The sequence below is a fragment of the Tinamus guttatus genome, unplaced genomic scaffold (genome assembly GCF_059628265.1).
Source record: "Tinamus guttatus ecotype Peru unplaced genomic scaffold, ASM5962826v1 Tinamus_guttatus_pri_ptg000086l, whole genome shotgun sequence".
Lineage (NCBI taxonomy): Eukaryota > Metazoa > Chordata > Aves > Tinamiformes > Tinamidae > Tinamus > Tinamus guttatus.
In genome coordinates, this window is record NW_028288620.1 from 2,133,925 (window position 1) to 2,205,605 (window position 71,681).

Consider the following 71,681-nt stretch of genomic DNA (forward strand, 5'->3'; position numbering starts at 1 on the left):
AGAACCTCTTAAGTTACGCCCTGCTTGGGCATTAGCCAGTCCTGTACAGCTCCTGGACAGGCCTTGCGGGGTCTGAGAGGAAGAAACATATTTTACTGTATCGGGCATTTAATTTAAGTGCTCCAAGCTGCAGCTGAATTCATACATAAAGGAAACACCACATGCATGCTCTGACGATTGCTAAAACAAAAATCTTTAAAGCTCAGGCGTGTCTGATCTCACTACAGTTACTTTGGGTATACCCAGTTCAGGTAGCTAAGGCTAAGGAAGGGAACACTAACTTTGAGAACAATGCAAATTCTAGAGATGTTTCTGTCAGGTGGATTGACAAAAAGTCTAAGCTGAGAGGCTCCTCTTAAGCTATGTAACCTGATTTGAGGGGAGTTCAGCCCTACAGCCCCTTGGAGCACCCCAATAAGGGGCTGGCACTTTCCAAGATGTGCGTTCAGACGGGCAAGCTTTTAAGAGATGTAAATTTGCTTCTATAGCATGTTTGCAAGCCAGGAACTAGGCTTCCCTCTTCCCAAAGAACTAGTTGCATAGACACGGTTTCAGGAACCGCACAGGACAAGCTCGTGAGCAAGAGCCAGTTGGCGCCCCACAAGCCGAGCTGTGAACACGCTGCTCTGCCCCGTTACGCTGCAGCACCCGCCTTGCACACACACTGCGGGAGAAGGCAATCCCAGCCCGGAGAGAGGAGCTCTCAGCTCCCAGGCTTCGGTTTGCAAAGGGCACGTGCAGATTTCCACACCACGGCTCCTCCGAGCAGCCGCGGATGGCGCCGCGTGGAAGAGCCACCCCACATGGCGCGAGGTGAGAGACGCAGGCAGCCCCCGTGCTGTGAAAGCATCTGCTGCAGGGACGTGGCTGCAGAACCGCAGCGCTCCCAGGAAGGGGGCTGATTTCGGGCGCTTCTCGCTCTACAGGAGCTCCCTGTGTCACATGCAAGTTACAGCAGTTTGGGGGAGGCCCCCTTCCCGGTGCCAGGTCTCCGTTCCCTCCCTCGCTCCTAGCAGCCCTGGCATGAGGAAACCCGACTGTCACCACAAAGTGCTCCCGGACGGGCAGCGCTCACGGGGCTGCTGCTTTCGGGCACGACCTGAGCCACGGACTGAGCTCAGCATAACAGCCGGGATAAAAGCAGTTTCTTAGGCTGAAGCAACATGCAATAGAGAGACATTTTAGAGAGAAAAGTGCATTAGAGGGAGGGCAGGTAGCATAATGAAAGTTGCACTTGCTTTTAGTGACAGTGCTATAGAGAACATAGAATTAATGACATCCCCGGGGCCAAATTAATAAGAACTGGGATTCTGAGCAACGGTTGGAGGGAAAGAGTTTCTTCTACCTTACATGAACGCCTAAGCAGGCTTAACTAACAATACAATTCTCCATACAGAGACTGAAATTATTCTATACTGAAATGCAATTTTAATAAATTTGCGGTTATTAGCTTTTTAATCCATTAAACTGGCACCCGCACTAGGTTACACTGACCTAATTGAAGCAGGGGAGAAGAAACAAAACAAATAGTCTGTGATGCTCTGTGAGCACTTACTTCATCAATGAATTTAGAAATTAAATAGTGACTGTCAGTTCCAAAAGTCTAACTACCCAGTACTTACTTGAGAGGCTGCCCCGGCCACAGGAACTTAGTAGTAAATATTTGAACTGTGTTGATACTAAAACACTGGAGAACAGACACAAGGGAGTAGTTTCAATTAGTTTAGTCTTTCAAGGAACCATTCCAACCACTGCTTTAAGGAAAAGGTGGCTCGCTTTAATAACCAGAGGCATTGGTCACTATTTAATAAGACATTCTAAAAAAAAAGTAATCACATAATTTGTCCAATAGTAGTTTACAAGTGGATGGTATACATTAAGATACAGAGGTAGAAGTTCACCTTTACAATGTTTCACTAATACAGATTACCAAATTCAAGGCACAAAGTTGTTCGCTTTACAAAAAATACTGTAAAAAAATGTTATTTGCTGTTCTACAACGTGAGTAGAACTCAAAAAAAAAGTCTTTACACCCTTCCATATTCCACATGTAAAGTTGCATCAGGCATTATTTTACTTCTCCTTTGCTAGACATTGGCATAGGACCAGCACTTACATAAACAGTTTGTATCTCAGCTGAGTTGCTTTGTCTTTTAGGCATAAGTCCAGTTAAAGAAATTTAATACAACAACTTCCTCGGGGGGTGGGGGAGAACTGTCGGAAGCAAGAGTAAGGAGGAAGAAACAAAACACAGCCCATACGGGTAGATGGACTGACAAGTAGAGAGGGGAACAGAGCAGAGCATATTTCAAATCAAGCGGCTTGGAAAAAAGTCAGTTTAAATCACTGACTGCATTCCTAGAAAACCAGATGCCCGGCACAACTTTGCTCTGAGAGTATTTTGAGACATTCGCTTGCCTTTGAATTGGCAGAGATTTACAAATTTCCTTTCATCTTTGTTTAAATAGAACACACACAGTCGCTACAAAAGAGAATTACACCACAATTTGGCCATGTGTCCTTTAGAGCTTGGCTTAACAAGCTCCGAGATGCATTCATAATCTGTCCTTGAATTTGCTCAGAGGTCACGCGCAGTAGCTTGCCTGGCCGCTTCCCTCCCTGCCCCCTTCCCACCAGGCTCCTGGAGCGCTGCACTTCAGCTGCAGCAGCTCCTGCAGACCTGGGCAGAGGGGCAGCAGAGCCGGCGCGACGCGTCCCTGCGAGGGGGCACCGCCGCCTGCCCGCACACACAGGAATAGGCTAAAGGACAACGGTGGCAGCTACACCATAAACTCACTTTGCTCACCTATCACATTTTCCAAGTACTCTAGTCAGTTTTATTTACAGTATATAAAAAAAATGATTTTTTTAAGAGTTCAATACACAGGTTTAAGATCCAAGAGAATGCCACAGTAAGATGTTGACATTTGCACCAGTTAGATGCAAGTGCATTTCACAATTCAGTCATGTAACATCATCGTATTCCCCCATAAACGTTAGTCCATCCAAAATGGTGTTAAATTCCATTTTTTGCTTCGTTGTTGTTTGTAGCCTGCTTCCTTTGAGCAATGAAGGGGTACATACACTTGTCTGCTCCCAGAAACCGATACATGCATACAACAGCTTCAAAGGGCAGAATACTGCAGGAAAAAAGAGAGTTATAAAATTATTAGAAGATGACAAAACAAACAGAAAAATCTTATCTTACTGTATCAATGGTAGCCTTAAAAGGAACATACTAACTATTGTAAAGCTTCCCAGGAAGGACTGAAGAATTTTATTTCACAGGGATATTTACAGAGAGAGTAGAAATTCCTGACAGTCACCACCACATAGACAAGCAGAACAGGAAAGGAGGCTGCTTATTCCCGTGCCTCCAGCTCAGATCAGGTGCTCTGCTGCTTCTTCACAAGCAACACGAGAGCTTCCTTTGAAGAAGTTAGGGCAAGGGTATTACAGAAGGCCTACCAAGAGCAAAGCTTCTGCCCACAGCAGCAGCAGAAGGCATCTGGTTATTTAAGACATTCTTTACTCTGGGATTAGTGTTAGTTAATGCCCTTGTTTGATCACCTGATGTCTAATAACCTTGACTTACATTCTGACCTCAATCATCCAGCTTCAGAAAGACAAGTCTGCAATAAGGGGAGTAGTTCCCTTTTTTCCCCAAATTAAAGTCCAAGAGGTGACTATGGGATGAACACCTGGCTACAGACTCTCTCCTCTTTCCTACAGCCACAAAACACTCTTCTATTCCAAGGGCAGTACTCAGGAGCTGTAGTGAAGGAGTAAAATAGGATGATGTTTTAAGTCCCTGGAAATAAAGACCCTCACTTAGCAGAAAGCAATGCCCAGAACCTAACCATGAGGAGCAAGGAGCGCTGAAGCCTTGGGAAGCCGATGTTCCTGGTACAGGTGTCGCTGCTGTCAGCGGTACCGCTGGCGCAGCAGCCACTCGAGGGCCTTTGATGCAGCTGCTGGTGCCTGGGGCACGGATTACGCGGGAGCTTTGATGTCCCGCATGCCAAGGGCCTTTGATGTGCCTGCGGCTGCGGGCACGGGGCGGCTGTGGCAGCCCCGGGCTCCCTGCTGAAGGCGTCAGCTCCGAAAGGGCTGCGCATCCTCCGCCTGTTGCCAGCAGGGACAAGGACACCACGTCCCAGGGAAGGGCTAGCGGTGAAGGCTCGAGTCTGTGGTGACCCTGTCCACCGCGATGGCCTTGAGGCACAGAGGGAGCACTGAGCCGTGCCTGAAGCAGAAATCCCCAAGGCTCTCAGCTCAGCAGTGTAACTGCTTCCTAAAAAACAGTAGGCAAAGGATGTTGCATCAGTAGAAATGAGCCAATTCTCTATAATTAACTGCTAGGAATAGCTCTGCTTCTTAGCCTGCACCACTGGAATGGCAGCATGGCTATGGATTAAACAGAGTGCCCACACAAAGCCTCTTGCGTGTTAAGACAGGAAGGAGATATTCCTTTAATAGGAATATCCCTATTTAATAGTCCTTCCTACAGATGTAGGATCTGACAATTCATTATGAATGTACGGATTTTTCCCTTTCATACCACACAACTCCTAGAGAGTCTGCAGCCAGGGCCTCCTACGTACTGGCTCTGGAGACAATCTGCTAGGGGCTTCTTTGCTGGAAGCTTCCTCACACCCTGCTCCTAAGGAATGGGCCACGGAATGCAAGAGGAACACCAGGAAGTTCCTGCAGCCTGCAAATTTGTTGAAAAGAGGACATATCTAAAGGTGGAAAAGGACAAAACTGGGATGCTTAATACCAGGGTCCTGTTTTTGTGACATTCGTGGCTGAGAAAGCAACCACAAAAGCTCCTGCAAGCCAAGGATGCGACTTGGGAATTCTGACAAACTACACTGGGAGATTGCCTTAGTGCAGGTGGGAGAATGTTCCTATCCAGAGAGGGGACCTAACCCTGTGTGTTACTAGCACGCTGCAGGTCACACGGCCAACTACCGTGGCGTTTCAGATCCTACCTCTTCATGAAGGTCACCATGTACATGAGGCGAGGCGTGCAGATCATGGGCTGGTCTGTGAGGATCGCTCTCATCGCCTGCTTCACGCAGTACTCCGGCTTCAGAGGCGGCAGGAAGGGCTCTATTTCTTTTCTGAAAGATGTGATGTTAGGGAGATTAATAAAACGCATAAATGCTGCAGGCTCCATCACTCAAGACTTTATTAATTCATTTTCTTTGGAATTCCTCCATAGGGACAAAGACTTCCTTTTTTTTTTTTGTATTTGCTGTCCAATTACAATGAATAATAAGCAACCTAAGCTTTTTTTTTTCTGTCTACAATAGAAGAGAAGAAATTCAGTCAATTTAGAACAGCAGAGATAATTATACACTGATATTATTATGGTAACAGTTTAAGCAGGAATCTAGGCCAGTAAAATAATGACCTGATATTCCTAATTCCAGCTGCAAACATTTAGCAGACTTCAAGTACTTTTAAAGACACTACAAATACAGAGCAGATGAGGAAATTAACTTACCTGATCCTGCACCCTCTGAACATTCCTGTATCTACTAGATAAGGGCAGACTAAAGTTGTCTTGATTCCATCTTTTTCAGCAGCTTTCAACTCATGGCTCAACGATTCATGGAAACCTACAGCTCCAAATTTGCTGGCACAATAATCCTGTGTTGGCAATGAATTAGGAAAAAAAAAAACTTTAAAAGAATAGCTATGAATTATGTTCAAAGCCAAGGCATAGCTCATGTGATTCTACACAGAGTTTCAAAGCAGCAACAGAAGACACCCACTGAACATAGAATCACATCAGCTCATTTATCACTGTACTTTTAAGGCAATTAACACAGACTCTTGAAAGCAGAAAAGTTGAATGTAGGAAGGGATGACCTTGGATTCACGTCTTTGAATCAGGCAGGCTCATATAGCAAGTTACTCTGGTTACCAGCCTGTTTAAGTGTTAGAACAAGAGGACTGAGATACCTAATACTGTCTACAAAATTAGGTACAATAATCTTATATTGCTTATTTTTAATATTAGTTTCACCATGAGGTATTATGGAGAGTGGAGCATATTATTTAGTTTTCAGTAGCTATACCTTGCCTATCTCAGATGAGCACTAGGTTGAACAAAATTTGAAAATAATTGGATAGATAGCAGTAACATGCAAGTTTTTGAGTCGGATATGCCACTACTTCTGTTGGTGGTCAGACAGTCTAGGAAATTCTTTATAGCTTTCTGAAGACTGTAAATCCTCAAAAAAAGCCTCAGGTTTCCACCAGTTTAAATCATTTCTGTTGAAGAACACTGCTGGTCTTCCTAAACACAGTTTAAGGAATGGCAATTACCCGGGCTCAGTCTGAAGAGGCCCATGCCTTATGGAGCAGTATGACCATTATTCCATTAGACACATGGATTCATTTTCATTAAGTGAATGCTTTCAGTTCACTTGGATTTGTACTAATGACTCCCCTCTCCAAAACAAAAAACACTAATCCCAACCTAGCTTTATGTACCCACCAAGCCACACGAGATTGATGTTCTCAGATGACTGCTAGCAATCAGATGTCCATAGCCCAGTAAAGGAGGTGAGCCATATATTCTGGAAGGAAGGCAGTCAGCCATTTCCTCACAGAGGTAGGAAACACATTCAGTATTTTCCAAAATCCTTGCCTTCAGCTTCAAGCCTAGCATTAAAGCTCTTGACAGGAATAGGTGGGTGGGCATTTTTCATGTTCTTAAAAGTTACTAAGTAATTCCAAGGTCATATAGCATTCTTTGGCTGCCCTATGCTTCTACTTTGAGTGGCAAGTTCACCTGCAAAGTAAGGTGAACCTGATAAGGTGGCTACCTGAGTTCTGTGGATTCCACTCATAGGTAGTGGTCTGGTGATACACTACTAAGTACCTTAACTTCTAAGCACCTTTGAAGATTTGGCTTTATTTTTTTTTCCAGCATACAAAAAAAAAATCTTATCCTAAGCATGAAATGCAATACTTATTATACTTCTTATTAATTATAGACTTAACAAACCTCTACTCCAGCAGTACTGAACAATCCCAGGGAACTTGCAACTGTTACGATGTGCCCATGATTCATTTCCAGCATCTTGGGGAGAAATGCTTTAGTGGTCTACAAAGTTAGAAAACACAAGTGTACTATATTAGCAATAAATCTTAAAATCTCTATCACAGTTTATTATCACGAATTAAGCAGCAAGATACACCATACAACATTTTGAACTTCTGAATTTCTTCAGAATTCCAACAGAAAATCCACAGAATGTTTGTGAGTTCAGACAGCAGGGATATCTGCAGGTTAAAGCATCAATTTTCCTCAGACATGTTTATTTTTCTGTAAGAGACTAGTTATCAGAAAGAGATAATTTGACCCTAGAATGGAAGCCACACTTTAGACCAGGAAAAAAAAAAGAGGGGAATGTAAAGTGTTCAGCTACGCCATCCAACAAAGCCAAGTTGCCTAGTACCAATTATGAGTTCCAATTGTTTTAACTAATTATCAGTATCCAATTGTTGTTTTATGAGTTAGATACAGAAGGGTTTGTCTAATTTACTAGTTATATTGGGCAGTTTATAATGAGAAATACTGGAGGGAGAACTTTTAAGAGATGTTATTTTTACATACAAAACAAAATACACTCATCTGCTAGTCTAATTACTTTGCATGTACTTTGCTCTGACTACAACCGAAGATACACATTTCTCTTACAAACTATCAAGTGTTTCAAAGATAAAACAAATGCAAGCAAACAAGTAAAAAAGGTCTCTAACCTGAAGCTTTACAAATTTTAATTTAAACTTCAGATTTTATACTTGGATTATAGAAATGTTTTTTTCTGTTTAAACACCAAATTGGTGTTGACATCTTTAAAAATTAAATGATATATTAAGGCATTCACTACTATAGCTAGATTAGCTCTGATGGAATTTCTAGCCATGTCCTAGATATACTCTGAAGCTTACTCAAAACTTTGCATGATGCTTACTTCAAAAATGAGAATACTTTATATGCCAAAGGTATCAAGTAGCAAGATTGTCTTGTGTGTTTGTTTTTAAATTATGATTTACTTCAGCTTCCAGGTTATCAGAGTACTATACTGGATCACTTAAAACTGCCAAGGAACTTCAGACACCGCTTTTTAAATACCACAAACATGCCTCATTAGTATATGAAACTGCTTAAGACAGAGCTATTACTCCATGGACCCAAGCTCAGAGCAAGCAAATGCCCCTTAAGTATTTGCTACTTGCTTAATTGTTGGTCTGAATCATGTCAGCTGCATACTTTAAAAGACATGCAAGCTACAGCTGAACCCATCTAATTCCATTCTTATGCTGTCTGCATTTTCTAATCACAGACGTCAGGACAGTTTTGCTCTAATGATTTTCACATGTTCTTGTGCTACATATTTGCCTGCAGGTGTTAAATGACTAATCCAGACCTCCTAACACCACACAAAAGAGTGTTTTCACTGGACAGCTGGCAGATGATAGAAGATTAACAGACCTCCTGACTCCTTGCCTTTTCTACTGTTGATTCATATAACTTCATTATACAGTTATGACAGAATCCAGAAGTTAATTACAAAAAAGTAACGGGGGAGCAAGCTCCCTTGCATTTGTTTCTTCTCTCAGGGCAGGCATCTTTAAACCTCTTATATAGAGCCCCGGAGCAGAAGTTGGTTGCCCCGTTGCCCTGCTGGGTGCCAGGCTCGGCTCCGCCTCACGCGACATGGCGGCGAGGCCTAGTCAGAGGGCAGCGGTCCCACACGGCAAGAGGCCTCTCTCTGGTGGCGCTCGAGTTTCACACCGTGTTCTTCTCCCGAAGCTCGTGGGCTTCGATGGCTACCTCGTGTTGCCTGAAGGCCCCGCAGCGCGGACGGAAGCGCTGGCTGCAAGGGGCTCAGGAAGGGAAGGGACACTGGCCTTGGAGCCTCTCTCTTTAGGAGGCAGTGAGGAGAGAGGGGAAGTGGCAGCAACATTTTCCCTGCCATGTCCCTGCCATACATCACTGTTCTCTTCCACAGGATGAGCACAGGGAAAGTCTCACTGAGCTGGCTTTTTATTAAAGTTCCGTGACACTCCTTTTTTTAAAATATGAAGTACAACTAGATGGATACTAGATTTATGGATGTCCATTAATGTTTACCTATAGCTAAAACAAGTCCAGTATTCTCACAAGTATGCATACAAGAGAAATAATCTGCACAACTACAGAGCACAAGTTTCAGAAAGCCTGCTCTCCACCACATTGTAATCTTTAAAGCTTTGAAGGAATATAAAGAGTTTTAAGAGCTCGTGACTTCAGCAACCAGATTTCAGTCAAGGGGAAGTCAACATGTGACCTATATGCCCCAGTAAGGGCACTTTTGAGTGATGTCCTCAGCAATGCAAGCACAGACCAAACACTTGCAGCAATGGTACAACACTACTTCATGTAAGCCATCTCTTAAAATGTCATTCAGGGCCACAGAGGGGAAAAAAGTATGCATGCCTTGCTCTGAAGCCAAATAGCAATTCATGAAAATAGTGTGAGACCTCACTGCTCTGAAGCAGCTTATTACAGGTCCCTGTACTTGTTCTAGGATATTATCCCTCCAATCCTTTGAAAGGTGGAACTAAGGCAATCTAGGAAGATAAACACTACAGCTATCACACATGCGATACCTCGAAGTCGGCTGTACACTTCTTGGCTAACGGGATAAAAGCCTTCTCGGTTTGTCACTGCCATCCTGCAGACACATCTGCTGCAGATGGGAATCAGCCCCGAAAACAAGCGGCGTCAGATGCAGCCGCACCCTGCCAGGGGCCAGCTCCAGCCCCGGAGCCCGGCCTTGCTCACTGCTCCTCCCAGCCCCTGCTCGCCGCGAGAAAAACAACCCCAGAGTGAAGTTATTCCCTTCCGTGGTGCGAGCAAGCTCCAAGTAAACCGGTGTGCTCACTGAGCTCCTGGCACAGCTGACGTCCTCGATCAAAGCAGCTTCCTCTGTACTTCAGTCCCCAGTTTTCCTGACCCTTACATAAAACAGACCAACCTAGTCTCTTGTTTCCAGTTTCTGTCAGCTCCGGCTACATCTGCCCACCAGACCTGTAGTCGCTGTGTCCTTGTTGTGCGGCTGAGAAACTAGTTAAGAGTTAGACTGGTTCGGGGGCAAGATGCCTCTTGGGTGGCCTTCCCATCTGGAGTCTGTCTGAACAGGTAGCAGAGCTCACATTAGTCTTCAGAGGTGGGACACGGACATAATAACCCTCCACAAAAAAATATCAGAAGATACTAAACAAGAAATGTGATACTGCCCATCCAAAGCATTAGAGGTCATGAACCAGGTCCCCCAAATAATCCAAACTGACCGAGGTGGTTTAATTAAACTATCTGCCTTCTGGTTTGACCCTTTAGGTTTCAGTTTTATCTCTCTCAGCTGCAGAAGACAACATTTAAATAAAACACGCAAGTATTTAGAGGCGGAGCAATGTCTTATATTAATGATGAAAGTAACATTTTTTCAACACTAAAGAAAAAAGTGGATGAAACAAATTGCATAGCAATGAATCAGCGTGAGGAGGAAGGAAAAGATAGGCAGTATAGCACATTAAGAAAAATTAAGCAAAGCATCTTCTTCACATTCAGAGATAGCTTTAAAAATAATTCCTCCCAAACCAAAAGCACTGTACAAACAAAACAGCTTTTTAATATGCAGAATAGTTAGATAGAGCAGCTAAGTAAGGACAAAATTCCCTTTGGACAGAACAAATAAAACTAGAAAGGCGAAAAAACAGCTTGAAAAGTTAACTTAAGTATTTGGGGTCTTAAGACCATTCCTCACATTCTGCGCAATTTCATTCATGCTTCTGAATGCATTGGTAAGAATGAACTATGCCCAGCAGCCGTAACCAAATGGGTACTTCATGTGCACGCAGCTTTACTGACTTATTTCTAACAAGTGTGAAACTGGACAAGCATTTACATGTCACTTCATAGCTTTTGTAATCTGTTCTCAACATTTTGGTTTACGGCAAATTAACTTCTAACAGTCTAGCACTTCTTCCCTCCCCTTCCCCAAATTCTTTAGTTCCATTCTTAATGAAACAGAACTCAAAAGATTGTGCAACACAAAGAGCGGCACAGCTGCAATGTCAAGACAAATTAGTCTAAATACAGCAAATGAGAATATGAAGAAATACTGTTTGGGAAAGTGATTTTTTAAATTAAGTTTTGGATTACTTATTCTTAAAGTAGAAAGCAAGCACTCAGAGAAAACAACGTTAGCTGTATGCGGCTCAGGACAATGAACACTGAATGCAGAAAGCACAACGTGGCAAAGGACGTGCTACCTCTGACACGATTGTCTGCTTAAAGAAGCAAATAAAGCAGGTAACGTGCAAGGTCCTTTGAGTGTGTTTGCCAGTCATTTTTTCACACTTTCTGCCTTCTGCCAATCCTCAGCAGCCCCGTTAAACTATTTGAATGGCATAAGTGTGATGCTTCACTGTAAAAGCAGGAATTCCTTTATGCCAAAGACATGGTTCTTGTTTTCCATACTGCCTCCTCACCTTGGGGATGGAGCATGGTTATCTTTAAGAGGCCACTCAGTATAGGTGGATTTTTACAGGCAGTGCTCTGGTATAGCAGACACTGGGTTCCCCAGGGCGAGCTATTCCTGACTGCCACAGCAGCCAACTGGGTAGCTATACAAAGCAGTGCAATGCTTTGCTCACCATGCCCTCTGCTTTCTCTTCGCATTACACACAATTTAGCCAGATTCAGGAGTCTGAATTTGTCATTAGTCACATTAGACCCATCCAGACAACTCTGGCAGTGCATGGAACTACAGTGGAGATCAGAGCCTGCTGCCTTTCATGCTTGCTGGTCATATAGCTCCTGTCACCACAGCCAGCACCTGATAAATAAAGAAGAGTGGTTTTGTTTAAAATTCAGGTTATGTCCTCTCTGCCTCAACAGGAGCATTCAGCACTCCTCCTTTCCCAGTCTTCTTCAGGGAAGACAGCAGACCACATTGCAGGTTTTCCTACCCCCTTGTAAGGGAGGAAGCAGTCACTTATTCCACCTCCATATAAAATTTAAAAATCGCCACATGTCCCAGTTTCTCCTTCCATCCCAATAACGTGGAAGAAAGGCAAAAAGTTCTAATAAGAGACTCCTAACTCTTCTGCACACAGGCTGTGGCAGTCTTGCCTCAATATAGATGTGCCCCAGCTGGGTAGAGAAGTCCTGCTATGTTATTATGTGTTAAAAAGGGGGTGCCAGAAAGGCAGAAACACCCACATGGAGTTTACTGGTAAATATACCAAAACTGTTTTCAGGTATATTCACATAGCCCAGCTTATTTCAGAAGACAATCACTTTGATCTCTTACAGTTACAAGCCTGGGTTTGAATGTTATTTTCCCTCCTGGCTATTTTATGTGGTTCCAATTGCCCCTAAGATAATAACCTGTCATTTGTATTGTCATCTCAATAGCTTTTTTTCCTGTATTATTTCCACATTCTTCTTGAAATCCGTTGTATAAGCATCTCAAATATTAGCATTATTTAAATATTATTTTAAGATGAAATTAGTAACTATGCTAAGGCTACATTAAAGCATCAAGACCACAGCACATAGAACGTGGTGCCATCAGGAACGAGCTGGCCAGAGAGGGTGACCAGAGTCCACAACTACTGCTGATTTTGCTAGGATAAGGGACCACATGTCCCTTGACTTCAAAGGGGTTCAGATGTCTCTGCTGACTTCAAGAATTGCTAGGCCTCTCTGGATAGTTAGCCACTGGCTAAGTAAATATTTAAAATAAACCAGAAATTAGTACCATTTTGATCATCGATTGCTATTCTCAGTAACCTATGATGAGGAAAAAAACAATAAAGGCTTACTAAAGTAAATAAAAGCAATACAACACCACACACCCAAGCATTTCTCTTGATTGCTTATGGGTCCACCCAGATCCTTCTGGAACAGAAAGGATCAGGAGATGCCTATGACCATTCCTTAAACCACGCTTCCTTAGACAGCTGTATTAGAAGCACGAAGGGAAACTATTTGAGGATTGCCCTCAAGTGTGCCTTCAGCAGGCCTTGTCTTCAAAACAAAAAAGCCAAACCTTCCAATATTTCACTGCAAAAAAAAGTCCCTTGGTTATTCAGCGCCTGGCATAACCTTCAGTTTCCCACCAAAGCTTTATTTGGCCTTCACATAAAAACCTGCTGTTTTGAGGCCATGGGGATTCCTTCAATACTGAACTTTAACAGCAGTTAATGCTTAACATACATGCACAGTAATATTGTTGTAGTTGCCTTGCAACCAGAAGCTCGTGAAAAACAAGATAGACTTAAACAGAAGTCTATAATGATGACAGGTCACAAGGAAGCAAAGCCACACAAACGCACACACCGACACTTCCCATGTCCTGCATTTGGGGATAGGGTGAAACTAGAGATAAGATCTATCCAGGTTAAGAGGTGAAGGCAACAAGGAACATTCCCTAAGGAATGAAGTCACAACAAAAGACAACGTCAGTTAGTTTAAAATTGTACTTTATCTGCAGAGGAGAAATAATCATCTTCTCCCCTGCACTGCACTGTATGAAATATACTTTAAGTATGCAGATTGTTATTATTGTTATTCTTAAAACAGGAGCTGTTGAATTGCTTGTTTTACCTCATTGCCAATTCATTTCAGTGATTCACATTGCAATTTTCTTCTCCCTCATGACGGGTCCATACACAAGATCTCCTGCTTGAGAAGAGGCACTCAGCCAGCTGGAAGTATCAAGATGTCCAAAACTAGGCTAAGTCTTACTTTGAAGTGTGTGAAGTTTTAGTAGTACCTAGTGAATGGCATTACACAGATGTTTAAGAACAAGTACGTTATAGTCCAAATTTACACGACCACATTATTTGGTATTTGTTAGTATTTCAAGTTTGCTTACAAAATTCAGTTTTTGGTAAATGCCTCTTGCTGCAGTAATTCCTCTTACATTGAGTAAACTCATGTTGAGAATATCTGAGGAAAACTGAAACTGAATTAAGTAGTTTCCTTAATCAGAACTCAGTGCCACAAAGTTGTTTACAATGGGCAGACAGTAAAGATAAGATAAGTAATGCTATTCAAAAAATCACAGGAAACTAATACCACTAGTTATCTCTCAAACATTAATCACTGATTCCCATTCTTTACTACCAGAAGTAATTATGCCATGTTTAAGGCAGCTGAACACAGCCTGGCTAAGTTGTCTTTTGTATATTTTGTTACAAGGTTTAGGTGAAAAGGGGCTGCAGGCTACAGAGAGTGGAATATAGAAAGTGCTTTGAGAAGGGCAAGGCAATTTCTGTTACAATATGTCACTACATGGTGCCCTCTTTTTTTTTTTTTTTTAAATAGCTTCCATTTCTCATGATCTTACCTCAAAATCTCTAAATAGGAGAGTTAAAAAACAAAAACAAAACACACACACATTTTCCCCACCCTGTCCTGTGAATGCCAAGTAAGTTCTCAAGAACGCTGCTTAAGTAATACAATTTCTGCTTTAGAAACTTTCTTCCTGGGAATCAAAGGGGAAAGATATCATTACCCAAGCCTTTGCATGGGCTAATGCTAATCCAACTCTCCGTTGCTCTACACGGCTTTTCTGCTTTCACCACCAAGGCAGCACTCAAACCTGAAGTGCCCCTTTACCTATGGCAGGGATTTAGGGACATACAACAGCGAAAGGGCTGTTGGACTAATTCCTCCTTAAGGAGGTTGCCCTTCTGCTTATGGGGTCACTACTTCACAGGCTTTCTGGGCACAAGGAGCTTGAGGCGTTCAAGCTGGGCTACACGTGTTAATTCTATGTCAGTGAAGGGAAGCTAGAGCTTATACACAATTGCTGTGCAGTCCCCCTTGTGCTCCTAAGCTATTTTATCATCTTTTCCCTGAGAGAAAAGAGATTTTAGGTTTAAAAGCTTATGAAGTTACTTCTACCCTCAGATGTCAAACCTGCCCTGTAAAGTCTGATCTTTCTATGGACTAGAGGCCCAGCTTTTTTTGTAGAAGCATCTCATATGTTCCTTAAAAAGACACGCTCTTGTCTGCACTAGAGCATGTGCACACCAACCTGCCCACTTGCAGCTGTGCTTGCAGGTCCTGCTTTGCGGATGTATAGCTGCTTCATATACATGCAGCAGTAGGTATCATTGTGTAAGCCACCAATTGTACGTTCAGGCCTCTTCGCTCCACTTTTTGCAATTAATTTTTGATTTCACATGCTGTGAAAAATGGAGCACTTTCAGCTCTCGAGCCAAGAACACAAACTGCTACTCTTGCAGACTGGCACACTCATAAGCCAGTAGAGACCTTGCAATTTTTGTCCCTCCATTACAGGCAAGCTTTTTAAATTTGAGAGTCTTTACTAACTGCACCGGATGCCGATTCCTCTGTCACTTTTCTTCTGTGTTGCCCCCATAGAGGCTTTTGCCTGAAATAAGCCACCCTGCTCCATCTGGAGCAGTCTGTCTCTGTTCTGCCCAGACTCTCTTTTTGGTATAAAGTTCTATCAGAACTTGAGGGGAGGGCCCCAATCAAATTTCTTGCAGAACTAACATTTTCAGTAGGCTTGCGAAAACAAACAAGACTATGATGTTCCCATCTTCAAAAAAACCACAAAAACAAACAAACAAAAAGCCCCAAAACTAATGCCCCCAACCACCCTGAATGTCCTTCAGTGACTACATTTCCTTGCCAGCTCCTTAGGGGTGGCTGAGTGGCAACAGCTTCAAATTAAAGCCTGGACAGAGCAGTCAGTCTTGACAGGAGCAAGGAATAGGGTGAAGACAGTCCCTTCTGTAAGCAGTACAGCACTTGCAGCGCCTGTGATGTGTATGTTGCTACCTTGGCACGTGGAATACATATCTAAAGGTAAGAAGGATTGATAGGATGCATGGCAAAGTGGTAAGAGGCCTGTTGAAGGCCCTGCCACGTGTTCAGTCTGTCTCCTGCCACCAAGCAAGAAACAAATGAAGACACAGACAGAAATGTAACTTGGGAACATGTGTGTTTGCACCCAGGCTTCTCCTGCCAGCACAAGTTTAAGACATAACCAAGCAGGAGAACTAAAGCTATCAAAAGCAGTACCTGAGATCTAAAGCTCATCCCTTCCGTCCCGCACAGAAATACCAGTTTGTCTCATAATGTTTCTTCTCTGCTTGGAGCTGTCATGTCAGCTTGAACACACTAATCAGTACATCTCCCTTCCCTCCTTCCAGGTGGGTTTAAATGCTTCTGAAATATAGCCTTAATACAGTTTATGTAGAAAGACTTGCTATCTGCTTATACCAGAATGATCAAGCTTTACATCCAGTTCCTCTATTGCTCTACAGAGTGAACAGGCAAAATTGAGGCTGTATGCCTTAAGGCTTTATTTAATCAGCACTACAGTGACAAGCAGATTACATTTAAATACCACACATTTCCAAACAGATGACAGAAGCTTAAATTCTTATACCCATTTTTGTGACACCGCACTTGCACGGATCCACGTTCCTTTAGCATCCCAGGAGCTAGCACCACCAAACTCTTATTCCTTTCCCGGTACATCTCGCAGGGATGAGGTCCTAACTCGCATATACCACATGTCAAATTCAGAATTAGAGTTTGCTGGTCAAGTGATGCAGGAAGGTAACAGTTGGCTACTCCTTCCACAAGCAGCTTTAAGCCCTGCTGAAGTGCCTGGAGATCCTGCTTTGTTTATGTACTGGCAAATGGCTGCCGAAAGGATCTGTAGCATTTCAGAGCTGTGTTGACATTAGAGTAACAAACACATTAGGCCCTCACCTTCATTAGCACGAGCTTGTAGCAAATGTCTAACCATTTGGAGAGCAGTTATTTATTGCCAGCTATGTGATAATCTCGACAAAAATTAAAACATTCAGCTATGAGTCAGTGAAAAAGGCACATAGCAAAGTCATTTTGGGATTGCTATTAGATAAGGGCTCAGAATATTCTGTTCAACAAATAAGAACACAATCCAACTTTTTAGTAGACATTTTTCTTCAGCTTAGTCATCCTCCTGAATATTTTGTAATACATCATATTTTAGCCTGCATCTTTCCAAAAAATTACTAGAGAACAAAACTGTCAGAAGCGCTTATGGAAAATATTAAGTCATCCTTTTTTTTTTTTTTTTTTTTTTAAGATTTATGCAACACACTTTTCAAGAAGTGGCTAAGCAGAAAAAAGATTGTCTCAGGTTTTAGATACCTTAACACCAATACTTTCATAGCCCTATGACTGCTATAGTATTTGCATACAGGCAAGAGCTGATTCACTTTACTCCTCTTACTAAATTTAGTCAGTGAATCATTGTTTTAGATTAATTACCTTATTATAAGAAAGGTGATTTTGCCAACACTGAACAAGTGACGAAAGACACAGGATTGGAGGAAAAGTTTCCCTTTTCACACAATTTACTCATAACAAAAAAAAAACTGCATAAGATATTACAGGTGAATGGAAGTTTAGCTTTAAGTGTGCCTAGGAAGCAATTAAATTGCAGAAGACTCCAACTTACTATAAAGTATCTCCCACTGAAAAGTGACATTTTTAAGACATGGGGCTTAGAGGCTTTTCAAGAAACAGCCTGTGGTTGGTAATACTTCTACCTACTCTCCCAAGGGGAAGAAAAAAGTCTTACTGCACAACCTTGCACTTCATAAGCCAAAAGCTGAAATGACTAAAATCTCCAGTTAATACAGTTACCAAGACAGTGGCTAACACAGCTTTTAAAGCTTCTGCTTGCACAGGCCATGTAGCCCAACACCAGCAAGCTGCTCACTTGCACACAGGTGAGAAAGAGCTCACTTTCTCTTGCAAAGCAAGAGAAAATGCCTCCCTTTCCTTGTCTGTGGAAACTATGCTAGTATTCCTCAAACTGAAACACAGCTACAGCCTGTTTTTTCCATTTTCGAACAGCATTAGTACAGCTGACTTCCAGAGAAGGCCAACGCTGCCGCGGTCTTAGAGATCGTTGCTTTCCACTTTGCGTAACGACAGTCACGGCATCGGCACGAGGCAGCAGGCTAGAGCTGTTCACACAACTAAATGAAGGTATCTGATGCGTTCAAAAGATTAACCTACCCTTAGCTAAGAGTTTTTACAGAGCACACAAGTAAAATGGTGTTTTCTTGTTAAAACATCTCTGTTGCATTCGGGCTGCAGTGGCAGCAGCTGATTTACTGTAGATCAGAACCACTCACGGTTGCTCGACTACTTGGAGCTTTGATGCTCTTGTAGGAAGCCTCTCCAAGAACGAGGCGTCACTGGACAGCCAGAAAGGTCCTGTTCACAACTGCCTGGCTCTCTTCCATCCCTCCTTGTGAAGGATGAGCCACTTGTGGTCTCCAAACAGAGAAAGACTTGGCCAAGAGCAATGAAGAGTTTCCTCGCCCTCCCGGCAGGTTGGCTGAACTGGCTCACCCAAGGATCACAAGGAAGAGGCTCCCACCTGATAGTTTGCCATCACAAAGTGCCTTGAAGTTTCATATTAAGTCCAAGATCTCAGACAGGTTACAGTTCTAAGCGTGTGCTCAAGTGCTTGTACAAAGCAATGCTGCGAGTAGAGTGTTGGAGAGGCCGTCACACAAGTTCAAACAGATGGCAAAAGTGACCCGTCTCGGGGCCCATTTAGGTGCAGAATTCAACAGCCAAACAAACTTGAATTTCAAAAGGCTCACGCTAAGACAGTCACCTCCGCTCTGCAGCTGTGCCTGCATTCCTTGCCCTGCAATGCCCTCCCACTCCAGCCGTGAGAGCTCACCCATGTCAAGTGTTAATTTGGCTGACATATAAATCATTACACAAGTGTAATTATTTACATGAACAAATTGGCCATTCAGAAGCTTAAGCACAGATGTAACTCTCTCCCCACTACTTGTGGAACAATCTCTTCTAACTAAACCCTGAAAACTGAGATTCTACCACTTCATGCCTATTCTTGTACATAGCTACAGCTACTTGTAAAAGGTCTTTTTAAAGACTAAAAAGTTTCAGAGCACAGGTGAAAGCACATAGCATCACACCTAGATCTGCTTCTGTGGACAGAAACCTTTATTATCTTTCACAAAAGACAGATGGATATCAATAACTCAATTTTACCACCAGCGGGACCAGCCAGGAAACTTTAAAGGCTGGGGAGAAAGGTTAATTACGAGCGCGATGCTCCGGCTCTCGCAGAGAGGACCGTGGAAAGGCCAAGTGCTGCAGATAGGTAACAAAGACATCCCCTCCCCGCCAAAAAGAAACCCCCGAAGCAAAATCAAAGCATGAGAAATTGGGAAAGAATAATACTTAGCAGCTGATAAAGATAAAAGTAGAAGAGATAAAAAGTGCAGCGCTAAAAATGGCAGGGAAGGTGCTAGAAAACACAACATTCGTCTTTCCTCAACCTGTCTAGCTGGAGTAATTGATGACACTGAGCTAAGGAGAAGGTGCTAACTCAGAGCTCAATTAAGACACGTCTTGGGCAATGGCAAAAACCTCTGCGTTAGCAGGACACTCAGCTACACCACAATTAGGACTATTTTTACCCTATACTTGAACACACAAGCAGGTTCTGGAAGTCAGTTTCCAGAAACTTGCTACAGTCACTTGGCTACTAAAAGAGGTAATAATGGAGAAAAATCTCATTAATATACCCACTTTTTGGAAAAACAAGAGCAGATTTTTTCTACAGATAAGAAGCTTTGCATTTCCAAATTCCATCACACTTTGTTACCCCATTCCTCTCCTAACTTGCCCAGGACAAGAAAAGGTTCTAGCAAAGCAAGGCACTGAACAGGCAAGAGACTCTAGCTCCAGCAAAGGCTTTCCTGCCTCTACCATTTCTTCACAAGTAGCACCATAACATCAAACCAAAGCCAGAAGATTTTGCTTATTTATTTGACCTAACTCATTCCCTAAGCAGCAGGAATTTAATCATCACACTGATCACTCATCCAGGACCATTACTTGAGAAGATTACCAATCTTGAAAGGATCTGCTTTGCTGACAGGTTTCTAACCCTTCAAAAATAGTTACAGGAGACTAAAGAACCAATTATTGCAACTTCCTTACCTCTGCAGGCTATACTGCAGTTTCAGCTCTATTTTAGAAGGCTGCTGAATTGCAAGCCACTACTAGTTGGCTAATACTGCAAACCATTTTCAGGCAGCTGGAGAAGTCTTGGTTTGTTCTCCTCAAGACAATTATCCCTTCCCCTAACAGGGCTTTCCTGTGAAAAGGAGTCTTGTTTTAACCTACACTTTTCAAGCCTCAATCAGAGTAGCACAAGAAAATAACTGGCTGATCACATGGTAGTGATACAGTCCTGGACACTGACCTGCCAGCAACAAACAAGCCACGAGTCACATGATTTTTTAAAAAAATTACTATTAAATGGGTCAAGAGGCTAAGTTCCAAGCACCTTTCAAAGGAACCAGGAAACTGATTTCCAAAGTATGTCTGAGTATTGCAAAAGCTAGGCCCTATCTGAGACCATGTAGGACAGACATTTTGAATCGTCCCTTCAGATTTGTTAATGCATCCAAAAAAAAAAAAAAAAAAAAAAAAAAAAAACACCACACCTAAACACCACCACCAAAAATTATCAAATTCTTGCCACAGGTAAAGAGGGGGACACCATCCATGGATAAAACTACTATTTGAACAAAAAAGGTCAGTTGTCTCCAGCATGCACATAAAAGCCTTTTTTTTTCTTCCCCCCAGATTCTGTGGATTTGTGGAAATCCCCTGTCCAGCAGGCTAGACCATACATGTGCTGCCCAGGGTTATCCTACTGGTGGCACTTAGGTGGAGGCATTTTAGAAAGAAGTGTTAGTTTTGATGACACTTTCTACATTACATGTATGTGGTTGAGCTTAAACTCAAGTCAATTCATTTTTAAAAGTTTTTTTTTTTTTTTTTTTTAATAATAATACACTAAGAACTTGAATGTTAAGCTCTGCAGCTGAACTTCAGGACTTAGGATACATTATTGTGAATTTTCAATCAATTAAAGCAGCTAATTCCACTTGTCCAAAATGCCAGGTATATTTATGTGGCATCTCAACAGAATAGCATGACTATACTTAAACATAGATGTTAAGATTCTAGAGATGAAGCCAAAAGTCATAACAAACTGGTGTGCCAACAGTCCACACAAGATTTCACTGGTAATTAAATAAGTAATGTATGATCTGAAACCAAGTTGTTGCATTGAGTGCGCAGACCCACTTTTTTTACATCAGAAGAGCCATTTTCCACATTTAAACTATACAGAAAGTACAGCTATTGCAGAACTTGAACAAATACAAGTCTTTTCAAGCTCAATAGTATAACACAGTAGTGATAGATAAGACTTCCCCAGGCTTTAGCAAGCCCTTTAGTCTAAACTCACAGCAATTACTGCACACAAAAAGCAAGTTTGCTTTATTAATTCATTCATCTTGCATTCAGATTTTTTTTTCTTTCCAGGATAGTTAAGTTTAGGCAATTATATAGCCTAAAATATCTAATTTACTTCTTGAACAGCAATTCCTTCAGCATTCTATATTTATCTTGCCCCATTTCAATGTTAAGGCACCTAAAAAGTTTTTTATTGAAGTCCTGCAAAAATAAATATATATGCATAACTCTACAGACTGAGCAGTTTGCAGGTGAATGGGACAATGCTACTCTGAGTAGCAGAGCTGCACTTGGAGCCTGGGCCCTGGTCTTTCACTGCATGTTTGAAGTCTGCCATAGAGGGAGCTGAATGCTTTTGCTTCCCCCTTTTGGCAAGTTGAAGGGAAAACTCATCTAGAGGGAAGAGCCTGAAAGTTAAAAGTTTTAGAGGATCCACACAGCAAGGAAATGCAGGAGCAATTTCACTGTTCTCTCAAGGCTGGACCCTGCAGATCTCGTGTACCCGAGGTCCTTCCCACCAGGTTGGCAGCCCCTGAGCAGCCCCACAGAGCAGGGCCCAGTCAACCAGCAAGCCGAGAAGGAAGCGCCAGTGACTCTGCTGCTGGGGGGTATTAACAATATTCTTCCAGAACACATAGGTGCAAAGAAGATACAAGCATCTAAAGCAATCCCAAAGCAAGATTTGTACATTAATATTTTGTTAAGTAGTTATGTAATCTCAATCAGTATACTGATACTGAAATTAAACTTCCTTGTAAAACTAAAAGAGTAAAAATAACTCAGTTTTCCTGTCTCAGAATTGAGGGCTTGACAGCCGAAGCTTGTACTGTGCTTTATAGTTTCAAATTCTAAATCCTGACATCCCTTAAGAAAAGAACAGCTTCAGTAGTTTGCAAAAGATCAGTTTCAATAACTGACAATAAGTACAACCAAATAAATTATTATTCTTGCGACAGTCTGGCAGAAAGGATAGTGTTACATTACTAGCCAGGCAGTTTTATGTATCTGTGAATTACTGTAAACCAGAGCGGGCTTGTTTTAAACCGGGAACGGATTTCGTCCCTATGTTTTCAATATCAGAAGCATTCAAATTATCACAGCATGAAATAACAGGTTTTTAATACTGCGATGCATTTTATGCTGTGGAAATTGCTACATGATGCCGTGGTGACATGTTTATATAGGGCACTCACAGAAAGGATTATATAAATCATGAATGTCAGCAAAATGGAAAGCATCTGTTTAGGTTGTGGCACATTGCTAGAGCTCCCTTTACTGCCACTTTGTGGCACGGGGCACAGCCCAGCTGGAACCCAGCAGCAAACCAGGGAGAGACTTTCCCCACGTGCTGCTGGAGTTGGGCAGCTTTCACACTGTAGCTGCTAACATCACTTCACCTGCATCCTGCAGAGAGAGTGTGCCAGCAATCCTATTCCAGAGGTTTCAAGGGAATGATACTAGAGTCCCATTTTATTTGTTTATATAGAAGTATATTAAGTATGAGTAATGCTTGAAGGATAAGGGGGGCATTATATGTTATATGGGGGATGGGAGGAGAGATGACAAACCACCAGAAAACAAAAGCACAGACACCCAACTGCTGAAGCAGTATTACTCAGGAGATCTGTGTATTTATGAAATCCATTTACAGCTTCTTTTGGATGAAACACCCTCCAAGAATAGTTAAAAGTCTACATAATGCTCCAGAGTATTAGCATTGCTTTTGGACCACCGGTTTAGCTGACATAGAACAGTTTAGCTGTAAAAGACTTCACACATCTAGACACATTGTTCTACTTAAGCCAGCACTGACTTACACCCCCCAAAATTGGCTTTGAATCAGCTGATTCAGATGGTATCTTATGAATTAAGTACTATTATTTTTATTAAAAGTCCACCCACTTTTGGTCAAGTCAATCTTTTCTAGGATCAGAATGGGGAAGACAAGGAAGAAATGTTTTGCCTACCACGAAAAAATGAATAGAAAGAAAAAGCAAGGCAGGACACAGGCTTTGTGGAAAGTGTACATATGAGCACAGAAAGGGTGTTGATTGCTCCTCCGAAGCTTGAGCCAAGATCTCAAGCTCCACAGTTCAGATTAACAGTAGCTTTTTGGAGATTATATATAATGTATTATATCTCTGAAGTCACTTCATAATGTAACATTTAGAGACGAATGAAATTTAATGAAAAACTAATCATAACAATCATTAGAGTCCAAGTTAGTCTCCTACTGCTCTAAGAGACTGGGCATACAGAGAGTGCTTTAAAAAGGTCCCTGAAACAATGTTATAAATGTGTGATTTGTGCCTGAGGGAAGAACAGCTGGAGAATTCAGGATCCTCCCATATTTTAATTCAGAGTGATGTCATAATTTAGAGTCCTTGGAAGCTTTGTCAATTCTGCATTTATAGCACATCAGTAAGTCCCTAAAGCTAGTGTATATCTCTGTTTTAGCATCAGCCTGGCTGTTAAAGCAGAACAAGCAGAGCTTTTGGTTGCTATAGGAAATCACACAAGACTTCGCAGAAGTTTTCAAGTCACCTTAATATACTTGCAAAGTTAAAAGAAGTTTCTGAACACAACAATCTCATGTGCACCAAAGTTTACGCACACTCTCAGCGAGCTTTACAATACATTGGAAGAAAGAGCGCTCTGCCACTAAGTGTTTCATAGTGCAGATTTGAAGGGGCTCCTTTAGGGTTATGAAACAGCATCTAACTTCACGTTAAAAAATTATGTTTGGAAGGCCCTTTTAAGTCTTGAACATGGGCATTTTATAAAGTTTTTATTATCAAGCATAAGAAGAGCCAAAGAAGGCTTAAGTGGGAGTATATTTCAGATTGCTTAATCCTTTGATTGTTATGCAAGTGCATTTCATAACTTTATTTGAAGGACCAGAGAACAGTTTTAATACTAACAATGGGCTCAGCCTGACAGCTAACGCTAACCCCAGCGTGCATCGTGCCCTGCTTCGACATTCTGGTTTATATAACTCCACTACACTAAGTTTAAAAATAAAATACAGGGAAACAAGATTTAAATAGATGAGGAGAGTAAGACCACATAGCTTATTTTCTTTGATTAGCATCTGATAACTAAAGACATTATCAACCAAGATTCCGCATTAAATATTTTCTGACTTCTACTGGCAGCCCCAAGAGAGAAAGCTGAGGGCAAATATGCAGAATTCCTGAAAAAGTGTTTTTTGGCTTGTTTTCTTGAGTTTTCTGCCTTCTCTCCAAGCCTCAGAGGGAACAATTTACCTCTAGGGCAGCTCTCACAAAGTCTCTAGCAGGGTTTTGGAGGAGTTATTCGAAGAAGTGCGAGCTCGCTACTGCAACCATCACTAAAACAGGATCTTAAAGCAAAAAGCTAAAGAGACAACTATGGGTGGAGGGGAGGGGAAAGTCATTCATTAACAGTAGCAACCTTTAAGCAGATTCAGAGGTTATGCTTACAAAGGATTTCATACCGAGGGCTACACAAACTGGCATATGATTCTATACTCTGAAGTCTTTGAGAAAAGAGCCAAATAAAAACTAGCTACTGATAATTTTAATGCCAATCATTCCTATTAATCAGGACAGGGTATTGAAAGCAAGAGACCAGTGAAGCTGTGAGCTTGCTAATAGAAGGGAGCAAATGCAAGACCAAGAACAGGAGGGTTAAGCAAGTGCATTTTTTTTCCTCCCCCAGAACTAACTGGCAGAAAGAAGGCTGCCCAAAGAAACAAGTCCACACTTACCCAGAAGTGCGCGTGGCAGTTGACCATCATGGTCCTCTCGATGAGCTCGTCGGGGCACTCGAGGAGGTGGTGCCCGGAGACCACGCCGGCGTTGTTCACCAGCACGGAGACCTCGCCGACCTCCTTGCGGACGCGCTCGGCCGTCAGGTAGACGTTCTCCCTCTTGCCCACGTCGCAGGTGTACGTGTAGACCTGCAAGTTGCTGTGGGGCGGCGCTTCCTTCTCTCCATCGTCCCCCGCTAGCAGGGGAGACAGAAGAAACAGGGAGGGAGGAAAAGGGAAGCAAATAAAGTTTGTAGCTGGATTCCAGCCCACAGGTAGCCGCCAAGAGCACGCGCGCTTGCACGGCGCAAAAGCTTGTGTTTACTTTGGTGTCACCAGGGTACACAAGAACTGGTCTATGCACTCTCGCTGCCAAAGCCTTTGTGCTTTTGCCCTCTTTTTGCGGCGGAGGGGCCGCTCGCTTACCTCGCGGGGTGGCCTCGGCGAGCTGCCGGTAGATGTGGCGCACCATGCCCGCCGTCTCCTCGTTGCTGCGCGTGTTGATGTCCCAGAGCACGAGGAGCGCGCGGCGCCGCGCAAACTCGAGGGCGAAGAGGCGGCCCAGGCCGCTGCCCGCGCCCGTGATGAGGCACACCTGCCCCGCCACGCTCTTCTCCTTGGGCCGCACGAGCCACTTGGCGGCGGCCAGCACGAACGCCCACAGCACCTTGAAGGTCACCACGAAGAGCTCCAGCAGGATGTTCATGCTGCTGCCGCCGCCCGGCGCGGGCAGAGCGGCGCCCTGTCACTCGGGAGGGCGCGCGGAGCGGGACCGGGACCGGGACCGGGACCGCGGCGCTGGCGCTGCCTCTGCCCCCTGCGCCGCCTCCGCCGCGCCGAGCCTGCGGCGCCGCCACTCGCAGTGAGCATCTTGCCCGCCCGCCGCGCTATATAGGGCGGGCTGGGCGGCGCGGCGCGGCCCTCCCCGGGGCGGCCCGCGCCGCCCCCGCGCCGCCCCTCCCGCCCGCCGCGGCCGCGCCTCCCCCGGCCCACGCCCCGCCGCGGCCTGGCGGGCGCGCGGCCCCGGCACGGCGGCTCCGCCGCGTCGGCGGCTCCGCTGGGCGGCACCGAGGCGGCCGCGGCCCGGCCCGGCCCGCGCGGGCGGGCGGGACTACAAGTCCCAGCGTGCGCCGCGGCCGCGCTCCCCAGCGCCATCTTGAGGGTGGCAGCGGCCGCCGCGCGCCGCCCGCGGGGGGAATCCGTGCGCGGCGGCGCCCGGGCCGGGCGGCGCGGGGTGGCGGTCCCGCCGCCGCGACCCTCGGTCCCGCCGCCGCCAGCTGCCGCCGAAGCCGCAGGAGCTTCGTGTCCGCCTGCGCCGGCTCCCCGATCTAGCAGAAATTCAAGTTCGAGGGTGGCGGACGGACAGAATAACACATGGGTAACACAAACTAACACAGAAACCTGTTCTCCTTAAGAAGAAAAAAATGCCCACTTTCTGTTCATTTTTCCTTCTAGAGGAAGCACAGACAATATCCTGATTCAGATAACGTAAGGTGTCTTATTGTACATTAATTTGCTGCTTCGTTTTAATTATTCCCTTCTTTACAGTGTTAAGGAGGTGTAGTGATGTAAGCGTCCACATTGGTGCAAAGTAAGGGAGCTGCACAATAACTGTACCTCAAATCCTGTGTGCAAAAGTGTTGTTGGTGAGTGGCTACCTATTCAGCGCTACGTAACATGTTTCACGCTGTAAGTAAACAGGAGAAGTAAATAAAACCAAGAAATAGAGAAATCAGAAGGTGAGATCTGTAGCCCAGCTGTTTGCTCCTTCTCTTCATCTGAGCAATTCTTGGCTTCTCTTAACTCTCCTGATTTCACCTCTCTGTGTGAATGTGTAATTCGCGGATCACGACTGGCTCCTGGGAAGGCGGTTTTAAGACCTCGGATGTATTTGTAAGATGAGGGCCTGAGAGTAGCCCCATTGGGGCTGAGAGGGACTGTCTTTAGCGACAGTCGGACGTGTGAAAACGACACACATACGGGCACAGCCGGGTGGGTGACAGGGCGCTGGGAACAGGTGAGCGCTCGGGTCGCTGCTGGAGTCAGCGCTGCTGCTCCGGCCGGTGCCTCTCGTCAGCGGCCTCGTCCGGCTGCAGAAACGGCAACAAACCCAGGAGACTTGGACTCTGCTGCTGGAGACGCTTAAAACGCGCTGCAGCCGCGGGGGTTAGCGCAAGCAGTACGGTTAAGCAGGCGCATAAACGTCAGCACGTTCGGGCTCGTTCTTCCCGACGCTCTTCTGGGCATTTCAGCTGCCAGATTGTAAACGCAAAGTGCCAAGCGTCCCCCATGTCCCCCTGCGTCCCCCTGCCCTCTGCAGCTCCCGGACACCCACGGGATGAGGACGGAGGCGGTGGCAGCGCTTCCCGGCCTCAGCCTCTGTCCCCGCGGGCTGTGCGAGGAGCAGCGGCTTCGCGAAAGGCCGCGTCCCAGGTGCTTTTAATAGAGCAGGCGGGATTTAGGGCTGAGGCAGGGGAAATCCTGCATTACGCGAGATGCCTCGCGGCCCTACCGCAGCGCCCGGAGTGAGGGCGGCGAGGCCGGCGCCGCGAAACGGCCGGCGGAAAGAAGGAAAAAGTAATTTAGGAAATGATAAAAAGGGGGCGAAAGGGGAAAAAAAAGGAAAGAAAAACATAGAAAAGAAAAAAAAATGGAAAAGAAAACAAAACGACGTTGTGGCTGCTCCCGGCTCCGCGCTGCCCCAGGCTCGGTACCCCCGAGCTCGGGCGCGCCGCGGCCACCCCCTGCCCGCCCGGCCCGGCGCCGCCGCGGCCACCTAAGCGCGGGGTCCTGCCCGCGCCCGAGGGCCCTGTGCGGCGCGGCGCGCTAAAGCGGGCGCTGCGCATGCGCGAGCCCTTTCTCTTCCGGCGCTCGCCATGGCGGACAAGGAGTGAGTAGCGAGGCCGCCGCGCTGCTATCCGCCGCCATCGGTGCCCGCCGCGCGGCCGCGGCGCGCCCGGGCCGTCCCAGGCAGCACCCGGCGGGCGGGAGGGCGGCTGGGACCGGCGGCAGGGGCGGATCGAGGGAGGGAAGGGGCCGCCGGGCCCAGGGGCGAGGGGATGCGCCCTCCCCGCGGCCTGCTGCAGGCGGGACCTGCGGGGCTGGAGCGCGGAGTGGCGGCCGGGCGTGCCTGTGTGCGCAGCGCTGTCAAGCGCGTGTTTTGTGAAGTAGATCCCGGGTGCTGCTAGGCCAGGTCTTTCCTTAAAGCCGGTGTTGTAGTCTGTGTTTGTTAGTGTGGAAAGAGTTTGCTGGAGGCAGAACTTTTATCGTTGTAAACTAGAAGATGTGAAGGTAAGTTCTTTGGTCTCTTAAATTATGCCAAAATGCACAGTTGGCATGTTCCATAAAGGATGTATAAGTCCTTTGAAAGTGTCCAAAAATGGCGCCGTAGTGTGTGGTGCACAGCACTGAAGTCGGTCAGGTGTCCCATCTTTGTGCAAAAGATGCTCTGTGGAGACTGCATTAGGGCTTTGGATAACTGGCAACTGAATACGTGGAAAGTGCAGTAAGGAGGTGGGGTATGGCAGCGAGGCTTGTGTTAAATTCAGGTTTTATTACACATTAATGTTTATCATGTGCTATTTCTGAAGAAGGTGGGTTTTTAAGAGTCTCTTCCCTGTAATTTAGAGCAAAGAAGGTGCCGGCTGTTCCGGAAACTCTGCTGAAAAAGCGCCAGGCTTATGCAGCCATAAAGGCCAAACGTCTGAAGAGGCTGTTGGCCCAAAAGAAGGTGAATCTCTTATGTCTTTTTTACATGAGTTGATTATCTTTTCTGTGGGCAAGTCACTGGAATGCTACTGCTTCTGATATAAAGCGTTAGAGAAGTATTTTGGGTCTGGCAAGTTGGTATTTTCTTAGCGTTTTGGTGTAAAACAATGATTGGGTGGTGGTGGGGGAAAGTGTGTAATGAACTGGTTGTGGGTGGAATGAATGACAAGTGTACAATTGTTTAAAGTGAATTACCTGCAAGGCAAGAGATTGTGTGAAGGTAAATGTAGTTTATAAAGATACCATGTTTGATGTAAAAGAGAAAATGCTGCAGTATTTGAAGCTACCTCTGTTGTGTTCAAAGACACTGTGAAATCTTAAGGGACTTCCAACTGTTTCAGCTTCGTAAGGCACAAAGGAAGCTCATCTATGCAAGAGCCAAAGCTTACCACAAGGAGTACAGGCACATGTACAGACAGGAGATCCGCATGGCCAGGATGGCCCGAAAAGCTGGGAATTACTATGTACCAGCCGAACCAAAGCTGGCCTTTGTGATCAGGATAAGAGGGTAAGATTTAATACAGCTGGGGACGGGTTGGAAGGTTTTTGGGAATAATGTCAAATATGTACCAGAGAATAACTTCATTAAGTCTAAAAATGTGATGTCCGTGTGTTTCTCCCTTAAGAAACCTGGTAAAAAGGGCAAGGTTGCAAAAGTGAGACAGCTGTTTGGTTTCACCTTAAGCTTGATAAAATTATATACTAGTTCACAGTAGCATTAAGTTTTTCCCAAGTCCTCCGTTAAATGCTTCGTTAAATGTGTTCTGGAGAGCCTTGCAAGAAACTCAGGAAAGACATGATTGGAAGAAATATATTTGGGAGAACACAAGGATAGGTAGTTCTAAAAAATATTTCAAAGTATTTGTTGTTTAAGTTCTTTCTATGAAGTTAGATCAGGCTTAAGCTTTCAGCTGAAATATATAGGGATACCAAATAGTAACTTGCTGCCAACACTTGCTTCCTGTAATTTATAGGATGTAAGATGGAGCAATTGCAATAAGCAATTCTATTGCTTATCTTAATCTGCTTTTGTTTTGATGATATGAGTATTTTATGAGCTGTAGACTTTTAAATGAGACTTCTCTGCTTTCTAGCACCAACGGCGTTAGCCCCAAGGTCCGTAAGGTGCTGCAGCTTCTTCGCCTGCGTCAGATTTTTAACGGCACGTTCGTAAAACTCAACAAAGCTTCCATCAACATGTTGCGGATTGTGGAACCCTACATTGCCTGGGGGTGAGTGAAGTGGTCAGTTTGGGGGTGTCAGCTTGGAATGTAAGCTGCAGGGTTGGTAATTCCTGTTTTGACCTGACCATTGTTTCAGTTATCCCAACTTGAAGTCCGTGCACGAGCTGATCTACAAGCGTGGTTATGGCAAGATCAACAAGCAGCGCATCGCTCTGACAGATAATTCCCTGATTCAGAAGCGCCTGGGTAAATACCGCCTCACTTCAAAAATGTGTAGATTCTGAACAAGTGCATTTTCAGTCTTTTCTATTATTTGTAGTTTTCAATGTGAAACTGATATTTAAGTTAATATATTCTTCTGTAATGAGCAGGTACTGCAATGGGAATCTCATCATTAGCAGCCTTGAAGTTGCTAATTTAGATACTGCTTGCATCTTGTATTTTCAATACTCTGCTGGACTGACTTTGATTCCTATCAGGACAACTAATCAGTGGGGAGAAAAAGCTAATATAAAATTGCACGTGCGCGCACACACACACACACACGCACACACACACAGTTTTAGGGAGGCTCCTTCTTTTCCAGCTGTGTTGGCAAGAAAGCAGTGAAACCATTTTGCTTGGTGCTTTTCCAGTGCAGTAGGTGGTCAGATTCTGACAGTACCAGCATAGTACTGGCAGGTCTGTATCTGAATCACCTGCCTTCATAAAACTGTTCATTCAGGTGCCATGTCATGAAAGACTGTAGAAAGGCATTAGCCCAAAAGCTTTCTGAATTATTCAGTAGCATAAATATTTAACTGAATTTCACTGACCTGCCTATAGTTAGCATTCAGGCATATTTAGTTTTTATTCAAAGAACATAACATATTTTCCACTAACTCTGTTTCGTGTTTGACCTGATTGCCCAGTATGCAGCAGTTGGACCTGATGCCCTTTGCCAGATATAACAGGGTACGATCAATATCGTATCAACTGGAGCTAATCTATTTTAATTGGAAAAGTATGTCAAGTGTCTTGACGAGTGGCTGCTTTCAGACTTGGTGAGGTTTATTAAGTTGAATCAGAATGATGTTGATCATAAGTTCATATTTTTTAGCTTGTGTTTTAGCTAGCTATTTTGAAAATAACTTTTCCTGATTTTTTTTCAGGTAAACATGGCATCATTTGCATGGAAGATGTGATCCATGAAATCTACACTGTTGGCAAGAAGTTCAAAGTTGTGAACAACTTCTTATGGCCCTTCAAGTTATCCTCTCCTCGGGGTGGAATGAAGAAGAAAACCATCCACTTTGTAGAAGGTGGAGATGCTGGTAACAGGGAAGATCAGATAAACAGACTCATAAGGAGAATGAACTAAAGGTAAAATATTACCAAAAGTTAATATAAATATCTACTGTTTCATCCTTGCTATATGGGCTGCAGTCTTTATTGGTTAAAGATGCTAATTTAGTATGTCTGCACTTAGACTTGGATGGTCCCTTTTGCATAAAGCTGTTTGGAAACTATAGTGTTCTGATTTTATTTCAGATCTTACTGAAGCTTAAGTATCTGGAAAGAAAGTAAATCCTGATTATGATTGATATGTTTGTAGTCTTTAATATACCAGTAACTTGGTTTCAAACACTTGGTTTTGATGCTGGGGAGTGTTAATGCTAGCAAAAGTTGCAGTCCAGAAAGTGAGCTCTTAATATTGTCTTAAGTCTTTTGTGGGTATGGGTGCAGTGTTTCTTCATGTTGTCTGACCAATGCAAAAAGTGCTTTTGTAGGATTGAGAGACTAAATTCTGAGCTTACAACAGCCGAGTCCTAAATTCATATCTGCTTCAAGCAGTCCGTACTATCATCTGTCATCAATCTGCCCTTACTGCTTTGAGAAACTGCTGCCTTTCAATCCCAGAGCTGCTGTTGTTTTGCTGAGTACTGGTACCTTTTTTCTTCTCTTCATATTTTTTGCATAGTAAACCAGCTTTAGTGTTGCACATTTCAAATTTCAGTTAAGCATAAAAGGTTTTTTTGCCAAGACAAATGGACTAGTTTGCCTTACCTGTTGACATTGGGAAAGACTAACAAGCAAAGACCAGTTTTTCCCAAACAGGGGACTTTACAGCATTATCATAAATGCAGTTGTTTGGATAAGTTGTATTCAGAAGTTTATTTTTTTGAAGGGAGGTCTCTGCTTTCTTTCCAACCTTCTTAATGTAGTTTCTTTTATGGAAAAGGGACATAGGGCCAGTTCAGGTCTGTTGCCTGTCTTGTCTCAAAGAGCTTAAGTGGACCTATGAATCACATCTTTTAATCTGGGAAAGTGAGCTGTTTTCTCACTGTCATAAATAGTCTTTGTGTAGACTGTTCTCCCCATGTTCCCTGTCCACCACCTTGTTACATACTGCTTTGCTTATTGAAGCTCATTGAACTATGAAGCTGCAGAGTTTCAGAGAATTTGGGTCCGTGGACTCTAGGAAAATACTGGCTTGCTGAAGGTACCGTTCCTATAAAGATTAAATAGGTTGTCAATGGGGAGAAGCAGATAACTTTGAGGAACAAGATTCTAACACTTTTATGCCCAGGATGGTTTTATGTTACTCATACTAGCATTCTTGTGAAAATGTTGCTGCTCATAGTACAAACTAGTAGATGTTTTAAGTGCTGGCAAATGTTTATTTTAAAGATTAAGCCATGAGACTTCATAACCAAGGTTGAGCAATACTACTTTTACTACTTTATCCTATGTGGTTTCTCAGCATAGGATAGAAGGTGTCTTGCTTTAACTGAAAACCTGCAGCTTTCCTGTCAGCAGAGCCATGCTTTCTTTCCCGTTCATCTCCACTGAAAAACCTGGGAAGTTTATTAGCAACCCTGACTTTTCAGGAACCTTGATACAGGAGGAAAGCTTATAGGTCACTCTTGCAGTGGTTCCAAATGTCTCTGAGGAGCAGAATATTAGAGAAGTAGGCATATGCAGCTGTAAGTAGCAGGAATCAGGACTTTACTCCAACTTCCAGTTTAATTTCTTGCAGATTCTGCTTGTAAGCAGTTGTTTTGCTTGAGGTGCAAACAAAAACATTCTTTTTAAAGCTTAAATATTAATTGTTCTTGTCTCTCACACTTGCTTTTGGTTACATTCCTACTATTCTGAGTTGATCATATGTTTATAAGTAATATGCACTTAAACATGTAATATTCTTCTGTTGTCTTGCTGTTGTAATGGAAGCCAGAGCAGTATGCACAATGAGATGTTGTCAGTATTTTAAGAACTCTGACTTTCTGAAGGGCCATATACCTTAGGATGAACATTTTTTTTTTCCCATGTATAAATGTGGTTGTCTGCCATTTGTCTTTATTTCTTATTCCTTAAGTGATAACACTCAAAAACATCCATAGTAAAGAACTTGTGGTAGTTCCTTCATGGGGTTTGGGAAAAGATTAGGGCATAGTAAATGATGCTGCTTTTTGGCAACTTGGTATTGTCAAAGTACTGAATTCATTAGCTCTTATGGGAGCTTAAAGTGGATGCGCCTCAAGTTTGCATTTTGCTTTAATTCTTGTACATAACAGTCTTGCGTATAAACTTAATGAGAATAGGATTATTGAAAATACAAGGTCAGTATATACAGTATCTTAATATGTCTAAAAATATCAAGTGCAGACCTTTTAAGCTGTTAAATAGGAAAATAGATACCAGTAATTCAAGGCAACAGGCTTATTAGCCTGTCAATTCTGACACTTTAAATTCAGTGTTCTGAGTGAAGTCGTTGGTCATTGAAGTTGTTCAGGTCTCTGTGCAAGACTAGTGAAGTCTCAAGCACAGTAAAATAACATTTGTGGTTCGTATAGATGTGTATAGAACACTTTGTACTGTAGGAATGTATGAACTCTGCAGGTTGCTAAAGTTTCTTCAGGCTCCACAGGTCTAACTATTTTGTTTGTTTTCCCCCTTTTTAGATTCAGATGCCCAGCTGCAATCTTCCCAGTTCTGGTCTGTTAATAAAACCATCTTGCACAAAACAAGGTCATCTCAACTGGTCTTTTTTATAATCCTTTTTTATAGTTGTGTTTGTTAGAATAACCTATTTCAAATTAAACACCTATCTGAATTCACATTATATAGATAATACTGCTTCACCTTTACTGGGAAGGGTGGGGAATCTGGAAAGATGTGTGCAGGCAAGGGTCAATTTCTGAGTGGAAACAGGTATTTGGTTGTGTTGTGATTAGAAGCACAGTGCATGACAAATGTTTGCTCTGAAGTGCATGCTGCTGAGTGGATTTAGTAGTATTTTTGTGATGAATAGTCAAGGGTAGATCAATTCTCTTAACATTTTAAGATCCTGAGTGATTATAGTAATTGTCAAATGTGAATGACTTCAAATCATTTTGTTTTAACAAAGGAAATGTGAAATGCTTCATAAAATTGGTACATGCTGCAAATGTGAAACACTTGGTAATTCAGCTTTACAAAATCTGTTTGCAGCATTTTATTTTAGATAGTTCAGAAGTGGAAGCCATGAGACTCAGTAGGATATGAACAATAGTCGCTAATCTGCAGCTGTAGCGGTGTGCAAATTAAAACCTAGAATCTGGTAAAAATCTATAATTCTTGACTTGGATTCAGACTGACTTTTAGTGTTCGAGACACTTAGAAGGATTTATAGCCTGCTGAGACATTTAGTAGAACAGATCAACAAGCTGCACAGAAGCTTGTTGGCACTTACAGACGAGCTGTGTTTATCAGTGAAGGATGTGCCCTTAGAAGTTCCTGCCACTATTTTGCCAATTTTCACAAAATCTTATTTCTATACTTAAGTTTTAAAAAGGACAATTTAACAGTAAATGCTGGGTTTAAGTGTTTAAATAACTAAACCTAAGAACTAAAAGGTACTGACTTTACTGAAAATAGCTGCAGGCTTTCATTAATATTTTAGGACTTTTGAAAAACACTTGAGTGTCCAGTGGGTCAGACAAGTTCTAATACCTGAAATTAAGCCACAAATCCAGTATTGTGACTTTGGAACTCCTAAATCAATTAAGATTGTTGCTTCTAAATATGAAAACAGTATATGTGTCCATTTAATGTAACTGCATTAAATCTGAAGAACTAAGTTCCATACTTTTTTGTGCAAGTAATAAGACATTTCTGATACAAGCTTGGAAAATAGATTCACAAGTGAGTGAAGTGAAACTGTTTAAGTACTTCATTTGTCAAAGAGCTTTATAATGTGATAAGCATCATCACTTTCAAGAAAAAGCTTTCTCAAACTTGCTGAATGAAAGGAAAATACCACACTGTGCAAGTGGTGACGCGTCATACTAATATCTTTCCAGGAAACTTGGTTCTTGTTTCCATCTCTTAAGAGTGCCATCTTAATCCTTTAATATTTTGTGCCCAATAGAAATGAAATGTGGACATTGGTAGATGCTTCTAACTAGGAAAAGAAAAAAAAAAAGTTTAAAAAATTCAGTGCCCTCCCTTTTTTAGTTTGGCAGAGCACTTCCCTTACCTTTCTGAAAGATTTTCATTTTTTTCTCCTCTTGACCTATAAACTCTTTTTAGTTGTGGAGAAAAAAAAAAAAAAAGACTGAATTAACCTCTTACCAAAAAGCATTGCTTGCATATACCAAAGCAGCAAAATTGAAAGAACACTTCAAACCTTAGGTGCGAATAGAGATTAAAATACATATTTAAGTTGGTGTTGAAGGACCTTACTCCTTGTTTTAAGAATGCAACACTGTCCTAAGTTCTGCTGAGAGTGCTTTAGCCTAAATGTTGTTGAGGAGAAAGTTAACGATGTTCATGGTGCTCCAGTAAATCGTTTTACTTGGCATTATTTGAGACATTATCCGCCTTTTAGAGGTGGACAGGGCATGATGTGGACACAGATGTTCAAGTGTAGCTGTGTCAGCTGGTCACCCTGCATGATTAGAGGAGCTGATTTCAAGATTTTAGTGGTGTTTCGAGCATGGCCTACGGTATGCAGTTAAAGAGAAGTTGTAGTGCAGATTTCTTCAATTGAACCATCTGTTCAGATAATGCACAAGGAATACTTTCTGGAGTATTTACAAATTAATTTGAAATAAAAAGTTTTTGAAAATAATCACTTAGTCCCTATGGAATAAATTATAAAAATGCTTTATAGAGCTTCAGTGATAAAGTTCAGGGTTTTGTGAGCATATTGTTGCTTGTAACATAAAGTTCTTGTGAGCTCTGTAAATGGTTTCTTTCAGAAGGGCCATCTCCTCTGCCCCCTGCATGCTGCAGGCAGCAGCTTTACCTCATGGCTGGCTGGGGAAGCCCGAAGAGGCTGTTCTGAGCCACTGACGAGCCCCACGGCTTCCCGGTGTGCTGAGGCTGGTGGGCTCTGCAGCTGATGGGCTTCCATGCTTTGGTGTCCCGTTTGTCCAGCCTGCTTCACTCCCAGCAGCTGCAAAGTTGCACATCTGGAAAGAGAATGGGAGCCCATCCCAGGAATCGGGGTTTTGAGGGAAGGTTACAAGATGTGATGGATAGTCAGCTCCCACTTGGCCAAATGCAGTTCTTGGATGCATTAAAAAGGGAATATTAAGGGGTAGGAGGGAGGTTATATTACTTTTGTTCCAATAGTGCTTACACTAGTGCCAAATGCAGTATCCAGTTCTTGTGCCAAGAATCAAGAACATGCTTGATAATACTCAAAGAGCTTAATTTATTCAGTTTAAACACAGACCTGGTTATGAAATAAGTACATAGCTATAATTGCCTTCATGGAGAAAAGCAGCTTGATTAGGGAGAGTTCTTTGATCTAGTAAAGGTATAATGGCATGAAATGTCTTGAAATTGAAGCTAGATAAACTCTGTCTTGAAGTAAACAATTTTAATGGAAGATAATTAGCCACTGGAACACTTAACCAACAGCGTGCCTGATTTTTTTTTTTTTTAATGTCAGTGGTTGTTTTGAAATTGAGGTTTGGGTTTCTTTCTCTCCCATAAAAATTTGCTACATATCCAGCAGATTTGCTGAGGACAGTCCCACAATCTCTCTTACTCAACAGAAGTTACTAAATCTGATTCAGGCTCTTAAAAAAAACCTACAAATCAGAGCTATGTTTCTAGAGGTCTGGCCACCCAGAGTGGAATTCGGAGCTCTGAGTGGATCCATCCTCCCTTACAGGGATAGTGGTAGATGTTACATTTGTCTTGCTCTGACATCTCTGTGCTTTAACAAAGGAATTTAATGTAACGCACAAAGTAGAAAGTCACCTACTCTCAAGCAGCAACCTGTGTTCAGGAGAGAAATGGTAGAATTTCATGTACCTTTTTGGAGCTTAGCTGTTTCTGTCCTTTTGAAATCCACATCTCTGTTCTCTCTATAAGAATGAGAATTGAGGTGGATAGATATATATATATATATGTATGGTTTTTTTTTTGAGGAGGGGTGGGGATGGAGAAGAGAGAAGGGGTCAGCCCAGCCTAATGGACAGTTTTAAGCCAGTCCTTCCATCTTTGGATTGCCACAAAGCACTGCTTTCCATGGGCCTATAGGTGAGAAAATCCCAGCATATTGCAAAAGACCCTGATTTTAATTTAGGTTGTAAAACTTCAGAGCAGTCAGAGATTTGAAAACAGGATTAAAAAGGAACAAAATTTTAGTTTGTGCAAGTTAAGAGATTTTCTTCAGGGATATTTAACATGATTTTTTACGGTCATCTTTGTGAAGATGCAGTTATTCCCTGTTTTCCTAAAAGCTTATGGCCCATAGTGGACTCTTTCAGGTGCCTAATATTCTCAAAGCAGCTTTTCCCTGCCAAGGTCCAGTTCAGATGCTCTTACATGGCGTGGTGTGGCGTGTGCTCAGAAGTGTAGTTTTCCATAACTGAAGAGTTTGAAAAATCAAAGCCGAGCTCATGAGCTGTGGGTGCTAAGAAAAACGTGTTCAGAAACAACTTTTCTTATCTCCTATTTTTTTTTGTCTGCTCCTAGATGATGATACTCTCTGTTTCTAGCCTTACCGTGAAAGCTGCAAGTACCATGACGTTGGCCAGATGGCAAATAAGAGCCAATTTTGAAACTTCAGAATTCTAAGCAAATTTGAGTTGATCTTTAGCAGTAAAGAAGTTTTTCTTGGTGTTTACAGGGAAAGACCTGTGTCTCAGTTTGTCTGTTGCCTCTTGTCCTGTCACTGGCCACAAGCCTCTTTACACCCTCCCTTCAGATACTTTCACATATTCATAAGATCCCCCTGTCAGTCTCCAGGCCGAGCAGTCCCAGTTCTCTCAGCCTTTAATTAATTTTTCAAGTCTTGATCATTCTGAATATCATATATGGAATACCACAGGAGTATCTAAGAACTTTAGCACCAGTTATATTTACAAAATGCTGATATACATGACACATCATTAAAACATAGGACTTTTAAGATAGAAGTTGAAACAAAGATAAGTGAGTCAAAAGTGAGAAAATGGGTTTCTAGCAAAGATCTAAGCATTTCTATTTGAAAAACAGTAGTCTCCTTTTAGTCCTTTAACTTCTTTTTCTAGTTATTATTTAGCACAACTAAATAGTAAGAGAACAATTCTTACTAGTAAGTTGTAATATTGGACCATTTTTTATATCCTAATTTTATAATCCTAACTTTTGTTAACCTGCGATAATTTGCTGTAACCTTTTTCTGCTAATGAGGTGTACTCAGAACCTCCCCTTTGTAGAAGGAGCTGGTATCATTTGCAGCAGTGTAAATTGAGTTACTGTTTGGTTGGGTTTAATTCAGTGTAGGAAATGTTGGTTCTGCGTTAGGCAAAAAACTAACCTGATTACATAGCAGTGTTTATGAAGTGCTTTATTCTACAAGATCATTGTAGAGAAGGCAGGATGTGTGTGTATTGTAATGCAGAATGCAATATATATTGCATTTATTTCTAACTGTAAGTACTGGAGAGGGGAGCAGGAGGTTTAGCTGTGACTTGAGTAAGATGTTAACTCACAGATGGTGTTACTTGTGTTACTTTTCTGTTTTAGGTTTAGTGATTGCTGTATTGGATTAGATCCTGGTGGCTCGTGAGGCTTTTGCATGATCTTTGCTGTTTCATTTCTCTACAGTCTGCTTTAGACTACCTCTGAAACCAGTGCTCTGAACTGTTTTGAGGGCATGGAACTTGGTAAGCAAGTGTCCCAGGGGAGGTGGGGAGAAGTGATCTCCTTTAATCCTTTTGCTTACTTTATTTTACTGACTTTGTTTTGCTTTCTTTTGAACCCAGCGTTACGTGTGGTCTGAGTTACCTTAGTGGCTTGAGCATCATCTTGGTGTATGAACATCTATTGTGGATGCTGTCTAAGGTTATCCTTGATACAAATACTGAGATTCTTAGCCCTGCCAAAATGCTTGTTGTTCCATACAGGCACAGTAGCAGAATTTCAGGTGATGATTTGGGATCCAGTACTCCTCCAAGACTGGGCTTGTAGGTACATGTGTCCCATTAAATACCAGTTCAGGTACCTCTCTGCAGGAAGAGTTGAATCCGGAGCCACGTCTGATGCAAGTTTTCAGCTGAAGTGCCGTCTGGGCTGGAAACTTGGAGGGGCAGCATTCTGGGTCTGCTCCCTCCTACTTGTGCTCTTTTTCATACCCTGAGCAAGACACAAGACACTCTTGTACTCCCAACGAGAAAGCAAGTCACTCACTAGTTGATTCTTCTTACTTAAATTAACTGCTTTCATATTGTTATTGCTGCTGTCTTATGTGAAAGTAAAAGCTGTAAATAGCTAAGTGAAAAGGAATGAAGTAACATGCTGACTTGTCCCATCCCTTACTATCTTTTTTACTGAGCCCATCAGTTCTCTGCTATGCAAGTAACCTAGATGAGTAACCAGTTGTGTCGGCCACATGCCAAGGCGTGAGGGGGGTTTGCAGGGCTGTTGTTCTGGATGCTGCACTAGCATTTGGTTTTGGAAGGCTGTTGCTGTGCTGAGGAATCTATAAAGTATCACCTTTTAGAAATGGTCAGGAAAGAGATGGAAAATTGTTTAGAACCAGTAGTAATCGCAGCATTAAGTAGTAGTTGTTGACACTCAGTTTTCAAGGACTTTGTGGTCTCCAGCAGAATGGTGTAGGGGAAAGTGGCAGATGACTGCACTACAGTCAGTTTGTAAATGAATCTCTAGATGGAGCCAAAACAGATCTAATGTGTTTTTGGAGACAAAGAAATTACCTTAATATTCTTTTACTGAAGACGTAGTGCTATGCAAAGACATCTAGTTTCATAACAGAATACCTACCTTATACCTACCTCAAAACCACTTAGTTTCCTTACTGATTCTCTTAGATGCCAAAGTCCAAGAGAATGCAGTTCTCACGAGCTAAATGATTGCCTGTCAGGGCATTTTGCCACACGCTAACTGCTAATGGATGCTAAAAAGCCTTATCTCAGTACAGTAAGCCCAGAATTGGGGTTAAACATTAAGGATTTTGCAAGCTGGTAGCACTGACTAGTGCCACTTGCATACGTTCCCTTTTGATCCTGTATTCTGGTTTGCCGCTCACTTGCCTGCTGTTTTAGGAAAACACCTGTCACCTATGGTATGTATCCAGGCCCTATCGTTGCCACAAGTGGTTATCAACAGTTTAGACCCACTAATTCTTGAAACGCTTCTTGTTTTTAAACAAACAAAAAAAAGCTACAAATGTAACAATAAAATAATCCTAGATTTTTCTTACATGTCATGCTTACTTATTTCCATAGTATAGACCACATCTTAATGAACAGACTTTGAAATTGCTTTCATTTTAATTTTTTCCCCCTACCACTTTATAAAAGCGAGAGCCACACCATACCTGCTCTATCTGGAAGAGTAAAATTATTAAAAATTAATCAGACTAAACCCTATTATTTTCTAAAAATTAATTATTAAAAATTAACCAGACTATACCCTAACTTTGAGCTGTAAATGTTCTCTTGGGCAGAGAACCTCATCGTGCGCCTGTTTGAGCGGAGCTGAAGGTCCCAGCAGTGTCCATGCTCAGGCATGGCGGAGTGCCCCGGAGAGCAAGTTGGGAACCGTGAGCATCGCCTTGCCTGGGACTAACTCATGGTGGCTCTGCCTGTGATGCTGCAGCTGGGCCTCAGTACTGGCTCCTCTTGCAGGGACTGCAAAGGACCTGTAGATGTTCCCTCAAACCCTCACACCGCCTTATTCTTTCTCTCCCTCTTGCATGAGTTATCTAATGCCTCATTTCAGACTGCAGCACCACAGTCCGAGTGCTCAGGAGCTCTGTGACGAGACTGGTGAATGATCCTTTCTCCTAGCATGTGATGGAGAAAGCGCTGCACTTAGCTATATCTCTCTGCAGACACCTTTCCTCAATCCGTCATTGAGAAAGGAGTCCATTAGGTACAAAATATGAAAGCTGTCATAGGAAGTTTATCAAGGTAGTAAAACCACATTCAGCTCTAGTGATATATTACCACTGTAGTCACCTGCAAAGGGAGAATATCGTAGATCTTGCAGTTTGAGTATGCAGAGAGGCTCTTCACCATTGCCTCCTGTTCAGTGTGGATGCTTGCGCTAGCTGATAGGCAGCTCTGGTCTAGCACAGTCTTCCTGGAAGACCCTTGGCAGAGCCTGAGAGATAAATCATATATACAAAAGAAGAAGAAAAAAAAAATCTTAAAGTCAACCACCTGCTCAAAGCAACTTCAAAGGTAGGTCAGGCTACTCAGGGCCTTGTTGAGACAAGTGTTGAAGGACTCTATGGCTCTCCAGTCCTCTTGCAGCCACTCTCATGTAACTGTGATTTTGCCTCTTGCAGCTTGTGGCGGTTGCCTGTTTCTCCCCCTTTTGCTCTGCGTCTCCGAGAAGAGCCTGGTTCCATACGCTCTGTAACCTCCAGTGAGGTAATTGAGGACTGCACCTAGGGTCGCCTGTCCCTTTAGCCTTCTGTTCTGCACGTTTCAGCCTACTTTCTTCAGCCTCTCATGCGTCATGCCCCTAAACTATATTAATATCCCTTCTCTAGACTTTCTGCAGCTCTGAGGGGGCCAACAGCTGGACAGAGTACTCCAGAGGTAGTCTCTCCTGTGCCAGGCCGAGGGGAATATTGCCTTGCCCTAGTCCACTGGCCATACTTCTGCTAATGCAGGGCAATATGCAGCTGGTCTTCATCACCGCAAAGGCATGCTGGGGGGCTCATGTCCATCAGGACCTACATATCATTTTTCTGCAGAAATGCTCCTTAAATCCAGTTTAAAACCCTCTTCACTGCATTAGCTAACGTATTGGAAAATATGCCCTTGCCCCCACTTTTTCAGATGGATCTGGTCTCTCCTTGGCAGCTCTTACTCTTCAGCAAGGGTCCCATGGCCATAGAGGCCAAAGCCCTGCTGGTGACTGGGGCCATGCAGACTGATGCTGAGCTGCAGAGCATTTCTGTCCTGCCTGAACTGTTCCCTTTTCCCTGTGAGTGCTGTTCTGATCTATCTATTTATTCCCTGTGTCTCTAGGAATGAACCAGATTTGTGTAGGGAAGGACTTGTTTTACTCTGAAGCGTAACGATGGTAAATAAGATGGAAAGGTAGCTAGAAAGAAGAGAGTCTCAGTTAATTCTACCCTGAAGAATTGAATTCTGTTGCATTTCAGTTTTTGCAATTGTATGTCCCTTTAGAACAGGCTGTCCGGAGAAGTTGCGGAGTCTCCTTCTCTGGAGATCTTCCAAACCCGCCTGGATGCCACCCTGTGCCACGTGCTCTAGGTGACCCTGCTGGAGCAGGGGGGATCTAAGTCCTTTCCAACCTCAGCCATTCTGTGATTCTGTCCCAAAGATTCCTTGTCCATAGCCCAAGGTCCTAGGCTACCAACCTCTAAAAGCTGGGAGAATTCACAGTAAGAGTGATGGGAGCTGTGTTTTTAGCATATGAAGTGCTGTTCATTGTAAGCACTCTGAGTAAATCAGATCCAAAATGTCTCAGATTTGGCATCCAAAATTAGCAGACAATTTCGCATTTGTTCTCTCTGTCCCCCATCCTTAAAAACAACAAAATAACTTGCTTTGTGAGACACTCACGTGCCCTATAGTGAGGCAAGCTCCTAAGGGAATTCCCAGCTCTCTCTTCAGAACAATATGTAATAAATCAGTTTGAGGATCACACGCTGAGTAACAAAGGGAGAACCGGACTGGGTTGCTGCACGTCAAGTGAGTGTCATTCATCTGATGCCCAAATGAGGCACGAGTCCTGCTGACTAAAAGGCCTGTGACCATATAACGATGCTACTGCATAGTAGCTCATTCTAAGGGGTCAGGGACGGGAGAAGGTGATTTCTGTGATGTTTCTGGTGTAAACTATCAGAACTTAAATTAGACAGAAATTCCTGAGCACAGTTACCGTCAAAAAGTTCTTGCCTTTTTACTGAATGCAGATGAATCCCAGAGTATTTTCTATCACTTTCTCCGTGTTCAACCACCACCACCCTCCACCATCACTGTTTCAGCCATCGTTTCAATGTTCATTGCTGTTTAATCCCTTCTCTGCTAACCATCATTTCTCCATTCATTTTTCCATGCTTTGTGCTTGATTGACCTTCATTCATCTGAAGAGTGTGCCAGTAATGAAAACTACTCAGAAAAGGGTGGCAAGAACCTCAGACTCATCAGCCGGAGGAGATGCTGCCTTTCGGGGCTGGGTTGGTTGGGTGAATGCTTTGTATCTGTTAAACTTGGTCACTTTTGTGAAACTGAATGCCTGACCTTCATCTTTTACTGTCTGCCTTGTTGTCTACTTCTCAATGGCTACAGTTGCATCATTTTCATCATCTCCCTCTAACTTGAGTGAATTGGATTTATCTATCCAGGGTGAGGAACAGGAAAAGGGAGTAATGATGACAGCAGGGCAGGGACTAAACTCTCAGGGCCAGACCATTCTGGAAGACCTCAGCTGCTGAAAATCCAGCATCTCCTCCAGCTGCTGATCCTGCTTCTGCCTCTCCGCTTACCGTACCACATACACTGTCCCTGCATATCCCAAAGAGCAGGCATCCTCTCCTCTGGTGCATTAACTCTTACAGGAAAAAACTGGCTTTGCTTCCTCTTGACTTGATGCTCACCGTAGTTTTCAGGAGCACACACTTTATGGATGGGGGGGATACGGCTGCACTGAAGTACTAGAAGGATAACTGCTTTAAGAAGTTGGAGTAGATGAAGACCATGCTGCATGCTATTATTTGTCATTGCCATCCTAACTCTGCTGATAGAAGGAAGTAAATCCGTTTCAAGCAAACAAAAAAAATACAAGGGGAACATAAGCCAAAATTATTTATTTATTTATTTATTACTGGAGTCAGAGAAGTCCAGAGACAAGAACTGAAGGCATTGGGTTCTTTTCCTGCTGATGTTGGGTACTTAGCTACTATAAGCAGCGCTACAAAGACTCATGAATCCAGTTTTCCTTCAGCACGGGAGAGCAGAGCGGGGTCTCCGCTGGCTCCCCCACATACATGGTAAAGTAAGAAGGTCTCTTCAAGACAAAAGAATACTTTATTTGGAGATAAACATATAGAAGAATTCCCATCATCTTCACACCACATGTTTCTGGAAAACCCAGTATATGTAAGCATTTTTTCCCCCTGTCTATATACAGGCAGGAGAACAGTAATTAGACGTTAGGATAAAGGTGGCTTTAAGCAAACAGGATAACACAGCAACGAGATAGAATTGACTTTAGCAATTATTTTTGCATTTCTTGTTCCAAGAAAGGAGCAATTGAGCCCTTACTGTTGTCAAACCACAGGAAGAGGTATTTATAATGGGTGCAGGAGCAACGACAGCAAACTTGAGCTGATGTTAGTGTTTTCTGTAATAACAGTTCGCTTGAGGAGGCTTTTCTAGCAGCCAGGTCTTATTGCAGGTTTTCATCTCTAGCGCTGGTGAGAAAGAAAAGAGAACACCCACAGACATGCACTTCTAGGAAGTGGGCAAAACGATGGTCTGGATTCCTTCCAGCCAGCGAGCTAAGTGCAGCCAGATTTCAGTCTGCTGTGGAGATTTCTCACAGGCAGATTCTCTCTGGCTGGAATCTGGTTAATTCCTTTTGCTTGTTCAGTATTTCTTTTTCAGACTTTCTTTCAGAATTTCTTTTGCATTACTTTATGCAGCAAACAGTAAGTATTTAAAAAATAGTTAAACACTCCTCCAAATTGGTAAATTAGCTATTTTCTTACTGAGATATATAACTGTATCTGAGAATGTAAAGCAATAAAGCCTGGATTACTTCAAATTACACAGTGAAAAAAACCTTGATAACATGGTATGTTACCAAGAGCATGTTGATATTATAAAAAGGGACCTCTGAGTGGCTCTGCCTGGAGCCGGATCAAGGCAAGCTGGACATTTTAGTGTTAAGTCCAGCTTACCAGTGCTACTTGTGAGTAGGTGTTTCACACAAATCCTGCAGGCTCTTATGAGGAAAGACTGTAGGATGTAAGGCTATATCCTTTTATGAGGACAGACTAAGTGAGCTCGGCCTGTTTAGCCTGCAGAAGATTGAGATGGGATCTGATCAATATGTACAAATACCAGAGGGGAAAATGTAAAGAGGATGGGGCTAAACTCTTCTCAGTGGTGGCCAGCGACAGGACAAGGGGTGACGGGTACAAACTGAAACACAGGAAGTTCCACCTCCGTGTGAGGAAGAACTTGTCACTGTGAGGGTGACAGAGCCCTGGAACAGGCTGCCCAGAGAGGTTGTAGAGTCTCCTTCTCTGGAGATCTTCCAAACCCACCTGGATGCCACCCTGTGCCACGTGCTCTAGGTGTCCCTGCTGGAGCAGGGGGGTTGGACTAGATGATCCCCAGAGGTCCCTTCCAACCTCAACCATTCTGTGATTCTTCGTGCTCCCCAGTACTCCCATGGAGATTTACTGGCTCATGCAGAATCCCAGGCCAGGAGTGGCTCCAAAATTGGCACAACCTGAGTAAATTAAATAAGCTTTCTTGGAACATAGAGGGGAGGAAAGCCCAGGGGCATCTGAATGACTCTCACCTGGGAGCCCAGCAGGGCTGATGCTGAGCCCAGCACCCCGAAGCCCAGTACAGCCAAACTGGACTCATGCAGAACCGTTCCGCACTGATCGAACCTCCGCTTGCAGGGCCCGGAGCGCATCCAGCGCTGGCTGCGCAGGGAGCCAGCTCCAGTGAAACAGAACCTGGTGACCCGGCCGTGCCAGCAAGGCTCCAGCTGTAACCCTGGTGGTGCTGGAAACAGGGCAGCTGCTTTAGCTGGAGTGAGCGCAGCGCTCGGCAGCACAGCAGAAATAGGCTGGTGCTTAACGAAGCCAGCCCTGCGGCTGGAGCATGCTTGAAATGCAGAGCACAAGCAGCCAGTTCATGGGTAACTGAAGGTTGACTTCATGCTGACATACAACAGTTAACGTGGTAACTACTGCATATTGCCGTGAAAACCTTTAAAATATTACCGGTGTTTTGCTGCAGCTCACTGATGTAAAAGCTGCAGGTGCCAATAAAGTCAAGGCTTGCATGAAGCCTGGTGGGACCAGCACCAGCCATCTGCAGGATCAAGACACAGTGAGGTCAGCTTTATATGGACAGACGTGGCAAGAGAGAATGAACACGTATTTACAGTCAGCTCATGATTATCTGTGAGTGCTTTCTCTGGTTGCAGATTAACTGTACCATACACAAGTATCAGACTGCTTGAAACCAGCAGGATTTATTAACTAAGGGCAGAATGGTGCCAGCCTGGCTATATTGCTGTTATGGTCAGCTCTCAACACCTTAATCCCTGGAGTCCAGAAACTCAACTATAATATCCCTCCTCCACTCCTCCGTAATATCCTTCTTCGAAAGAAGTCGTTTGTTTTAACAAGAGCTCATCAAGGCAAAGCCATCCTCAGAAAATGAGAAAAAAAATAATGATCCTGAAAGAAGTTTTGAGGGAAGAAAGGGTAGGACTGGCAACAAGAGATAACCAAGTAGAAGTGTTATTTTCATTATTTTTTAAAAAGAAGATGGGGAGAGAAACTGTGAAGCAGTAAAAAGGAGAGATGGTCTTCTAAATACTAACCTTTCCAGAAGATGAGTCTGGGAAGAGAAAGAAAATTACTGTCATCTTTCATCACTGCAGAATATAAGATAGCGTTTTAAAAAGGAGCTATTTCAGATCTGCTTTGTAGACACAAACAGACGTATCTTTCTTTTATTTTCACATTTTTAAAATTTATTTCTAGCACATGATTATTTCAGACATTCCAAATATTGTTTTACTCATCTGTCAAAATGCTAGGCTAAAAGTACTTTGCAAACCCATTTTTGCTTTTAAAAAAGCTTTCTTTTTTTCTTCTTTTTCAATTAAACCACTTTCCATTAGAACAAACTGAACTGCTGTACTCCTTGACAGAAGACCCTTAATAGAGAGGCACGAGCTGATGCCTCGCTGCCTCCATCCCACCACCATTAAGGCCAAAGCAAAGCACTTCAGGATGGTTTGTCATGATCAGTATCATGTCAGTATCTTCTAAATACTCTTTCCCCAACCATACCCATCCCAGGTATTCCCTCCCTCACATTCTGAACTTGGGAGTGAAAAATTCCAAATTTCTCTTTTTGGCATCTCTTCCTTCCTTTTCTGCTTGCACACATGCTGCTCTCTTCCATGAGATACAGTGCGAGTCTTAAATGGAGATTTGAAAAATCGATACGTTGGTGACTTTCTAAAGCATTTTCACTGTGTTTCTTATCCAGCTTAATCTAAATGCTGTTGCCAGTCATTTATTCGGGAATGCCTCAAAATAGAATGATTCAGCTCAAGCAGCTGGCACAGATCCAGGGAAAATGATAGGCTGAACCTGAGCAGATTTTCCTTGGCTAAAATATATTAAGCATTTTAAAATATTTTTAAAAGGAACTTGCCTAATATAGGTCAATGCAAAAGCGCATGGAATGACAAAGAAAAGTTATTTTTGGACATTAATGTATTGTCTATCAATTCTAGATTGTCCTTGTTTAGCAAAAAGCAGAGACATGCCACAGCACTTAGGCACGAAGCTAAAGCTAGGGATCTTTAAACAGAAGACCCAGCATGACAGCTCTGAGCATATCATAAAACCAAAATCATTGAAAATGCTGTTGGAGTCTTAAATATTTATTTTAAGGCAAAATCTAATTCTAGCTTTCACAGGCTGAAGGCTGTTTACCAAATAAGGCAGCAGATGGCTTAGATTCTTCAAGATAAGCCATTTATTTCAATATTATTAAACAGCTCTTCAGTCAACCTAAACTTGACATGTTTGGAACCACTTGTTCACAATTATATTCTATGATTCTCTGGATTCCAACAAGAAAGGTAGGAAAAAAAATATCTTTTTTTTTTTTTTTTGCATTTTGTCTGTAATAATTCCAGCACGGCAATTATTTAAATTATAAAGCCAGCAGCTTTAAATTAGGCTAAACCACCCAAAGGGCAACATGTAAGCCATTTTTTTTTAAGAATCAAATTCAATCTATAAATAGAAACTGAACTCCACAAAGTCTAGGCCAAATCATTATGGAAAATGACTTTACAATATGATAAAACTCTAGTGGCTCTGCAGAGATTACAGAGAAGAAAATTCTAGGTGTTAGGGCCTTGGTAAAGGCCTTGAAGATTTTGGCTATGAGATCTACAAGAAGAGCTTTCCAGCTTGTCTCAGATACCAACCTAAAGAGATAAATAAGTATATTCCTGGGCATTCATTTTTTTTAAGATTAAGTTTTTAAGTTTAACTGTAGTTAGAGAACAGTACCTGGATATCGTGTCCTAGAAGTCCTAGGAAGGATTGCTAGAAAAACGTTCCTCGGTATCCTATGGAGACAGTTGAAAGGTCCAGTCCAGGACAGAACATTAAGTTCAGGTATAAGCATTTTATGGCTCAAAGAGCTCTGATAAAAACGTCAGACTGATGCTGCCAAACCAAGTGAAGACACAGAAATGCAGGAAACACTGTAGCAGGATGAAGAGCGTTCAGAAGGGTGGTTGCTGACATCCTGGCTGCTTGTCACAGTTTAGATTGAGGCTTAAGCACTGGAGATCAGCAGCAGCATCTATGTTAAATGATTTCTTGACATCCCTTTAATAAAGATGTCCACGACCAAAAAATCACATTCTCTTTTCAGGAAGTGGATGATTCTCTGTATCCAAAAAACTGACCTGATTGTGGTTGAAATTCCTAAGTAGACTGTAGATACTGGTTTTGGGCAGCACAATAAAGGTGAAGAGGACTGCATAAGCATTTGAAGTTCTGATGGAAAAATGATTTTAAAAAAAAAGAATACAGGAAAGAACCATTACACTCTAGGAATAAAATAGATGAGAAGGAGCATCATTTTATTGCTGCAGTGAAGTGATATCATGGGCCATATGTCCAAAGATTGATTTCATAGTCAAGAGTTTTCTGAACCAAGTCTTCGAAGCCATGCATTTAAAGCCCAGATAAACATTATTAGAAAACATTAAACAGAGAGGATATGTTTGACTTGGAGTGGAACCCAGTGATTTGTATTTCAATTGGTGTTTTGGATATTAACCTACAGAAAAATGTCAACATCCATCTAATATAAATGCAAGAAAGCATTCCCTATGAAAAGAAGAAAGGAGTGAGAGGGAGAGAATATGTCTTTCAGTCGCTGCACCCTTTTAAGCACCAATTTAGTAGCTCTATTCAAGATCCACATAGACCTTCTCTTCAGCTACAACTCACAAGTTAACAACATTTTTGATAAGGAATGTGAAACCAGGGACCTGACCAGATAAATTTGTGATGAATTATCACAAAAGAAGCAATCTTCTCATTTTAAATTCACTAGACAAAAGAGTTTGTTATATTGAGGAAATACCCTGGGAAAACAGGCTAGAATTCATTGTGCATACTACAAATTGGCAGGACGTCAAAACTAAAATGGCAGGAAAAATTTTATAGCGATCTAGGCAAGTACAAAAAAAATCTCATCAAAGACTGATACAAGCAAAGATGCAACACGTTAGAGAATGACCATATCCACTTGGAAGATTCACCGTCTTTGAAACAAAACCAGATGAAAGTACAAGAAGATCTTGAGATATATGAGGCAGTTGGTAGAGCAAAAAACAAAACCATAAAATGCAGGTTTTTCAAATTATAAAATCCTGGCGTGGTTAGCCAGTCAATTCCCTTTATTGGCAAAACTTTGCTAAGAGTAATTTTGAATATCACCCATAAGTATTCCATTTAGCTGCGTTAAGAAGGGAAAAGAAAAATATATATATATAAAAAAAAAACCCTACAGTTTAACAGCTGAGTCATCAGGATACTCTCTTAGAGAAGGATAAAAGGTTCGTAGGCTGATTCCTGAATATGTTTTGTCATAGTAATGAGGCTCAAGCAATAGACTGTTTAGACATTTATATCATAGTTTGCTCAGTATCACAGCAGAATTTACACGTGATCAGCTTAATTTACCTACTGTTACCTGTCCTGCTCATTTCCATGACCAATAGATCACCTAACATGGAGTTTTTCTGTCTCCACAACGTTTTTCTGTCCCCACAAATGAACAACTATTTAGCAAGTAAAACAACTTCTTTACTGGGCAAGACCTAAAGTTTTGTCAACTGCACTTACTTCCTTCGGCAGAAGTTGGCATCCAGTACATCAGGGAGAAGAAGATCAGTTTCCTCAAAATTAAATTATGTAGCTGTATTTGTGGTGTCCTTTAGATGTGCACTCCAAAAATTACATCTGTCCTTTTGTACTGATGTGTTAAAAATGTTTTGTTTTTTGTTTTGTTTTGTTTTTTGTGGAGGAATCCCCTCTTCTAACCTTGTATTATAATATTTTCCATGAATGAAAAAGGGACTAATTTACTATGATTTTCCTATTCTTTTTGTATCATCTTTTTAATTTCAAACTGAATACAGAATGAGGAGAATTTACAGTGAGAAGGGTTTGTTTTTGTTTTCGCAGTCTAATTATATACTTCTTTCAGTTTTGAGAACGGATCCATAAAGCACTAGAAATATTTTTGGTGAGAAAACCTGCCACTGCCAACTGGAAATGTTGAAGGAAAGAGAATATCAATGAATAAAAATGAGGTGACAGCTACCACTCTAACACAGCATGCCAGGAATTGGCTTTTTACCTGTTAAGGGAGCTGGGTAAGTGTGTCATCCAGAGGCCTGTAAGCAAAGCACAACATACCAGCTTCCTAGTCAGGCACAATACTGAGTATCACTTCATAAGTTTTCATTAGTGAATTTAGAAGAATGTTTGACACCAGAGCAACTTTTAGACAGTATGTGGGTGTTAAGGAGGGCTAGGGCAGCTCATGTCCCTTGGACAAGCTGCCCTGGCAAGTGCTAGTGGGACCTAAAAACTTTGGTTCCTTCTCAGCAACGGTTTTGTGGCTGAATAGGAACTTCATGTCAAGAAGATTGCATGGTTACTTTGCAGAGAGTTAGGCATACAGCTAGGATCATTTTTAAAAATAATCAGTATAAAGGTATTCACAAAATCTGGCTTACTTGCTCTAACAGATACATTCTCAAAATTGAATTTCAAGTTGTACAGACAATTCAAAGCAGGATCCCCTCTCTACTCCCTTAATTCCTTTTTTGTGTGTGTGTGTGAATATTCTTTTTTGTATGAGTGATGATGAAAGACTTTGCTTCCCCTTTGAGATTTCCAAGAATTCTTCCAAAATGGATGCAGACTTTTTTATTGTGTTCAGTAACTGGTTTGAGATGCCAGTGATCTGGAACTGTTAGAAAGAGATTCAAATGTCTATTGTCTCGTTCCTGTATGGAGCAGTTTTTACAAGGAGAGCACTTCCCAGGATTCATTTCCATGTTCACTAATACTGTCATCTCAAGAGAAAGCTTCATAAAATACAAGCTTTCCCGCCCAGATGAATCTGTAAGATTTCCCCAGATATCTGGGATGTAAGAGGAGAACACGAAAGAAACCTACCTAGCAATTCTTCTCAGTAAAGTCTTGAAATCCCAAGTCACGGACCCTCTGCAGACTGCCATAAATAGACACGCAAAAGGAACATGCTAGAGAGGGAGCATTTTCTTACCATCTATGCAATCAGCGTGATAACCAGAGTTGTGCAAGAGGTAGGGAAGCTTAAAGCTCTTAAGGTTTACTTAAAAGATTTAAAACTTAAGGTTTACTGTAGAATCACACGAACTGGCTTTTATATGGGAGAAACTGTGCCACCCAGTGGAAGCTTCAATTTAAAGACTAAAAAGCAATAGTGGAGAAGGCGAAGGGGAGGAGGTCTTTCAGAAACGAAACTGACTGAAAAAACTTCTTATCAGAACAAATACAAGGCCATTATAGGGTAAAGGCTCTGTATAAGAAGATACCTGGACTTCACAATTGAGGGAACCTACCTGAGTTGTTATCTCAGTGGACAAACTCTCCAGAAGAAAGAAGAGCTTTAAAGCCGTTTTCATTTTACTTGGGGAGGTTTTTTATTTAACTGTAGCAGGCATTCACTGTTAGCCTTTAAGACAGTACTAACAATGTCACTGGTCACTTGTACAGTTAATTAGAAAAAACCAGTAACATGGATGTTGCTTTGGATTTTTTTTTCTTTTTTTGATTTTATTGGATATTTTGCAGCATCCAAAAATGGTAATTACAGAACTTAAAATGTAACAAAGCTTAACAAGCCTCTTTATTTGGTCTAGCCATGTTAGGAATAAGATCTTTAAGAGAAAGTTTTAATGAAGAATGAGCAACAACAGTTTCAGGCTGTTGTTAGTATTTTTTATTATTTTTTCTTCTTATTCATATTTTTTTTCTTTATATTCAGCAGTACTTGTGTTTCTTTGATCTTGTTATACTGTACAGATCACAATGATCTATTTATTAAAGCTTCACAACAAATGAATAATTTTCACATTTCAATATAAATTCCTACACACACTCCCAAACGTTGCCTACCTCATATGCAAAATGGGAAGGTGAAAGCATTCTGAGTGCCAAACATCTTACATTACAGCTATAATATCTTGGATTGTTTCTTTTCATCATAACCACAAAAAAACCTATAATTTTCTATGTAATTTCTTTTACAAACTATCATTTTGATTGTTCATATAGGTAATCTTATTAAGTGACAAGTTCAGTGATAATGTAAGAAAGTCTTAAGACATATATTTTCATCTGCTCTTTTACGTGCTAAATTACATCAAAAGTGGACTTCAAAGCATCTAATCTTTTGCTTGTTTTAAAGTCACACAAAATGTGCATTTTCCCACTTTCTCACACATTTTCACACCACCCCCTAATGAATATATGTAATTATTAGGATCAGGGAAGCAGTTTTAAAAGAAAGGAGGGAACAATGTCAAAGAGCCTATACCACAGATCAACTCATATTACTGTTACAGTGTAATTATGTTTTAAAAAAGGGAGCTGTTAAGACACTCTTAAATACCAAATGGCATACGTACGTTTCTTATCAAACTTGTGGTTGAGTTCTTCAGGAAGTGAGTACAATTTAGAAATTTTATTATTTTTCTTGGACCTCTGGTTGTGTTAAAACGAGAAGTCTTAAATTTAACATACTATGTAAAATAGCATTGTGTTTACACATGAAATACAAATAGATCTAGCCGGGCGCCCTGGGTGTAGTTTCACTGTTTCCTTCAGTGTCCATGGCAACTTAAGAAGTTGTTCTTTTCCCTCCTTTCCAGTTAAGGATCTCCACCCTGCTCAGTGCTCGATGTCTCTCAGGTACGTGCTGAATCTGTAAGCCAATGTTTGAGGCTGCTGCCAATTAAATTAATGTGGTTAAAAAACACAACTCCCCAGCAATTTTGAACTATCTCTTCATTAGCGTGTGCACACCATGAACCAGAAACAGTTGCGTTACTTTTCTCAGGGTAGGTTTAATTTCCTTTACAGTGAGCTCTGCACCCTAGGAGATGACGGATCTCTCTTGATGTGCAGTGTGGCTTCTTACCTATATTAAGCTGCAACCAATTTTCTCATCAAAGTCCAAACCGGGAAATTACACTTCAGCAAATGGCAGGGTTTCTGTATTGCTAAGCGGAGTGTAAAAGCCAACCAAAGATGACAGTATTTTCTGCAGCATGTTTTGTATTAGCAAACAATGCATTACCACGGCAATAACGAAAGCTCATGGGTTTTACTATTTTTTTTGTGGGAAGAATAACATCCCGAAATGCTGATCCCTTTATTCGTCTTTCTGCACAATTCTGTGCGGATCTTATGCTGATTCTCTTCTTACCCTCTTCAAAATTCACTGGCTTAGGATGGCAGCTATGCAATACAGGCATAGAGGAGATTTCCTGGCTCTCCTCCTCCGATCCTGTCGCGAGCTCCTTGCATTTGGTCGGGTGTCACGAGCACCCGGGGGCTCCTTGATGCTGTGAGCATGGAGAGGAGGGAAGGGGCTGTCTCCCGGGATAGCGAGATGGGCAGGGAGGGAGCTGGAGAAGTTACTGCACGGATGGGCAGAGCGTGTGGGACCTCGCGCGTGTGTCCGACCGGCCTTCGAAAAGCAGGGATAGCTCTGCCAAGTGGCAACGAGGACTGCAAATGGAGAGCAAATAGCAGGATTCAAACCCAGCACGGGAGCAGCCCGTTCTAGAAAGCAGCTAAAACACGGGAGACAGGAGTCTGGTAATGCCAAGCCAGCGCTCAGTTTTGGATGGATGTTGAGACTGCGGAAAAGTTCTAGAAGGAGGAAGATGCCTTATTCACTTCACAGAAACCTGCCTGCCATTTTAATGAACTGAGAGATAATTGCATTTAATTTAACATGAATTCTAATAATGTAAAACAAGGAAAACAGTAATATGCTGCCCTAGAGACTGCAAAAGTGGCTAAAAGAGTGCAAAAAAAAGAGTGCAAAAGCGAGTGCAGTGAGTTGGGGCAGAGAAACGATCTGGCAGGAAAGTAACAAACCACTCTAAAACCAGAAGGCAGAAATGCATCAGGAAAGGGATTGTCCTAAGAACGGGTAGATATGTATATTCACACACACAGAAACTTTATTCTTCTGTCAAATCTCTCCTTCAGCATAATGCAGAAACGTTGCTACCATTCACAGTTATTTGCAGCTTATTAAGAGTAGACCTTGGTGTCCTAAGTTTCTGATGGAAAGAAAGACATTCTGACAATGCTCCAACAACCAGACTTATTCCAGGGCCACTTCTACTTTTCCATTTTTTTTGTTAGGATAGCTTTTCAAGGGTATTCTCTATAGGATATGCTATTCCAGAAAAGCACTCAATTATCTAAACTGTCTATAATGATAATAAAAAGTGCTTCTTCCGTGCTAGCAAACCTCGTACCCACCAGCACCTGGTGCAATTTGGGCAGTGTATCTGCAGCCGGACTATGGCTTTCGTTGAGGTAGTGGTGCGCTTTTAGAAAAGCAAAAAGACATTCTCATGGCAAGAGCCTGGATCATGTGACATTGAACATTAATTTATTGTGTAAATCAGTACGTAGAACTGGAAATTGTTCTGTTTTGATAGGGAAAAGTAATCTTTAATGTCTTCACTGGCTCAATAGAAATGCACTTTTCAGAATCATATACACACTGTGAGTGCAATTCTTCTCCAACCATCAATCAAGCATAATGCGGTAATGTAACCTATACATTTAGCTTGCTATTATCTGGAAGTAAAAATAACCAAGAAAGCAGGAATTCATTTGACAGACTGATTAAGCGCCTGTATAGAGCTGTGACAAATAGCAAAGTAATATCATACATGCTGTACTCTGTGTTTAAAAAACAGATGTGTTAAATTAAAAATGTTATCCTTATAAAAGCCACTGCCTTTTGAATATATATATATATATGTGCATACATATATATATGTATTCCTAGCATATGTAGCATACCATGTCGAAAAGGTTAGAGGCACCAGGTGTTTTTTCATCCGAACAGGAGATGGGTTGTCATAGTAGTTCTGGATTCTCTAAGTAAGATTTGGTATTGCAATGCTGTGTCTCAAGCCAAAGGGCGAAGTGGATTCTGCTTTAAATAAATATTTACAGAAACATGCATAGAACATTAGCATCCCATCATAATTAAGCCATCTGATATATTTAAGAGAATTAAGCAACCAACTTCTGTTAACTTCTGTTAAACTCCTTTTACTAAATTTGTAATCAGAGTCATGTTATGCGGAGGAAAATCATTCATGAAATGATCTTTCAATTTTAAGATAGTTAGTTATGTGAAAGCTTTAAAAACACCAGAAAATGCTGGATTTATTGGTCCTTTAAAGCTAAATACTGCTTCTTCTGAACTCAGCTGCTAAAGTCCTGGAAAGTGCAGTAAACTACTGCACTTTTTGCCACTACTTTCACGCCAAATACATTTCCCCTCTGAGCAGAGTTGCTTTTTGATCACTTCTTGACTCATTTCCATCAGAAAGGGAGCCAAGTAAAACTGCAGCGTTAGGCTGCCTTGTTTTGGTGCCTTGGGGAGTGCTCTGAGGAGCAGCTCAGCTGGCAGATGTAAGAGCGGGGCAACCTCCCGCAGGGAAGCTGGTGGCACGGGCGGCCCAGGGAGGCCACCCGCCAGCCCCGAGGGCCCCTCCACTTTACAAGGACACAGGAAAGGCAAAGGAAAACTCCCATGGAATGGCTCTTCAATACCACGCTGGAGAAGCAGAATGCTGAGTTTTAGTCACCAAGTTCTCCAGATGAGGAGGTAAGTTTGTAAGGAAAGGAAGCGAGCCGTGGGCAGGCCGCAGGGCGACGCGCTCAGCCGTTCCCGGGCGCTTCTCTCTTGCCTTCCTCCGGCTCCTGTAAAGGGAAAACACCCCAGCGATCTTCCTCGTGTAGCTGTTCCAGACAGACAGTTATGATCTCATGATCAGGTATGAGCCCTGATGGTGCTTTTTGCTCTTTTGATGCCCGAGATAAACGTGATCTACTGTTTCAGATATGAAATTCAAAAATATGCAGCGGATACCTAGAAATCCTTGTAAGTACTGCTTTCTTTTTTTTTTTTTTTTTTTTATGAAAGAACATAGCATGTTGCCTACATGCATAGAAATGCTGGGTCAATGGTTCTCCAAGCTCAGATTACTTTTAAGTATACTGTCTTTTTTTTTCTTTTTTGTTGTTTTTTTTCTTCCTTAAAACAATCCATGTCAGTAAAATGTATGATACATGACAGTATGAAGTGTTTATGATACATGAAGTATGATACATGGTGGCAGGAATAAATACCAAGGGACAGACAAAACTTCTGTTTCACAGCACCGTAATGAGTGAGTGACACCAAATGAGTTTTGGAGCCCAAGGACCCAATAGTGAGAGCACTGAATGGCAATTGATTTTGTGTTTTTAAATAAAATACAAATTTTAAATTTTAGATAAATACAAAAATGAATGTTCATTGAGCGTGCAAGAGAGGAATTTGGCATATTTAAAATGAAAATAATTGAACTTACCAATTAAGTTTGCCTTCTACAGATTGCTGGTTTCCAATATGAAACCGTGAATTCATTATATGATTAATATGCCATTAATATGAGTGATTTGCATTCATTCAGAACCACAAGAGCTCTTCCTGTAGAAACTTTCTATAATAATGAAGTTTTCTCTCCTGTAAATACAGGCTCGTATTAAAAGCATCAAGGAAAAGCATCAGAGGGACGGGACACTGCTGTGATAGTCATCAAGAATGAAATGCAAGGCTGCAAGGAAGGGTCTGTGCTTTCAGCAAACAATAAAAAAAGTCCAAAGTAGGTAAAGTAATACACAAAACCAGTTGTGTGTCAAAACCAGCTTCTTAGCCTAACCTACATCTTGCAACCTTGGTATTCCTTAAGAACCTGTGCAAGGCTGGCTGGGCTTTATGTTGCTATTACTGAAGCAGCAACATGCTGTTCCAAGAAGAACTTAGGATGTCCAAGGGCATGATTTCTTCACTTACTTTTTGGGGAGAGAATAGACTAGCACGGAAAATGGTGGTTTAGCAGCCATTAAGGTGATTTTACCTCACCCTCAGACATTAAACAAATAGTTACAACACTGGCACACTAATGGAAAATTGTTTAAGTTAATAAAAAGAAAAGCTATTAAAAAACTCATAATGTCAAGAAATTCTTTAAGCTCTTCGTGATGGGAAACAGAATCGTCCCGTGGAATGCAAACAAATGTTTCTGTCAGCGCCACGGCGATCTGGTCTCCATTACCGCGGCCGTCGTGGCATCTCGTGTTTGCGGGTGCAGCGCTGAGGAGGAGGGCAGGTGTCGCTGGCAGCGGGTGCCTGCGCGCGCTCGCTCCTCTTGGGAAGAAAGGAGTCTTAGCAAGCTAAAGATATCTTTAATCCTGTTACCTCTATTACAGAACTTTTGCCTACGGTCCACATGCACAGTAACACAGGGCCCTTGCAGCCAAAAATGAGTCAGATGATTGTTCTGGACTGACTTTCTGCCTTGCTAAATTCCAGGTTTGCCTAACTGATTGCAACACTGCGCGGATCCACAAAGCAAAGCAAAACAGTAAAGAGCACAAATTGTGGGGATATGCCAAAGTCGAGGAGAGTTCTCAGTTCATTTAATTAGACCCCAATTTTATCATTATCTTTGAAATGTGTTATTATTTTCTCAAGTCTTGTAAAAGTTACAGAGGAGACAAGAGTGATGACAAGTAGATAGGTAGCATTTTTCCTCTGTGTTTCAATAAGCATTCTGTTCCCAACTTACATAGTTTTGCAGAGTGCTGGAACAGAACAAGTGCCACAAGATTAAGAGAGTGTTTACCTTAATGTTCCCAGAAGAGGTACACACACACAGAGAGACATAATTAGGATAGCCAAAGATTGCATCTCTTCACTGACTCAACCTTTTTTTTCTTAAAAAAGAAAACGCTCAACCTGGCACTACTGTGTTTTGAATCTAGCAAATGTGCAACTGTGAATGAACTGATGCAACAGAAACCCTTGCGGGGAGCAGCAGAACTGGGTTTTTATTGCATGAGCCAACTGAACTGCCTGATCCTGAAGCCACGCGGTCACCAGCCTGGATAAAAGGGAAACAGGAGGAACCAACAGCTAAGGCCGGAGCACGGAACGGCAGATGGGAGACAAATAGTGTGACTGCTCCTTCTGGCAAGAGTTTACACTTGCCTTGCTCAATAGCAAGGTGAAACCCCAACCTTGGCCTGAAGGTCACAGTGAAAAAAATACAAGCTAGTAAAAGCCTCTTAGGTTTCTAGATCGGAATCAGTACTTTTTGGAGAAGGAAGTTGTGGGGAGAAGGAAGAAACTGAAAAGAGAAATAAAAGAACAATATCCCTCTGCTTTCCATTGAACTGAAAGCAAGAGAATATTAACAAGCATTAAGGAAGTGTCCTTTCCCCACATTAAGGTGAAACATTGCAATACAACTAAACCGTAATGCAAAACAGGAATGACACTAATTGAGTCTTCCACTTATTCTGGATTGATATCTGCCTCTCGCACACTGAAGTGCTCCCTAGCAGAGCGAGTAGCTTCATGAGCTCAGAAAAATGTCGTATCTGTCTTCAGCACCCCAGACCTTTCATCACCCCACGCACTGAAAGCACTTCCACTACAAATACAGCTAGTCTGACATGAGTGGGAATGCTGATTGAAAAAGGTTCTTTTTTTGTTTGCTTTTATGCCCGCTTTTTCTGTGTGAGGGTATCCTGCTGTTTGTAATACTCCGTGTAATAAAAGGCTCAAGGAAAAATGTGCCCTTAATTTTTCACTGGATTCTGAAATGCAAAGGGCAATAAAGACAAAATCTAGAAAATCACCTTTAAATATAAAAGCAAACATTAGTTCTATTAATATTTAAAAGGAAATGTCAATGTTCCTTGAATTTAAGAGCAATTTCATTGCCAGCTTCTCCTACTCATCTCTTCTGCTAAAAAGATTCAAGATTTATTTCCGGTGAATGAACCCTGATTTCATCCTCAGATTCCCTGGGTTTTCCATTGTGTTGTCCATTCTTGACTTTGCCCTCTAGGAAGCCGGTTGTGTGGTGTGCTACACATCACAACAGCATCATGTTTCAACCTCCTGTAGTACATTGAATTTCCCGTTATTTAACGCTCAGAGTGTTTGTGACACTGCATTTGGAAGCATCACGGTATGTGCTGTGAGTTTTCAGGCCCAACCTCTTTTCCTCACGCTGCCTTGGCTCAGGTAGATGGAAGCCCTTTCACAAGAAGAGATGCATCTCAGCAAGGACAGGGAGCCAGCAACACCTCGCACGTTAAACCCTGTGCCCACTGTCACAAAAACATTCCAGAGCGACATCCCAAATTCCAGCCTGTATCTCCTCCTTCACCAAGCACATTGTTTTCTGTGTGCACGTTCTTGCCCTCGTCTTTATCTTGCTGTTCTGCTCCGCTGCGCGTGTTATAGCAGCGGCATTGCTTACACTTGGGACGGGGAGAAAGTTTGAGAGAAATAATGGAAAGCAGGTTCTCATTATGGCATGTAATTACATCATTTCCTCAGATTATGTTTCAGCAAAATACTGTAAATTCCTTATTTTCCCATAAAAAAGACTTTGCATGATATCAGTGTTGTGCCTCTGACCCATAAAAATTATTTTTACATTAAAAAGGATATTACTTTTCCCTGGCATCAGCAATTCCTAGGGCCCTTTGGAAGAAATACCAAGTTCTGCTCGTTCCCTTCTCAGGTCCTGGCCTCGGAAGCAGCAGGATCTTGTCCCTGCACAAATATTTGTCCATGACTACCTGAGCAGCTGGGATTGCACTAAAAGGACAAAAGGGCTTTTATAGTATGTTACTCTAATCAGGTACTTCTAGCAACTCTGGGAAAAGTCACCAGTAACAAATCACTCATAACAACACTGCAGGCTCATCTCTCTCTCTCTCTCTCTTTTTTTTTTTTTCTCTCCAAAACCATGTCAATATAAAAAATCTTGGCTCTCTGATGGGGTTTTGTGCTAGACACACACATTTTATTGAGCTAAGGTGGACATGCCTTGAAAAAATTTCTGCCACACAATTTTGCTTTTACTTAAGAAGCTGTTAATTCTATTGCTAGCACATTCATTGGGGGTGTTTAGTGTTATTCAAGGGCTTAACGACTGCTCTGGCATTCTTCATAAAGTGGAAAAAAAACATTACAAAAATATGTGTGTGGGAACAAATGAAAATTATGGAGCTATATCGATGATGCTGACAACATGTAATGCAAAGTATCTGATTCAGTTGTCTCAATCAAGCACTTTCTGCATAAGGTACTTGAGCCTCCGAAGGAGCATAAATCTGGTGCCTCAAGTTAAACTGTGAATTCTTTCCCTCCACACGTAAATAGCATTAACACAATGCAGTTGCGATAAGATCACACTTTACATAAGCTTTTACTTCTCTTTTTCTGACCTGCTTAGCAGTGTTACGTTTTTGGCCCATGCTTCTATGCACTTAGGCATTGGCAAGTCTTCTCTTTAGGAGAGACTCTTCTCTTGTGCCTCACTGCTCTGTTTCCTTAATGCTTATTTTTGCTCAGTATCAGGCCTGTGTGAGCAGTGTCAAGGCTTGGGAGAAAAGGAGTGGAGGAAGTAAGTGAGGGCAGTATCTGCAGTCCAGCCTTATGTAGGCTTCACATGTGCTTTAAAAAAGCATTTAGGACAAAATGACTTGTCATTGCCAAACAGTGATGGGAAAAGATACAGAGGACCACACAGCTCCCAACCAGTTGTCAGAGCGGTAGCATCCGTGTTTCTTCAGCAAAAAGACTATTTCCTGCCAGTTTTCATCTTTTCCGCTAACTTCCATTGCCTCCGTGCCAGCAAAGCCTTGGCTGTGCCTGGTATGGAGGAGCGCGCATGTACCGTGTCCTGTCTGAGATGCAGCATTCATGCTTTTTATTCCATGGGAATTAGGGTTGTTATCTGCTCCGTGGTATTTTTATTATCGTGTTGTAATGATAATTGTTTTGAAAAGCTCCGGCTTGGCTATCGCGTTTCTCCTCAAGTGGAGTGCTCAGAGAGTGTCCCGCAGGAAGCAAGAATCCCGGAGCCCTCAGCTGAAAGCTCGCTCCGGTGGAGGAGAACTTCCTCTTGCTACAGCTTTTCCCTGCAGCCCCAGCCCCCCTTGCACACCTGCTCTTGCCTGATTTCCTCAAGCCCAGGGGATGGGATGACGTGTAGGGAGGCAGCAGGAGGGTGAGGATGCAGAGCACGGACGGGTAAGGCTGACCTGAAACGGGCTGTGGAAGAACCAGACCGTGGGTGGGTGTTTCTGGCAGTACTGAGCAATGTAGGAGATGAGGTCAAGAAACAGGGAAATCAAAGGCAAAGGATGTATATATGGGGTAAAAGGTGAAAGTATTAACTCCAAAGGAAGTTTGAAGCTTTTTCTTCCCCTCTTTTCCCCCTTCCCTGATTAATTATCAAATGCAATTTCAAATCAAGAATAGTCTTCTCAGTTAAAACAGGCTATACCCAGGATATCGTATTGAAATGGTACCTTACCAGATTTTTACAAGAACATCATGAAATGAGAGACTACTTTATTCCTTTGATCCATGAGCCTATGCTGCATCCCCTGCAATCTAAATCCAGGTGAGCAGTATGAATTTCCGTAGCAGTGTTGCCTGGAAAATCACTGAAACCTTGTATGGAGTAGGGCAAACAAATCCCTTGAAAAGTATATAAATGGGGTTGTGGAGTGCTGAATAACTGCAGAGTTAGAATTAAAGTCTGTAAAGGATGGTCCCTGTGTATTGCTTCACTATGGCAAGCAGGTAATGCTTTATTTGGAAATTATTAGAAAGGCATGCCTTCCCAGTAAGTAATCCTTAAGAGTTCCTTTTGAACAATAATACACTTAGCATAAGGCTTTAGGCTCTGGAGTTACTGAAGTTTATGAGGTTGGCTTGGTTTCACTGTGGAACTTGCAGCTTAGAGCATTTCAGAGCTCTGGCTTTGTAAACACATATGTGAACAAACTTGCCAAAAATAGAAGTGAGATGCCACTCTGCTGCTTTTTTTTTTTAATTATTTTCTACCATTAAGTGTTTCAAGAATCTTTCTGCCATAGCAACAAAAGAAAAAGACTTGCTTATTAGATTTTATATGTCACAGAGGGGAAATAAAACCAAACAAATATTATGCTGCACATCAAACCGTGCACATACCCAGCATATTAAAGAGGGAAAAAATCTAATAAAGCTGGATTCTCTCTCATGAAACAGAGAGGCAAAATTGTTGGAGATGCTGCCCAGATATTCAGATTCAGCCATCCAAGGCTATCCCTGGGAGGCCTATGCATTCAAGCAGGACAACTACCCAGAATACCGGTATATAAGATGCATGCTGAATGCATGGCAGAATTAGGCGTTGCATGAAAATCTGAAATAAAGACATTTCCGTTCTTATTGAGAAAAGCGTTTTCGTGGCTTTGTTCAGTAAATCTGAAGTGCATTTGGTGGCCTTTATGCCATTCTCCACAATTGCTGCCTAGCTGTACAAACACTACTGCATAAGCAGTATCAGTTAGATCACTTAAACAAATGTGGATGAACCCCCATGGTTTTGTCAATAAGGCTTCTGAGAAAGCTGGAAGAAGCAGTAGGCACAAGAATTGCAAGAATTTCCTTCCAAAGATATTCTAATAATTGCTTGGAAAATGTATTTAAAGGAAGAAAAAAGACTGATTGAGAAGATTTTGGTGCCACTTTACAGTTTTCAATATGTGCCTTACATACAAGCTTCTTAGCTTTCGTTCTCCCACTGCAATTTTCGAGATTAATTTTTAGCAATTGCTAGTTTGTCCAGAATTCCTGCCACCAGCATCACTGCAATCTTTTCTCTGATGCTTCTTCATCTAGCAGCTAATTTCAGCTAGGAAGAGCAAGTTCCAGGTTTAAGCCGAGCGGTGTGGAGTCGTCACTACGATGAATGGGATTCCATGGAACCATTTATGAAGAGGAGGAATCTTTGCCCATTTGCCTGCAGGTCTCCATTTTTTTTTTATTAACACTGAGTGTTATATCCTACCTTTCAGGTGAATAGCTAAGTTCTGAAATACAAAATATTTCAAAAATGATGTATTATTAGTACTCAGCTAAGGGAAAATAGCAGCTTCATTGTAAGAATTTACAGGATATAGAAAGCTAATGGAAAGAAAACCAGTTCTGTGTTACCAAGAGGATGATGTAGGGGAATAATGAATGAGGAGTCTGAGAACTCAAGAGTTCCCAATGAAGTTAGGGTTAGTCTCAGATACTTAATATATTTTAAAATCAAGTCCAACAGTTTGCATTTGTATGGTACAGCAGCAGTAATGGGAGGTGAAGGGCAGCATCTCCGTTAGTAAGGAAGGGTGTCTTTTTTGGCCAAGACTCTAAAAAAAACAGAGTTAAACCTTCATTCATCTGAAATACAACACACTGACAACTTGCTATCTCTCTCAGTGACTTAAGGAAGGAGGTAGCATGCTTTTGTTCAGCTTTGAGAAATGTGTTGAACAGCTTTCCACAAAAGACAAATGTTTAGTACTTGGCAGATTAGGGAAGTTTTCTGGAGACATGAAAAGTTTGGAAGTCTGGCAGTTCCTGGTGAGCATTAGAGCCCTTGGTACCACCAGGTTTCTAATGCTGCGGTCTCGTTATGTCCTGTCGTAGCCCATCACTCTTTTAAGTGCTATCAAAACATCTGAATACCTGGGATCACAGTGTTTTCATGTTACTTTATAAATGAGCAGCAGCTAAAATTAATTTTTCCCTGGCTATCTCCTTATTAGTGAAATTAATTAGGGGAAACAGGATGATACAAATGGGGATTGTTACATGCAGGAGAAAATCAAACACAAAGTTAGAGAAATCACAAAAAACATCCAGGCTGATGAGTGGTGAGAACTTGAGCACCTGGCTGTCCTGGTGGTTTTGTTGCAATGAATATTTTGTACTCATTTTTTTTCCAAAGGCTTCTCTCATAGGTAGGGTTAAATTGATTCTGCCCTCCCTTATACCCAGTACTGGAGTTTCCTTATGGGATTTGGGTTTTTCAGGGAACTAGCGTAGCTGTGGGTGGCCAGGTATGGGGAAAAGCTGTTCATGCATATGGACCATGCAAGGTGCTACAGGAGTAAAAGTGTCTGGTATAGGATAAGAAATTTGGAAGAAGAAGGTGTAAATGCAGTGCAAATGGAGAAGCGAGCTACTCTTCTGCTTGTCGTTGCAAGCAGGATAACGGGCAGGGAAGTGTCTCTGCTGGCACCGCTTGGAAAACGAGGCGACACTCGCAGAGTCCCTTTAGCTCCCTTCCTGCACTCAGTAGTTGTCCAGCTAGCACGAGTTAGCCTTGAAGGAGAGGGCAAGATGTATGAAGAGAAGCAAAGAGACTCCACTGACTGGGGGAGAAATCCGACCAACCCCTTATGTTAGCTGAGGATGTGGTCAACATAATTCAGTGTCAGGATATGGACACTGTAACACATCAGGTCAGATTTCTGGCACAAATTTTGTGCACGGGTGGTTTTAGACATCAAAGGGAGTTACAGTAGATTTATTTCCACTCAAAGCGAGGGCAGTTTCCCCTGCCTTTTCCACGCTGGCCTGACTTATTGACATGTGCTCCCTAATCGTGGGCCACAGATGCTGTGGACGTGCCTGGGCTACCCCCAGCTGAGGGTCGCAGGCTCTTCCTAAAGACCTGCCAGGGTGGTTAAATTTTGAAATAGCAGTAGTAGATCTAGTTTGTCTCAAATAAATGAGTGCAAGATTAAATTTAAGGCTCTGCAGTATACACAAAAGGTTGAAGACTTGCAGGCTCATGCTCATGTTTGTCAGCAGTTACACACCTTTCATTGACTGCCCTGAGAACACTTTGATAAGGACCAGCCTACCAGTGGGAGGAAAGGGTTTGCAATCCTAGGTGCATTAATTATTAATTGCAAAGCAAGACTTTGCTAGCACTTTGTTGGTAACTCCTCTAGAGTTGTCTGTCATGATGATATATTCCCAGGCTTAATATGTTTAGATCTGTATGGATTTTGATAAACAGTCGATAGATGCTGCTATGTGAAAAAGATATGATGCCCATGAACACCAAGCACTTAATAAACCTCAGGTGGATTACAGATGACACCTCCAGATCACAGCTCAGGAAATAGAAGGAGCATAAATCCCAATGTATTTGAATGTGTTCTCCTTGGAAGACCACAGTGGAATTATGCACACAAACATTTAACTGAGAAGCAAATCAGTGTAGCAGTCATGCACCAGAGAGCATAAAGGATCAGTAAAAGCCCCATGAGTTACAATATGCCACTCTGTCAGTCTAGTGGTATTTTTTAAACTATAATACATCTTGCAAGAGAAGGACAAATCTCAGAGGAAGCTAAAATGTGTCACTTTGGAATGGTAGAGAGGAAAACTTGGTCTTAATTTTTGTTTTTGTTTACTAAGATACGAAGAACACTGTCCAAGTTATTCAGTGATCTCTGATGAACACTGAAAAAAATGTTACAGATCTCAGTCCAAGCCCTGCTTGCCTTAATGATTTCTGTAACCACACTGAACACACACAAAAAAGATGAGAGTTTCCTTGTAGCATTTACATTTGATTCAGATCAACCCTGCAGAATTCTTATGGAAAATTTATCAGTATTATAATATGCCTATCTTTCAGCATGCTGGCAAACAAGAGTGAAAAAAAAAAGATTTTTCTTCTCTGCTGGGAAGAAAATGTCACTCACTCATGCTCTCCCAACCAACTTTTTTTTTTTTTTTTTTTTTTGTTAAGGTCAAGTGAATAAATAGAACACAGAAATGCCAGTTTTCCAAGGACTGAGCAGTTTACATATGATGAAAGTAACACAGGTTGCCCATTGGGTATTCCCATGGCCATCTACAAACTGATGAACTCAGTACAACCTCACAGTCTCTTTAGACATCCCAATTTGTTGCAGTTCCTGCATGAATTATATCTGAATCTTATTTATACTGTGGCATTTTCTCACAGAGGACAGGCATAGCCTTTACATTCATGCTATGAGGTCCCTTTAGCTCCCAGTTTATTCACTGCGCAGATCAGATGATTCTGTTGCAGCTCCCTCACATTTTTGGCACTTGTCTGTATTGATGCAGTGACTCCAACTGTACTTTTAAGGGTGAAATCACACTTCATCAATACCCATTTTTAAGATCTGCTCATTTTATGCACCATATGCAAAAAGACAGTGTGGTCCCATTATCAGCACACATGAGTCAACTCAGGGTAGCTCTTTAGTCTCTTTTATTAATTACTCCTTCTTTTCTCCTTCAGAACTCCTTTCCAAGAGATCCTTCCTGCTAGTTTCCTAGTGCTATCAAAAGCTGCCCTCAGAAATCCACAGTCAATAACAAATGTCATTGTTTTGTGGCCATTTTCCATCTTTAATTTGTCCTCTTACTCAGAAATCTGGTCCCCATCGCTCACTTTACCCACAAGGTTGTTCTCACTTGTCAGTCTGTCTGTGTCCGTCTGTACCTGTCTCAAAACCTATAAGTAAATGTGCTTCCTGTCCTGTGTAGGGTCAGAATTCCAGTGACACTTAACTAGGGATCCCATTTTTCCCATGGGAAGAACAGATCTCCACTTCTAAGTGTCTTCTAAGACCAAAAAAAAAAAAAAAATCAAAACCAAACCAAAACAAACCCAGCTCTCTTTCCCCTCATTGCTTATTATTCTTTATGATGCTACTGCTATCCTTTTTCCCCCTCTGTCTCCATTCAAAGGCTGAAGCCAAGTGTGGCTCTTCCTTCTCCTTGTACTTCAGTGTCAGGAAAGTTTGGAAAGTCAATATGCACTTTTCTAGTTGTGGATAACTTTTGACCCTTTTCATCCTTTTCCTCTTGGTGCCACTGTATCCTTCCCTACTAGTACTCTAGTCTGTGACTGGGGCTGCTCTTTGTCAGAGACAGCAGAGAAGACTGATTAATCACTGTTTGATCCCTAGTTGAGGCAATTTCATATTCATTTTGAACAATTTAGATGTTAACTTGTGGGATCCTGAACTTTCTCTGGTAAAGGCATTTCGATCTAGTGAATTTGGACTTACTGACAACAGATTTGCTACTCTTGGCTGAGGACAGCTTAGAAGCAGCTCTAGAATGGAAAGAGTGTCCAGGACAGTTCAAAACCAAGGGCACTGCCAATATATTTGTGGTTAGGCCCAATCCTTGAGATATCCTTGCTATTGAGCTCACCTGCACAAGGAACAGAAAACTGTGCCCCAGGCATTTTTTTATAGGAAATCTAACCTCACCCAGAAAAAGAAAGTGTTTCCAGTCTTTGTTTCATATAATTATTTCTATCTGTCCTCCAGAACATGTGTGTTTCTTATGACTACACTATATTCAGTTTTAGTTTAAACAGTGATAAGTGTATTTATAGATCTGTGTAAAACAGAATATTACTAGCATGTCAGCATTTGGTTGATCTTCACATTCTTGGCTTCAAAATGGCTTAAAATAAAACATACACACAAAGCAGAGTTGTTTTTTTGGCTCTGATTTCCTCGTTTTTGCCCACAACAGACCTGGCAGATGTGGAATAGCTGGAATGTGCATATCTAACAATTCTCTTCTGTGCCATCATTTGAAGCTGTAGGAGTGCAGTTATTTGGCTGTAGCACGGAACAGAGTGATGAATGTGATGAAATACAGATTTCATTTATGACCAGGGGATAAATGCTATTCAGGTCATGAAAACAGATAAGTGCATGGGGACAAAAAGTTCATGAAGAATTCCTTTTTGGAGGTGGAAGGAAGGACATTAAAGAACTGCAGTGATGAAACTGAAATGACTAGGTGGTTACCGAGTGTATATAAAACAAATGCAAAACAGCAACCATGAAAAGATGCAGGTTCCTTAATTGTATCCCAAGGCCTTGGGATAGCCTTGCTGGAGAATAACAACCCGATTATCCATGATAACAGAAACTGCATTGCTTCACAGAATACTTTACATTCAATTTTGTGGAGAAGCTTAAAGTTATTTCGAGGGCCTCATATCCAAGATAAATGCAAAACAAATGAAAAGAAATCAAATAATTGTAAAAATGAGTTATGAACCAAGACTTTTTCTGATGACTGTTGAGCCTTGATCAATTTATAACAGATCAAAGAAGGTCATTCCCAATATATGCAAGACTGTTAGAACTGAAATTATGCTCTTGTCAGATGCAAGCTTGATAAATGTATCTGTTTCTAAGGTTGACCACTCACAATCCTAAATGTGAGCAAAGGCATATAATGCCCTGCATCTGTTTGCTGGATCAGCTTAAAAAATAAGCCTAGAAAGATATGGGTCTATATAAGGTTTGATAAAAATGTATGAACATGCATTTCTATTTTAGGAATAGCTGGGTATTCTGCGTTTTTCATGTGAGTGAGTTCAATGGGAGTTTTTCTTAAGTTGGAATTTCAGTACTGAATTGATAAATCAGATAGAAAGACCTATTACCATTATTTAAAAAATCTGTTTTCAGTTGTGTGTATTAATTTTGTTAAGAGCTCAAATATTTCCTTCATCAAGCAAAACCCAAAGAGCATTTTCCATGGTAGAGGCAAATGCTGGCAGTGGCTGGCAGGCCAAAGAAATTACAATTATCCAAGTCAGAAGTAGGGGAAGAGGGAATACTTTCTGAAAAACCTTCCCTGTGTCTTATGTAGTTCAGAAAACATATATCTCATTGGAAAATCTGTCATATGAGAGAGCAACCTGATTGTATGAGGTCCTTCTCACTTATGTTTGGGTGGGTTATGGCAAATAATTCAAGATTTGGCAATTAATTCAAGAATGATACTCAGCAAAAACTGGGGTATGGAGAAGGGAGCAGAGGATGGAGAGAAGTGGAGGAGTTTCAGCCTGTATGAGTTTTCTTCCTGTTTCTGGTGTCTGTCCTTGTCAGAGGGAACACTTGTCAGAGGGAGAACTTCACTAACTTACCCTTAGTCTTGCTGGTCCCCTCCCAGAGGCAGCTCTTGTGACAAGGGCATTAACTGTAGGCTGCCCTTGTGAGAATATCCTCTAAGGACAGTCCCATTAGTATTGTGGCCCATTTCCAAAAGTACTGAGATTTTCTGGGTATCCAAAAATGACCTTAGAGTCATAAATGAAGTTTTCCAAAGCTTCATAACATGGTATCTTGCTATTTTGATAGAACACAAAGCAGAGAAAGGCCTGATGGGCTGATGGCACTCTGTTGGCTCCTAATTTCTTCACTGGCTTCAGTGGAGTTAGTCCAGGTTTTAGCTGATCAGCCTTCAGCATCTGGCAGGGTTCACAGAGCTCGTCGAATCAGATGCACTCTGACTGGCTGCTTTCAACAGCTGAGACATCGAACCATTTCACTGCAGTGACCAGTTCCAGGATCCATAGGCAGCAAATGAAGACAAGACTAGCTCAATAATGTCACACATACTCATAGGGGAAAATATACAGCCTTTTGCTTTTGCTTTCAACTCCTCAAGCTATCCCTTGACCTTTTCTCTGTAGTCAAATAGTTTGACAGGCATTTGTTACACTACTTCTAAGCCTAAGATTTTTTAACCATCTAATGATGATGGCTGTCCTCCTCCAAAACCACTTAAATACAATCTGATCCAATTGGTCGGCTGAGTTGGAGTGCTGAGCCAGCAGGTTGTTTGAGTGCCAAGAGTCAATGAAGCCAAAAATCAGGGTCGAAAGTTGCTATTAGTTGGCACATACCTCTGGCAGGCTTTATAGAATATCCTGATTAAAGCACTTGTTAATCCTTGACTGAATTCTTTTTCCTCTTATAAATACAGTTTTGTCGGATTTCATTTTTTACTCTGCACACGCTCTGGTGAAGAGGCCTGTGATCGGGATGATGGAGTAGCAACCTGAAGCAGAAAGTGGGATTTCTGTCATACCACAGGGATTTGTGTCACTTTGGATTATTAACTGCGCTGGTGACAGGTTTTATCTTCTGCATTATCCCAAAGCCATTTGCAAGTACACTGTAACAACCCCACTACAACCCTGAGCAAAGCAGTTCTGGGAACTGCTGTTGCACTTAGTCTAAAAAGCCACCAGATGGTGCAAAGAAATAAATCACCATCAGACAGAAACTTCAGAGCTGAAGCTGAGCGCCTGTCAGTGTGGGCCAGGGCTCAGCCCCATCTTAGTGAAGCTTCACCTGGACCTTAGGGGAGATAGAAGGGAGCTTAGGCTGAGAGAAACCAGATGTGGTTTGGGGGCTTCAACATCCACCCAGGCAGAGGGTGGGAGCTAAGCTCATCTTCGCTTTCAGGTGCTTAGATGTGAAATGCCCATATAATAAAGCAGGCGCAAACAAGAACAGATTGGCTCTTTTTTTTTTTTTGCAGGTCGAAATGGAGTTCAGTGCATCTAGAAATGCAGAAGGCAGGGAAAGGAATGCCAGCCAGAATTATTTGTATTTCAAAGTTCAAATTCACAGTCCATGCAGAATTAATTGAGGAGTTTCACCCCAAATGGTTTCACCCCAATGATGAAAAAA

The 71,681-nt window shown here is 42.1% G+C and overlaps 2 protein-coding genes across 2 annotated transcripts; one reads left to right on the forward strand and one right to left on the reverse strand.

Moving 5' to 3' along the window:
• Positions 1 to 2,760: 2,760 nt before the first annotated feature.
• On the reverse strand, positions 2,761 to 25,947 carry RDH10 (retinol dehydrogenase 10). Its single transcript, XM_010220616.2, has 6 exons — positions 25,659 to 25,947; positions 25,191 to 25,429; positions 7,025 to 7,123; positions 5,513 to 5,658; positions 4,995 to 5,126; positions 2,761 to 3,140 (listed from the first exon to the last, which is right to left on the reverse strand). Exons 1-6 carry the CDS (start codon positions 25,936 to 25,938, stop codon positions 3,017 to 3,019), a joined length of 1,020 nt encoding a protein of 339 aa, XP_010218918.2. The 5' UTR covers positions 25,939 to 25,947; the 3' UTR covers positions 2,761 to 3,016.
• A 2,107-nt stretch (positions 25,948 to 28,054) lies between these two features.
• RPL7 (ribosomal protein L7) lies at positions 28,055 to 34,194 on the forward strand. The gene is made up of 7 exons (XM_088520338.1): positions 28,055 to 28,122; positions 28,860 to 28,962; positions 29,342 to 29,508; positions 30,095 to 30,232; positions 30,321 to 30,430; positions 31,336 to 31,546; positions 34,129 to 34,194. Exons 1-6 carry the CDS (start codon positions 28,109 to 28,111, stop codon positions 31,542 to 31,544), a joined length of 741 nt encoding a protein of 246 aa, XP_088376464.1. The 5' UTR covers positions 28,055 to 28,108; the 3' UTR covers positions 31,545 to 31,546; positions 34,129 to 34,194.
• The last annotated feature ends 37,487 nt before the right edge of the window (positions 34,195 to 71,681 follow it).

Excerpts from the sequence above, each read along its gene's own strand:
- RPL7 (XM_088520338.1), top strand. Across the intron at positions 28,963-29,341 it reads GGCTGTTGGCCCAAAAGAAG|CTTCGTAAGGCACAAAGGAA; the intron begins GTGAATCTCTTA and ends CAACTGTTTCAG. Across the intron at positions 30,233-30,320 it reads GAACCCTACATTGCCTGGGG|TTATCCCAACTTGAAGTCCG; the intron begins GTGAGTGAAGTG and ends CCATTGTTTCAG.
- RDH10 (XM_010220616.2), bottom strand. The coding sequence starts at position 25,938 with ATGAACATCCTGCTGGAGCTCTTCGTGGTGACCTTCAAGGTGCTGTGG. Across the intron at positions 25,430-25,658 it reads CGCCGAGGCCACCCCGCGAG|CGGGGGACGATGGAGAGAAG; the intron begins GTAAGCGAGCGG and ends CTCCCCTGCTAG. Across the intron at positions 3,141-4,994 it reads ATGGTGACCTTCATGAAGAG|TATTCTGCCCTTTGAAGCTG; the intron begins GTAGGATCTGAA and ends TTTTTCCTGCAG.